Source organism: Rattus rattus, chromosome 7 (assembly GCF_011064425.1).
Source record: "Rattus rattus isolate New Zealand chromosome 7, Rrattus_CSIRO_v1, whole genome shotgun sequence".
NCBI classification, from domain to species: Eukaryota; Metazoa; Chordata; class Mammalia; order Rodentia; family Muridae; genus Rattus; species Rattus rattus.
The window spans coordinates 95,681,715-95,753,803 of NC_046160.1; the positions used below are offsets into that span (position 1 = coordinate 95,681,715).

Genomic DNA, 72,089 nt, shown 5'->3' on the forward strand with positions numbered 1-72,089 from the left:
CCCCATGATTTCTAGGTAAACAGTAGCCACAGTAAAAGTTTACATGTAACAAATATACACATAAAGTAGTCTTAGCACTTTTTTTTTTTTAAAGCTATTTGGGATACATAAGACCAAATCAAAATGGCTGCTTTAATACATATATAATATGTAATTATGTGGTGTATATATTTAACATGTAGCAATAACAATTAAAGAAAAAGTCATGAAATTGAAAGGGAAAAAAAGAAGCTGGAGGGGGAGAGGTGGAGATGAAAAGGATGTAATCACAGGGCTTATCTATTAAAGTCTCAAAACATACATTAGTTTTAAATAAAAAGAAAGCTATTTTGCATAAATACAAGGGGTGTGTGTGTGTGGGTGTGTGTGTGTGCGCATGAAGCAAACAGAAATGAATGACTAGCTATATATCTATAAGGTAAAAAGGTCATTACGAATAACTTCATCTGAAGAACTTGCTTTTGTGACATGACTGGAGGCGTCCTTACTGTGCCAAAACACACCAACTATGCGTTATAAAATAGAAAAGAAGAGCCTCGGAACTCAAAGGAGGGTTTCTCAAATTGGACATAGAAAGTGCTCTTTCCTTAACTTGTGGAAGGGCATCTGGAAAACAAATTAGGCATAAGAGCTTTGTCGAGACAGAGCTTCAGGGTATGCCTTCGTAAGACAAGACTGATATGACCATTTAAAAACTGACCAAGAAAGGAATTTCCATCTGTGAAGGAGCCCCTTTCTTGTTGGTTAGCTCCGAAAATAGGGCAGGGTACTGAGTCTATATAGAAAGCCTTGCCCTGAGATTTTTTTTTTCCTTTCTGTAACATCTTGACTTTTATTATTTTTGAACGAAAATCAAATTAGCTTCCCATGTGATTGCAAGTCAGTAAATAAAATCTGTGTTTTTGAACGGCAGAGGAACTTGCAAGGAAACAAATTTTGCACATGCCTTGTCTGCATGAATTGCTGTCATCTTATAAAAAACAAATGCTCACACTCTTAAAGCAGATTGCAGAGCTCCCTAATTATCAAAACAAAATCCAGATACATCAAAGACGACTTAAAAAAAAAAAAAAAAACTACGTTTCTAAAGATCAATCTTTCTTTTAGCAGTGCTTAAATACAAAAGCCTCCCCGGAACTTCATATGTGCCAAGAACTACGCCAAGTAAAATGTGTTGTATTTTTAAAAGCTTTTGTTTATTTTCATTAATATAATGTCGGAGTATGCTAAAGAAAATTAACTTATCACTGATCAAACAACAATTTGATTAGTCTTCTTGCCAAATCTCAACGTCTAACCCAGGAAAGCTGCTGTAAAACGGGAATAGTAACACGCACGTTCACGAAGGGAAAGGAAACCGGAGAACCCGAGGTACACTTCTGAGCGTGAACTAAGAAGAAAAAAAACCTAAAAGCTCACGTCTCTCTCAGTACCTGTGTAGCACAGACCCCAGTCAGCAGTATGCTGAAGACAGCACCAACGTGCCAGTCAGACAAGGAGGACCCGTCCCTACCGTGGACCCAGCCCCGCTCCGCTCCGGCCACAGACACTCACCAACATGGGAACTCCATAGCGAAGGGTCTTGTTCTTACGCAGAGCGCGCAACACAGCGGGCGCAACCATGGCAGAAACTGCGGCCGATTTAGCCGCCTCCGCAGAGACCCCACGCGGGCCGGAACACCTCTTAGGAGAAGTTGTAGACTCAGCGCTGGCTTTGGGAGCTAGGTCCTCACCTGACAGACCTCCATGATTGAAACTTAATCCATTAGTCTTAACATACTCCCGCTTCCTCCCTCCCCCGGAAGTCGAGGCCGTTGAGTTTTGGTTCCGGGTCGCAGGGTACGCCGGGTGCAATTTGGTTTTTCAGCTTGGGAGACCTGTAGTTCGCATACTCTGGATCTTGACGGGCGTCTTCTAGCTCAATAAAATCAGCTAAAGGGCGGGAATGGTTCTAAAGTTAATGCACAAGTAGCACCAGGTTAATGAAGACTTTTAAAGTCATGGCTTGTCCGTTGTAACTGAACGTATTTAAAATTTTTTTGATTATGTTATTTATTTACATTTCAAATGTTAACCCCCCCTTCCCAGTTTCTCCTCCGCAAACCCCCTATCCCACCCCCTCCCCCTGCTTCTATGAGGGTCTTCACCCACCTACTCACTTCCCGCCTCACTGCTCTAGCATTACCCTTGCTGGGACAATCAAGCCTTCACAGGACCAAGAGCCTACCTTCCCATTGATGGCAGACAAGGCCATCCTCTGCTACATATGCAGCTGGAGCCATGGGTCCCTCCATGTGTACTCTTTGGTTGGTAGTTTAGTCCCTGTGAACTCGGGAAGGGGGTAGGGGGTGGGGATCTGGTTGGTTGATATTGTTGTTCTTCCTATGGGGTTGCAAACCCCTTCAGCTCCTTCAGTCCTTCCCCTAACTCCTCCATCAGGGTCCCCATGCTCAGTCCGATGGTTAGCTGCAAACATCCGCTTCTGTTTTTGTCAGGCTCTGGCAGAGCCTCTCAGGAGACAGCTATATCAGGCTCCTGTCAACAAGCACTTCTTGGCATCAGCAATAGCGACTGGGTTTGGTGGCTGCATATGGGATGGATTCCCCAGGTGGGGCAGTCTCTGGATGGCCTTTTCTTTAGCCTCTGCTCCACTCTTTGTCCCTGTATTTCCTTTAAACAGGAGCAATTCTGGGTTAAAATTTTTGAGAAAAGTGGGTGGCCCCGTCCCTCAACCGGGGGTCATGCCTAACCTCTGGATATGGTCTCTACAGGTTCTCTATCCCCTTTGTTGGGTATTTCAGCTAATGTCACCCCCGTAGGGTTCTGGGAGCCTCTTGCTTTCCTGGCGTCTGGGACTTTCTGTTGGCTACCCCCAGTTCACCATCCCCCATTGCTACATACCTCTGTTCAATTTCCTGAACCTCTGTACATCTCTGTCTTCTCCCATGCCTGATCCTGACACACACACACACACACACACACACACACACACACACACACACACAGAGCAATTTCCTCTCCCCCTCTTCTCTTCCTTCCAAGTCCCTCCCACCGGCTACCTCCTGTGATTATTTTGGTTCCCCTTCTAAGTAGAACTGAAGCATCCACATGTTGGTCTTCCTTCTTCTTGAGCTTCATATGGTCTGTGAGTTGTATCTTGGGTATTCAGAGCCTTTTTCCTAATATCCACTTATCAGTGAGTACACACCATGTGTGTTCTTTTGTGACCAGGTTAACTCACTCAGAATGCTATGTTTTAGTTCCATCCTTTTGCTTGTGAGTTTCATGAAGTCCTATACCTAATGAATGCCTGTTTTTCATTGGCTATGAAACCACAGCTTGTTTGTGTGCCTCTGGATGACTCAAGAAACATGGAAACAAAAAAGAAGAAACAGGCCATCTAATAAGGACACAAACTCAAAAGTATGGTAGCTTAGGTGGACAAAATACCCACCTTGTCATTTTCCAGGAAAACTTTGCATCTGCCTCTGCCTCTCCGATGCCACCAAAACGCTTCTGGAGTAACCTCACAAATTGTGTCCACATGAGCTACACGTCTCCTTAAGTGTAGACTAACATCTATGTCAGGGGGAAAGAGGGCATAGAGGCAAAAGGGAGAGAGCATGATCTTAAATTAATCTTACACAGCACTGAAAGACAGGTTTATACATAATGAAAAGATCCTCTTGGCTTTGCCTTCACTGTCTCTACAATTTTCATAGCAAGCTTTAAAACTATTTGTACGAAGACTTCATTCAGTCTGTTAACGTTTTATTGTGATGTTTGTTTGATTGGCTGGTTGGCTGGCTGGCTGGCTGGTTGGTTGGTTGGTTGGTTGGTTTTGCCACTTTTCATTCCATACTCCATCCTGGAAGACATAATATTCCTTACCAAATATGCCATGAATTTACACACCTCCAATTTTCACCTCCTGGGACATAGTACTTGAAGTCCACTGTACTCTATAGGCCACATCAATTATTCCCTCTTCGGAGCTCCAGGAGACTTTGGCTTATAACTTACTGCACTGTGTACTGTGTGTCAATGTATAAAAGCATTACTACTGTTACTAGCATACAAACATGAAAGCAGGAGGACAGCAGCAGTAATTCAGAGTTTGGATTTTAATATTGAGGAAAAGACATAATTTGCATGAAACCGAAGGAAACTTGGCTGTGTCCAGGAAAACCTTTCTTAAAGTAAGACTTTTGTCAATCCTTCCCCCCCAACCCCATCCCCACTGCGTTTCTCCACTTGACTGTAGAAGAGAGACCTGCAAACATGGGAATGAAGTAGTGGAAGGGTGAGCATTTTTAAATTGAGAGGTTAAACAACACAATCAGAAGTACTAGAAGAAAATTTTGTAGATATACTAAGAATATTCTCGATCAGAATTTAGGATTAAATGGATAGGTTTATAATAACAAGTTTGCTATAAATTATTAATGGTGTCGCCTTTGGAGCTGGTATTTATCGTTTATTGCTGACTGTGTTAATCGTCCTCCTTCTGGAGCACTAGGATTACAGGCGTATGCCATGATACCTTGCCTTGGGTTGACATCTTTCTGTTGTTTTGAAAAAAAATATCTCTGTACAAAGATGAAACCATGAGGGGCTACAAGATTTCTTAAAATAATGTGGTGTGTAGCACTTACACAGCATCGACGTCCATCTTATTAATTTCCTGTGACATTTCAAAACTCATCCAATGTCCATATTAAGTGTGTTATTTCTCACTTCAACAGATGTTAGAAATCAAGGGGTCAGGCTCCAAACATCATCTCTCTGAATCATACTCCACCAAAGCCCTGCACCCAGGTAGTAGTTTATAATGGTATTAGTCATACACATATATTCTAGATAATGCTATAATCAGTAATCTGTTATCCTCTTCACATATATAACCACATTCATGAAGGGGTAACAGGCTTATCCAAGGTCGTACTCTGTTAAGTAGTACAGATATTCCTTCCTGCAGAATTGACTATTATCTAGTTGATAATGGCTTCTACGGACATTTCATGGACCCTCTCCAAAGCTCAAATTTTTTTGTTTTGGTCTTGTAAACTGTAGAATCTTTAGTCCTTGTGGTAAACATTATGTTAGAGCCTTAAGTCCTTGAATGAGAAACAACCCCATTAGGTTTAAATGTTGAATATGTGGTTCCCAATTGATGGAACTGTTTAGAGAGGAATAGAAGGTGTGGCCTTGACAAAGGAGGTGCATCACTAGGAATGGGTTTTGAAGTTTCAAAACCCCATGCCATTCTCAATCTCTCCCTTTCTCCTCCTCGCCTCTCTCCTTTCCTCCCTCTCTCCCCGTCTCCCTCCTACCCTTCTCCCCAGATATATCTTGTGTTATGGATCAAAGGTAAGCTCTCTGCTATTGCTCCAGTGTTACACATGCTTGTCTTCTGCCATTAAACTTTGTTTTATATATTATCTGGATCATGGTATTTTGTCACAGCAATATAAAAGTAACTAAGACAATTCTCTTCCACTTTAATACCTCGCTCCACTGAGGGGTGTGTGTGTGTGTGTGTGTGTGTGTGTGTGTGTGTGTGTGTGTGTGTGTGTCCTTCACCATTCAAGTTGTCAGACTTGGTGGTAAGAAACATTACCCCAGGCCATCTTGTTCTGTATTAGTGACTGTGAAGCATCAGTGTGTCTGAAAACCCTCTAGAGAATACTAAAAGTCCATCCCTAGTTTCTGATTACACAGGCTAAGGATGGGACCTAAAATATATTTCCTAACAAGCTTCAAGGTCATACTGAAACTGAGGTTCTAGGACAACACTGGAGAACCCCTGATCTATCTTCTTTTCCAAAAACATTTTCCTTCAAATTTGATCAATGTGCAGATTTCCGGTACATTGCTAAAACCTGGAAACCATAGCTTCCTCCTGTAATCCCTAAGACAACACGTCAAAAAAAATCTCATTTTGGTTCTTCTCACCATTTGGTGTAACTTCTGAGTATAGCTGGAGTGGCTGAGAGTAAGTTTATTCCAGTTCAGTCTTATTCAGTTAAAACCAGTTACAATTAGGTTGTTTGCACAAAACTAGATGTCCTCCTTTATGCACATTCTCTGATGAAAGTGATCACAAGTACTCTCTAGGGTGTTCCTAGCATCATCTTAATTTCTATGGGTCGTGAGCTATAGAATAAATGAGGCCATGTCACTGCCCCTCTCCTGGTCACCCCCATCCATTCCCTTCTCTTCTGAGAGGGTGGGCCCCTCCCTGGGTATCCACCCACGCTGGCACATCAAGTCTCTGGGAGACTAGGCACTTCCTCTCCCACTAGGCCAGACAGGGCAGCCCAGCTAGAAGAACATATTCCACATACAGGCAACAGCTTTTGGCATAGCTCCTGCTCCAGTTGTTTGGGAAAGATCAGGCTGTACATCTGTTACATATGTATGAGAAGACCTAGTTCCATCGTGTGTGTGGTTTTGTTTGTTTGTTTGTTTTTTTTTTTTGGGTTTTTTTGTTGGTTTTTTGGTTTTTTTTTTGGTTGGTGGTTCAGTCTTTGAGAACCCCAAGAGACCAGGTTAGTTGATTCTGTAGGTCTTCCGGTAGAGTTCCTATCCCTTTAGGGGCTGCAATTCTTCCTCCTATTCTTCCTTAAGACTCACCAAGCTGTATCCACTGTTTGGCTGTGGATGTATGCCTCTGGGGTTGGTGAGTTGGGCCTCTCAGAGGACAGATGGTAGCTAATCTTGGTGGTCACATTGATGGGAAAGAAATCTTGGGGGGGGGGTGGGGAAAAAAAGAAATCTTTTGGCATCTCTGTAAGGGAGTTTCTAAATTAGGTTAAATGACGCCAGAAGATCCATCTTAAATGTGGGCAGCACCACACCATGGGGAATAAAAGGGAGAGTGCCAGTGTTCATCACTCTGCTTCCTGGTGGCAGACAACGTTAACAGCTGCCTCCTCACACGCCTGCTGCCTATCTTACCTGCCATGGTTGGACTGCCCACTCAAACTCAGACAAATTCATCCCTTGTTTTGTTTATATTTTTGTTTTGTTTTTAATTTTGTCACACCAACAAGAAAAGTAGCTGATACAATTTTACCTCTGCCACTAGATTTATCTGGTAGAGCAAAGCTCTACCCAAGCATTCAATTGTCAAGTGCCAATTTATAAAGTAAATGACTAACATATTTTAATATTTTCAAGTGAATGCCTGAATCTTAAGGATGGGATTTTAGCCATGATAGAGGCTCACACTCCATTCTGGCAATAGTCATTGTTCATTCACTTTCAAATAAAGAACAAGGGGAATTTTTATAGGATTTTTTTTCTAGCTCCTATTTCTTGGAGATTTTTGTGTAGATGTGCCCCTTCTCCATGTTATGTACTTGTGTAGAGGCCGAGGTCAACATTAGGTGTCTCTCTCCCACCTTACGTTTTGTAGCAATCTCTCTTTGAACCTGCAGCTTTTCCCTTTGTCTAGACTGGCAGGCCAGAAGCCAAACAATCCTAAGGATGCTGCCTCCTCATCCCCACTGCGCTGTTATAGAGGAGCACCAACAGGGCCAACGTTTCTGTGGTTAATGGGTGAGCCTTTATGCTTGCACAGCAAGCACATTCCCTGCTGAGCCTTCTCCAAATACAAAATAGATAATACATATTTTAGAGCCATTCTTTAAATATGTCGAGGTTTTCCATTTAGGACTCAAAAGTGATCAACATTTGGGAAGTTTCTTCTATTTTTATTACTTCAGATGAACCTAACCTACAATTCTTAGTAATGTAACCAAGAGCCTAACAATAACGAGTTTGGGGTTTTTTTGTTTTGTTTTGGTAACCAGTAATGGAACATACAGTGTCTACCTATGAACTCCGTATAAGACAGGGGTTCTTGAAATTTTTAATAGCTGAAATTTCCCATAGAGTAATATGTTGCAAGATTGGCAGTTCACTGACTGTATCACTATTAAGTAATGCACAACTGGAAAACTTTATTGGAACTGAGCCATTTCTTTTTGTTTAATACTCATGGTTGTTTTCACACTATAAATGCAAAAATATAGGAACTGCAAGCTTAAAACATTTTAAACTCTCTCTCCCCCCCACCTCGTGTGTGTGTGTGTGTGTGTGTGTGTGTGTGTGTGTGTGTGTGTGTGTGTGTGTGTGTTATTGCCCTGGTGCCGAAGTGATGGTCAGGGAACAACTTGGGGAAGTCAGGTGTGGGTTCCAGGAATCGCTTAGGTCCTCAGGCTTGGCAGGAAGTGCCTTTACCTACTGAGGCATCTCACCAGCCCCAGTCATTTACTAGGCTGAGTCTGAAGTAAACTGCCAGGTCTGCTAACAAAACAGCTATGTATCTGAACAAGTTTATCATCTTCAACCATTGGGTTATTTCACCTGTAAAAAATGGGACTATTCTAACTGCCTTGTAGCTTCAAGAGATTAACACTGGGAATACTGAAAAAGTACAACAGTGTCTAGCACCTAGAAAGTAGCCAGTAGAGCTCATCTAGTTATGATGAAGGTTCTGAAGCCAGACTGCCTGGCTTTACACTTTAGCTGACATTTAGTAACTGTGTGACCTGGGCAAGTTTCTTTTTGTTTTGTTTTGTTTTTTTTTCTTTTTTCTTTTTTCTTTTTTTCGGAGCTGGGGACCGAACCCAGGGCCTTGCACTTGCTAGGCAAGCGCTCTACCACTGAGCTAAATCCCCAACCCCTGGGCAAGTTTCTTAACTTGTTTATGCCTTGTTCATCTGCTGGGGGTGATGGTGGGGTGGTGGGTGAGGAGTCTTCTTTCTTGTTGGTTCTTCTTGAGGCAGCAGAGGGAGAAGAGAGTCGGAGGGTAAGACTGTCACATGAGATTTGGGGGTAAGACTTTGTCTTACTAGATATTTAGGGTTGCTGTATAATAATACAAAGTTTACTTATCTAAGTCTAAGTTACCATGCTTCTGTAGCTGACCTGCCTTCTGTGTTCCTCTAAGGCCAGAAACTGTGGTCTCTGGCATTTAGCACCTCATTCTAAAACAGCAGGAGATGAAGTAAAGGATTCATTGTTAGAGCCTTTTCGCTTTTGTCCCTATGCCTCTTGCTTGTCAGGCAAGGGGGAAGTTTGGAGCAATAAACTTTTATTGAACCAAGAGAAGTGAATAGTGCTTGCAGAAGGAAAAGCTTTTACATAGGTAAATAAATATGCATAAACTTTGTGACTATGTATTTATACATTTCCACTCAAATCAGCTGGGCTCACCTTGCATGCATCCTCACAATTACATTCTTACTTTCTCTCTCTCTCTCTCTCTCTCTCTCTCTCTCTCTCTCTCACACACACACACACACACACACACACACACACACACACACACACACACAATTACATAGCAAGACTAACCAGAGGGCACAGAGAGTGCATCCAAATTAACAAAATCAGAAATGAAAAGGGACACATAACAACAGAATCTGAGGAAATTCAAAAAAATCATCCGATCTTACTACAAAAACCTAGCCTCAACAAAACTGCAAAATCTGGATGAAATGGACAATTTTCTAGACAGATACCAGGTACCAAAGTTAAAGATTAATCATCTAAAAATAAACAATCCCTTAATTCCTAAAGAAATAGAAGCAGTTATTAAACGTCTTCCAACCAAAAAGAGCCCTGGACCAGGTAGGTTTAATGCAGAATTCTATCAGATCTTCATGGATGACCGCATAACAATACTGTCCAAACTAAAGTGAAAAGTTTAAGGGCTTAATCCTACCACACTGTGATAACAGCTACAACACTGGTCAGCAGTCAGTAATTGTTGGGTAATTCTATCACAGTGCTATCAGAGTCCTAGTGTTGGCCTCTTTTGTAAAGTAAGCCTCAAATTTAGGTTTCTTTCCTTTTCCCATTGTCCCATCAGAGGTACTGGCTTAAGAACATGACAGAAAAATAAGGAAATACTTAATAGTCTCCAAAAGAAAAAAATCTAAGACTGTAAACAAGTTCAACAGGTCTTTATTGAATGTCATAGTTCAAGAGGCAAATCTGGACACACTGGTATCAGTGAGCTTGAAACAGGATCACTGATGCATTGGTGATGATAATTCCTAGCAAATGTGATTGATTTTTACTTGATTTCCAAGTAGCTCTCAGGCATCTAACCTGTGAAACAGTGACTGTTTACATACAGGGATGCAAGGGGACATAAGAATCAGAGCAGAAAGGAAACAACATAAGGTACTTCACGAAAATAATGTTCCAAGAACTGAAAAGCCTCGAATGTGTACAAGAATCCAGTAATAACAAACTCATGTTCAAGCAGGATTAAAAACACAGTGTTAAAGCTGGACTCAGTGCTGTGTCTTCACGTGCAAACCTGCCAACACTGAAGAGGATCATCCCATTTTCCTGTGACTAGTCAATACATTACGAAGTTCTTTTGCAAATCACTCTGCTGACAAGTAACGAAACTGCACTGAAAGCCTTTACTAGTCCTCCTCCCCTCCCTTTCTCCCGTGTAATGAGGGAACGATGAGGGGAATTTAGTTAGAGGCACTGGCGTTTCAGAATGCTAGACTTTTCATCAGCAATGCTTTCTGACAAACTTTGTATTAAGTGCATCAGGTAGTCGAGTGCTGTGTATTCTCTATACAGTTATCAACACAAGAGTTAATGGCAGTTCAGAATCTCATGCCCACTGGGCAAAATTCTTTAAAAGATTGTCTTTTATTAAAAAAATCATAACTGCACTGTGAGGTGAGGGTTGGTCTCAATAAAAGTTCTGCAGTTAAAAGGAACAGCAAAGAAGGATTAGCCTAGGATAACAGCCAACCCTGAAACTACTGTGAGAGAGCTTAAGAACTCAAACACTTTACTTCTTCAGTGATGTTCAAAAGATACATTAAAGATCACCCACTCTCAGATGCTAGGCTATTTCAGCTTAGTGACTAAATTTTATCTTTGTATTTTCTCTACTAGTGTTGATAGTTATCAATGAAGAAAAAAAAAACAGTATCTGCAAAAAGATACGTTCCATTGAAAGTAGGTAGGATAAAGTCCTTATTGATTATACTCACACACAGAGGGGGGGAGGTGTGGGAAGTGAAGGGAGGGGGAGACAGAGATCCATTTCTGGCTTCCTTCTCGCAGAGATCTGCCTTCCTCTGCCTCTGCATCCTAATGCTGGGACTAAAGGCCTCTATTGTTTATTTGCACAATAAAACCCAAAATACTACAAATAGCTTATATCTAACTTAAAGCTAATGGAATTAGGCAGCACTTGAATAGATTTCTCAGATTGTCCAATGCACTCTCCCCATCTGGATGTCTACACAACCCTCTCTAGCTGTCTGTCAGTCCTTCTGGTCTTTACTGAAAGCCCAAGGAAAAAAAGATGAAAGTGAACTGATTTTTAAAAGACAGTTTTTGGGGTTGGGGATTTAGCTCAGTGGTAGAGCGCTTGCCTAGGAAGCACAAGGCCCTGGGTTCAGTCCCCAGCTCCGAAGAAAAAAAAAGAAAAAGAAAAAAAATACAGTTTTTGATTAATGTTGTGGACACACTAAAACAGATTTAAGACCAAAATAAAGGGGAGGGGCGTCTAAGTTGGAGTTAGTTCACCTTTCTGACCCTCATTTTTTTTTTAATTCTAATACAAATTTTATCCAAGAGTATTTTAGATTCACTATCCCATGATTTGGTTACTAATGGCTGCACAGGCTGAAGCACTTACTAAACGGCATATGTGACTGGAAGTTGATCAGCCTGTCCTGAGCACCTAGGAGGAAAACACTGTTCCACTTCTTACTCTGCCTCTGAAATCTGGGGCAGAAGTTCAGCGAGCTGGGCTCTGGATTTGCCCCATTCTTGATTCTGGCTAGAGTTGCATCTGTGAGTGATGGCCAACATGCCATTACAAACAGAGTCTGCACATTTTAGCCACCTGATGAAAGCTTTTATTGTTGACTGAATTCTAGTCCCACATGTTCTTACTTAACGTGGGTTGACAGCCAGCTGTCCAGGTGATTCTAAGCAGAGACAGCTCCTGACAGTGGTGAATCTTGAGGTTCAGCACTAACCAGTCACCTAGGAGGACAGAGATACTGGCTGCCACACACTCATCTCACGCCATAAGTATGGGATGAAACTCAAGCATTTGCAGGTAATACATCGCTTTAGTCCAGAGACCTTGCATGAGGACTGCTAGCAACGAGGAAAATTACTGATACTTTCATCCAAAGTCCAGAGTTTAAATCATGATTCTTTTTTACCAACTATATGATCCTAGGAAAATACTTTATTCTCTCATCTTCAGTCTCTTTATAGCAATACTTAAGATCTCAGGGTAATTCATAGTGTTACTAATCAGTTTAACACAGTTCCTGGCACAGACTGCAATTACAAATACTACTTCTATTTGTTGCCTGTGGCTAGACAGTCCAATTAATTACATGAAATAACTCACACAGGAAACTGTAGGAAAAGGAGACAAAAATGACTAAAGCAAACAATATCTATTAGAATTACATATAATTCACAATGACAAATACAAGAAACACTTTATGGGAACTTAAAAAATACCTATAACCAATTTTCAAAACATTAAACATTACAATTTATGTCATAGGAGCATCATATATAATCTTCTAAGGTGGTAGGAATATTTGAGTCAATCTATAAGGAATATAACATCTGAATAATCTATATAGATCCTCAACATCTCATCTATGATAATTTTAGTTTTCATATAACTAAGAGTGAAATATTATGGAATTTGCCTAAAACTTAAATGCTTTGGTCAAGTGTTGTTTCTTTTCTAAGGAGACCCAAATGTTACCAGAATCTTTACAAAGTACAACTTCAACGATATTTTTTATTTACATCACAACACACCACACATCAACACACAACAGTGGTTTATCCTTCTTGACATTTGCTTTACTTCGTTTGACTGAAGGTCTTTCAAAATACATTTCCAAGCCTTGAGGTAAATACTAGAGGGAAACAGGCCCACGGCAGAGCTGTTACCCATGCTTCAGATACAAGGAGGGCACCGGACACTGGGCCTCCGGAGTGCTGCTGGTCAAGACAAGAACTGACATACATCTTGCTTTCTGTGGAACTTAACAATGACTCCTGTTACGAAGTCAGTTTCAAGAAGTACTGAATGGCTTGGTTATGTGAAGACTGTTTAAAGCAAATGTCTCCCTGTATCAACAGTTTATCCAGAGGCAAAGGCTCACTGGACTGTTCAAGACTTTCCATTCTCCCCTGATGCCACTGCAGGAAGGCTCTCCCTTTCTGAACTCCTTACAACACATGCTAGTTATCTGCTCATCTTCCACGTTGCTGCATCGTGCTCTGTCTTGCATGGCAATAGTTTCCTTTTTTTACTCAACCTGATAAGACTCTTAACTTGTCCCCTATGTATGCATGCTTGCTAGATGATTGGCACCTAAGGAGTCCTTCCTCTATGAGATCTTCAGTGCTCAAAGCTTGGGAGCTATTTTCTTTTGTTGTCTGTAATATAAACAACTTACACTTACATGGCTAATTCCATCTTAAGTGTTTTCTTCCTAACTGTAACCACAATGTCCTTTTGGATGAAGTGTGTGCATTTCCCTTTGTTATAAAGGTGTCTTGACAAAACTAATGTGCAATCAACATCTCTTAAGTGACTGCTAGATTGTCAGGAAAACTCTTTATAATCTTAGGTCAAAATAGTCTGGCCAATTTATTGAAAAGACGGAAATTATTTTGTTAAAGTGAAAAAAAATTAGGCTTGGTTCAACTATCCTCAATACTCTAAAACCAACTTAGATGCTACATAAACAGGACAGCTCCACTACCCCCCAGCCCCCAATATCCCTGGCTATTCTCTGGCATAGTTAATCTACTCTGTATGCTCAGGCTTTCCTCAGAAATGCTCACTAAACTTCCTTGCACCCTCTATAAACAAACCTTATTCCTTCCCCTTTTTCTGAAAAAAATGGTCCATTACCTTATTAAAACCAAAACTAGTGCTTATAGCTTTGGGAAAAATACACAAAAAGAAAGCCTACATCAATTTGGGCCTTCTCATCATAACTCTATCAGAAGCAGGCTGATTTGGGGTCCACCCTGCCAGGAAAGCAGTCCCTTCCCTTAGGCTTTGCCTAATACTAGAAACTGAAAGTTGGTGAGCGCTTTGAGGGTTCAAGTGCCACCCTGAGGTATGATCTTTTTTCAGTTGTCTTGATGGTTTATTTGGCCCTCCTACTTCTCATCTCCATGCCAATGGATCCTTTCACATAGTACAACAGTCACTAAGGTCATTCAGACACTGTCAGGACTCATCTTTACACCCCAAAGTCTTTTAAACAAATTGACTTGAGAAGAACTGCTTTGCTACAATTTCCCACATCACTGTAGCTACCCTGGAACACTAGTTGTTCTACAGTTTTCAACTAATTGCTTCAGTCATTATTTTCCTAATGCCACTGACTGAGCATTCTCTTTTAAAGCTAACTTTCCCATCCCCGTTATACCTTCTCTGCCAATAGTTTTTGAAGTGTTTCAGTTATGATCAGCCCTTAGGACTGTGTATGTTTTTAACTTGTGGACAAAGACTTACAGACAAGTGGAAAAAGTAAGTTCTCTTTACAATCCAGAACTCATTCTTTAATATGAGTTTTGATTATATATAAAGGAATATGATCCCCTAGTCCCCAAAACTTGTCCACTAGAAATCCAGGAACCAGTAGTTTTCTTACCTCTTTAATTCTCCATAAGGCATCAGTTTTATGCTGTGTGTGTGTGTGTGTGTGTGTGTGTGTGTGTGTGTGTGTGTGTGTGTTTTAGTGTATACATGTATTTTCTTTTCTAAGAAAAGAAAAAAATTCATTCGCCTATGTCCAATATAGGCATCTAAGTATATAGTTACAAATTAAAGGCCACAAATACTTCCCAAGAAAAAGTATTTAAAAAGTCAGCTCCTCCTTTCACATAGCACAGCTAGCCTTCAAAGCACACCAGCTAAGCAAAAGGTGTCGTCCACGGAGACAGGAAGACCAAGCTTCTCCTCTTTGGATGATAGCTGAATTTTTATTGGCAGTTCTAGTAAAATATGTAACTTCTCATTTATTCTAAGCAAGGCTTCCCCCACCCCCAGCTTTCTTCAAATAATCTCTTTACTCTTCCATTAGAATGTGAAGTCTTGGAGATTTTGAATAGCAAGGTTTCGGGTGATAAGCAGTCACTTTAAATCATGTGTTGGCTATGTGGGAGGGAAGACTACGGGAGGATGTCGAGATGGTGAGTGAGAGAGATAGTTAGCTCATCAGACACACTGGAAGACAACAGGCATCTCAGAGCTGCTTTCGGTATCTCACGAAGGCCCAAACTGCTACCAGGGTAAGGGCAAACACTGGCAGCAGCACCACAGCTACAGGAACTCCACTCGGCTCTCCATCGCCTCGATGAACTATAGGTCCATTCTGCACTGGTAACTGAAAGGGAAGGGGGAATATTAACTCTCTGACTACTGTATATGCCCTAGCTAAAAGATCCAAGTTGACAATTACCTGGAGATGTAATCTATACCACCCAAAGCTATAAAATCCACACACTTTCCATCAAAAGAAATGAACTACTGTCCTACCTGATGCATCATTCACAGACTTTCCGATAGGGAAGCATTTGACTTTAGTTTACTACTGGCTTAATGGGACCTCACAGAGTAGAGTAGATAATTCCTGTTTCTATAATGTCTCTACCTTCTTATATATGATTCTTAACAGGAAAGTGAAGGGGTGAGATGAAAATGATGGCCCTTCAGGAAGTTTGGATATTGCAGAGCAGGAAAAGGGAGAGGAAGGAAGCAGCTTTCTTTCTGGAAACATTTACTTACAAAGAATATCAGTCATTTTAATACAATAAGAGCAGATCCAAACTCTGTCAACACAGTTCCAATGTCATTACTGGGAAAGCTTCTAAGTTAGCCTCTCACTCCTAAGATGGGGTATTGTCCTCCATGCCCAAGTTTGCAATGCTAGGTACAGATAAAGGTGAAATCTACAGGAGGAGACATTAAAGACTTAAGAGATAAAGAAACTACATCCTAGTCATTCTCAATTTCTATCCCCCAAGTATTTCTTTTTATATCTGCATTGTCTTTCTTCAGTCCAACCCTGTTTTACAGGGTGGCCCCTCTTAAATCAATTTTTGATGGTTAACTTGAAATCACTACAATGCCATCTTCTTCCAGTTAGATTTAACCTCATTACATCCAGCCCACAGAACCCGAATCCCTTCCACTGAGAAGCAAGTGCACAAACTGTCTTCTAGAACTGCTGTCCTATCCCTTATCACTGATGACAAGTCCTGAACAGCCATGCTTACTGGAAAGACATGGTTTTTCAGGATTAGATGAGCTTTTTGACCAATACTGCCTGTTGCATTTTAAGTTATTTGCGGCTGTTTCTAAAGTGAATGCATATCTTCATAAGGAACCCTTATCATATCTGAAATATATGCCCACATAAATTCTCCCTGCTTTAGAACCAGAGGCGCCCCTGCAAAGGCAGACACTAACCAATACTGTACTGTCTTTTATCTACCTGCCTCTGAGTTCAACACAACCACGTTCTGCTTGCAACTCTGGCCGCTTGCTTAGATATAACTTATGTCCTTTTGGGTTTGGGTTTTTTGTTTTTGTTTTTGTTTTTTTATAGTTTGAGTTTTCTTTTAGAGTCTCAACATGTAGTTCAAACTGGCATCGCTTTCTCCAGTTTTTTTTTACTAGCTCCTTTCAATCATCTTCGGCCTCTTACCAAGTAATTCTACTTTCCTTCCATTTTCACTTATAAACTTTAATCCACTAAAGGTAGGACCTGGGTTACACGCTGGTTTTACTGATAGGCAGAAATAACAAAGGACTCCTGCCTATGCTAGACAAAGGCAATCCCAGCAAAAGACAAAGCAAAACAGACTTTGAAGATTACAAGTTTATTCCCGAGTACAGTGCAAAAGCCTACTGTCCCTTATCCAGGTACAAGTGATACGTACCCTGTGCTGCACTCTCAGGGATACGGCATATCCTGCATTACGGAAGAGGTCTACGGCATCTTGGTGCAACAGGTTCTTCAGGTCTTGGCCATTTACCTGTCAATATAGCAAGAGAGAGAAGTTAGAAAGGAAAGCTCAGTCTCTCAAATGAACAACTTACTTTCATGCAGTGAACCAATCCCTTAAAAATAAGATCGGACTCTTTCAGGTCAAATTCCAAGGTCTAGGAATATGGGCTTAGTTACTGAGCATGCAAGAGAAAGTTTCTTCATTTTCAAAGTTAGGTTTCCAACAACCAAGGATCCATGGATCATCTAAAGTGAATCCCGGCTTTAACAGATTTGTTTCTCCTCTTTCTTAACTTCTGTGCTCATCTTGTTTGACTGCACTGGCTCCAGTTGCTGTACCTGCCAATCACCGGTGAGTATCCGTCTATCTCCACACAGGTACATCAGGGGACGCTCTGTGATATCATCTTCTATTATCCCCTATTCTTTATATCCCTAATCCTCAGCATTTCCAGTGTTGGCCCTGGAAACGTCATTCTCTCGCCACTCTAGCAGGTTTATTTACTGTGAACAATTTCCACTGGTTCTATGTAATTCCTGTTCTCAAATTTACTAAAATCTTTTTGTGAAGACAGAAACCTCTAGAAATCCCTTGAATGCAGGGCATCCGACTGCACAGAGGGGACAAATGTGACGCACTAGTGCTCTTTCTGTTGCTAGAACTCACAAGTGTCCTTTATATCACACTCAGTGAGGCAAAACGTCCCGCCTTGTGCAAGACAGAGAGATTTATACATGTCACTGCTACTGAAAATAGCATTAGTAGATGAAATATTTACTATATTTAGTAGGTTTGTGCTTTATATACACTATCAGATTTAATTACTGCAATGATCCTATGGAGTAGACTGAATTTTTGTACAGACTTTGTAATGAAGTAGCTGCCACACAGCGCCCTGAGTAGGCCACTAGGTGTGGAGACTGAAATAACGGAGCGAAGCTCAGAGCACTCTTACATTTCACTGTTCTTCAAAGGTTTCTACTTCCCGTCCTGACTTGCCAACTGTCCCTTTGCTCAGCTGAAGTGGAGGCAATCGACATTTTTATTCTTCTCTCATTCTCATCACAGTCTTAGTTAAGTTTTAGACAGATTGGGCAGCTCAAGAGGATACAAAGACAGATCAAGTTTGCATAGAGTTCCCATTGGTTAGGAGCCCAGGAAGAATCCAGTGGGAGAAGCAGCTTACCTACATGGTCCTGATCAGACCTAAGTTATTGAATAGAGAAATTTACATGGAGCTTAAGAAACAGTAGCTATGGAAATTTCCCATTCAGTGAGACCAAGTGGCCACCAGAAGAAAGTACTGTGAGAGGCAGATTTGACAACCATAGGGAGATACACAGAGCAGAGTCTAAGACCCCACAGAAACCCACCTCAGTGTTTGTCATCTTCAACCACCATCCCCACCCTTCTCTAACACATTGTATTGTTCCTTCTCTTCATGACTCCTGCTAGTATCTTTGATAAGTGGAACTACCAATACTTTTCTTTTATAGACTGGATATTTTCAATAACTATAATTTCTCTAGTTACCAACTGAGACTAAACTGTGACATTAACATTTAGACATACTAGACACATAGCCAACTCTAAAAAAACCTGCCTACAACTTCTCCCCTTTTAGCCCTTCGTTAGATTTTCTCTTTATCATCAGTGCTTTTAACATCTTCATATTTTACTTGCATTTATTCATCTAGGATTTTGGCTGTAATTTCAACAAAGCACCATAGAAGCTATTGTAATCATTTGTCCCAGTACCTGACCATCTAGTCCAGGGGACACACTGCACTATTTCCCTTGCCAGTGTTGAGCTGACTATTCCTGGAGAAGAGCATGGTCACATTCTGTACAGAGAGCCAAGTCAGCTGCTACAGCTCATGCTGCAACCCCTTCTAGTCAGCAAGTGAACTCACTAATAAACATCACCAGGATCTGTCACACCCCTTCATCTCTATCCTGGCCTGACTCACCTCAGCCTTTGTGAGGAGACTGAGAGCAGCTCGCTCTTCCCTTTTGATCTTCTCCCTCACATCTGGATATTCTCTCACTGCCCCCTTTCCCTAATCCCTACTTCAATCTGTTTTTATTTATCAAGGGTAACCCATACACTTTCTTCTCTTGATTATAATCTTTGATGGTCCTTCTCAACTAATGCCACTGTCCTCTACATAGAAAACAACGTACATACACGGATGGCTGTCCTCTCTCTTCCCCTGCAAAACTGTTTGAAGAACCTGCTTATGGGGCTGGTGACATAGCTGGTTGGCCAAGAGCACTGGCTGCTCTTCTAGAGGACCTGGATTCAGTTCCCAGCACCATGGCAGCCCACAATCATCTGTGACTCCAGTTCCTGGGGTTATGATGGGCTCATTTGGCCTCTTGCAGGCACCAAGCCAGACACACAGTACACATACATCCATACACAGGCAAAACACCATGCACATTGAAAACAAAACCGAACACAAACTGCATGCACTTCTAACTCACCTCTTAATGACCCTCTCACCCCTCCCTTCATGTGTATAATTTTAAACACTCTGCAATCAGTTAAACTGCAGTCTAACAGTTTGCATGTTATCTATGGTTGCCATTTTAGGTTGTGGACACTTAGATGGACCATGGTGGTTGCCTTTTCTGATTTATTTTACACAGTATCTCCCCATTCCCACCTTAAATGAAACTAGTAAGCAAGGAAAGTTTGCGTTCTTAACTTACTGTTAAGTGTGTTAACTGGCGTGACGAGTTCTCCAGTGCATCTTCTGTTTAATCTCTGTGTGATTAATAAACTCTTTCTCATACAACTAAGAAACGTGCTTGCACTATGAAATGCAGCTGGCTAATGGCCCAATCTGTCACCACTATGGCTTCATGAGGGTTCCAGTACGTGGCGTGTAAGAAGCAGGGACATCACCACAGACTGCCTAACAAGCTCACTGAGGAGGGACTTCACTCAAATGTACAGGAGAGGTGGGAAATTTACCTCCACCTTTCCTTTACCACAGAGAATACACATCCTCCTGGCTTCCAGGAGCAAACTATTCTAAGCAATGCACGCAAAATAAACAGCGAGGGAAGAACGGCCAGTTCTCACACACTTCAGATCTGCTTCTTGCGCAGGGGCCATGCTAATCTTCTCTGTATCGTTCCAATTTTAGTATATGTGCTGCTGAAGCGAGCACCTGCTTCTTCATCCTATACACCTGCTTCTGCTTCAATCACAATGGAAATAATTATAAAACTATTTCCATTGCTTAGCTACATTTCTCTTTATTATCTTTTGGTATAAATCGTATCAGTAGCCATAGAAAATTAAATTCTACTTCTTATGAGAAAAGGAAAAAAAAAAACTACACAATATATAATGTAGTTTTTCCATACCAGACCTTTAGATCAAGACAATATGTGGATCATATTTAGGGAGGATGAAAATAGTAAGTTAAGAGTGTAAAAACTCACAGTTGTCCTTAACAACTGTATTCATTATCTAAAATGTATGTGTGCTAAAGAAGGGACACATTTTTAGTCTGATAACTTAGGGAAAAAGTTACAAAACCATAGGGCATATTTTACAACACAGAAAGTATTCTATATACAAACAGGAAAACCCATTAAAAATACATTAAAAGGGCCAAGTAGATGTGGCAAAACACTTACCTAGCATGAAAGCCCGATAGCCAATCCCTAGGACTGCAAAATAACTAACTAAACAAAATGAACTAAGTTAGTAACCGTTTATAGTTACATCATAGCCAATAATCAGTGAAAACTTAAGCAACTAGGAATGAAGCAGGTTAGACACATGGAGCCATTTAAAGTAACACCCTTCGAGGTGCACTTTAGAGAAGAAAGGGGCCACCATGGGGTTCTGAGGCAACAGCCTATATGAATGATTTTTTTCCCCTTTCACTTGGTCTTTCTTTATTGTTAGTTTTGAAAGTGTGTGTGTGTGTGTGTGTGTGTGTGTGTGTGTGTGTGTGTGTGTGTGTGTGTCCATCAGAAGAGGGCACCACGCTCCCTGTAGCTGGAGTTCTTACGGGTAGAAGTGAGCTCCCCAATACAGAGCTGGGAACCCCTTAACCCCTGAACCATCTCCTTAACCTGTAGTGAATCCTCATTCCATTTCAACCAACCTCCCATAGGGAAAGGCAACAGAACGTGGATTTAGAAATAAGAGCACTGCACTACAGTCCTTCCTGCCTTGGCAGATCTACTTTTGGATCTGGGTTCTTCTCCCACACATCTGACTTTCCAGCCTTGGCACTCACCTCTCTCTTCTTCTCACACACCCTTTCTTTCCTTAGTGACTAGGACAGAACTCTGGCATTCTCTGTAATGGCTTATATATGTGGAACATTTACTATCTTGTGTCTTTGTAATATTTCTTATATTTCTTCTATCATGCTGTAAGTTTTAAAGCTAGATGAGCTATTGGTTTTAGATATCTACCTTCCTCTTCATTAACATTTCTCTCTACCACCCACCCACCACTAATCTCCGGTTCTTTCTCAACTCTTTTTTATAATTTAAAACAAAGAAAATTTAAAAAATTTTTTCTTGGATATTTTATGTATTTACATTTCAAATCTTATCCCCTTTCCCCCCCTTTCCCATACCCCTTCTCCCTCCCCCTGCTCCTATGATGATGCTCCCACTTCCACCCACCCACTCCCACCTCCACGCCCTGGCATTCCCCTACATTGGGGAAACGAACCGTCACAGGACCAAAGGCTTTTCTTAACTCTTGAGACCTCCTAGTAATTTTGTTTCTCTAGAGAAAATGGACCACATAAGGTTCCTTGCCCTAGCTTATATCTAATAAATTCTCTTAAATTCTGACTTATACCATTAATTCTACCCTTGATAGAAAGGTTAATTTCAGTTTTCTCTAAGGCCATGTCTATCATCTACTAGTTATTTACTTCCTTTTTAGAGTAATTAATCTTACTTACTCATTTACCTTTTAGGAAGACAATATAGTGTTAATTTTAGTATTAGCATTAGTATTAGTAAGTAATTCAAATTCAGACAGGTGAAAGTTTTAGTTTACCAACACTAGTTGTGTGACTTGTAAACCACCTGACTTCATCAAGCCTCAGTTTTCTTAGCTGCAAAATGGGCATGATTATACTCATTTCACAGCATTACCCTAATATTAAACAGCTTTACACTGAAGGTTCTGTTTTGTGCATATAAACTGTTCATAATTCTTTTTTAGATAATCCACCTTTAAAGCTTTTTTTAAACAATATAGCTGTCTCTTCAGCCCCATACTAAACCCACTATTTTTCAAGTCTTTTTTTACTCGAGTATAGGTGCTAGTGCTCTGAGATATTGTGACACATTATACTTTTATTTTAACAACCCACTAACAATTTTTCTTTCTGTCCTATTGCAAACTCGGTTTGCAGTTTTACAATGTCTTTCTTCTAAGAGAGGTAGAAAAGACCTACTCCTAAATTCCTCGTCAGCATTTTCATATCAAAGGCGTTAAGTTTCCCTGTCTTGTAGACTAATGGAGAGGGCTTAGATGAAGCTTAGTGGGTGGAAGCATGGCCAACAGTGAGAGGAACTAACACAGCACCATCCACGGTGTTATACTTGTGTGTCAGACACATTCTTAAGATTCTTGAATTAACTTGCATAGTTTCATGGCTACTTCTCTTGATTTACGTGTATTTCTCTCTTGAAATAAGATCTTGCTAACTAATTCACAACTTAAACCCAAACGTTCCTACCTCTACTTCCTGAGTACTAGAGGTATGGATGTGTGCCACCATGCCTGGTGGTGTGTCTTCCTAAGGATCTCTCAAATACTACTCAGATGTCAAATGAAAAAAAGGAGACATTCTTTTCTTTCATCTGTACCTCTGCCTTCACATACTGCTACCAAATGGGTTGGATGGCAGAGAAGTACCCACAAGCTGGTCTCTGAAAGGATCCGAAGGCTTCACACATACAACGTTTATTACTAATCAACTAAACTCTATGGCTTTTATCACTGATCAGCTGAACTCTGAGAGGCAACTCAAAAGAGAAAATACAAAACAAAACTAAAATAAAATCTTTAAAAGACATAGTCCTATTTTGTGGAAGTTCTAAATCAAGTATCTGACATAATCCTTAACTCTTAATCAAATTTTGTCTTGATCTACACTTCATTCACTTACTTCAGCCTTTTACCAGTTTGGCCCTCTTGCCCTATTCAGTTTTATAAGACAAAGTAGGAAATAATTGCTTTTTCTTAGACCATGAGCCACAGTCCACAGCACATGTGGAAACTGGAAGCATTTCTGCAGGGAAAAGCCCCACCTTCTTCGAATTCCTTTTAACTTGAGCACAGCCCTTAGAAGAAAGTCTAACTCACGGGGAATCCTAGATAGCAAGTCCCAATCTCAGTACTTTCCCATTCCTTACACCAATCATGTGTGTTATTTTCGTAAAAATAAGCTGAGCTACAATAGCACAAAAAAATTGATTTGTAAGATTTTATAGCATGGTCTAACCATTCCCAAATGCCCAAAAATGATGGTATAATTAATGACACTGTTGCCAGTGAGATAGAACAGAAATTAAAAAAATACAGCCACATGTAAGAGTTTTAAAAGTCTTATTACACCTGGATTTTGATTTACTTTAGAAAGATTCAATTGACTGTGAGACTAAGGGTCTGGGGCTGAGGAGAGGGCTCAGCTGTTAAAATCATGCACCAACCTTTCTGAGGAGGCAAGTTCAGTTTTCAGCAACCACATGAGGCAGCTCATAACTTCCTGTAACTCTTGCTCCAGGAGGGTCCCATGCCTCTGGCTTCCACAACATCAGCACTCGTGTGTACATTTTACCCTACAAACGCACATACCTACCTACACACACACACACACACACACACACACACACACACACACACACACACACACACACACACAATAATAAAAAATTTAAAGGGTCTATGAGCCCATATGACTGTATTTGTTAGTCAACCTTTCTATTTTAAATTAATTTTCTGATTTGCTCATTTATTAAGCCTATGTTGAGCACTATACTAAGATATGGAAAGCTAAAAAATATTAATTCCTATTATTAAATATATAAAAATAGTAAGATTCATGATTACTATGTCATAAGATACATTAACAGGATGAAATGAGAACACGATTGACAGATATCCAAACTGTTCACTTATAAGGCTTAATAATGGGTAAGGAAGCAGAAACTTAATCCTTACCTTGCTTTTTAAAGTTCAGACCATTATTAAGGGCTGACAGTCTCCCAAGAAAAGGCACAATTCAGTGTTTTAGTCAACAAAAGAGAAGTGATAAAATTATCAAGAGAAACTTGAAAAGTGTGGATGGACCTTAAATCTCCTTCCTCCAAGCCAGTCCTTCACCCCTACCTGCTTTGTGCTTTTTGAAGTACGTCAAATTTGCCTGGCCTGTCAAGCAAGAATAATACTATCCTCCCAGCCTAGTGGTAAAGTTGGACGACTGATTGATGTTCTTCCTATTCAATGATATAATCTAAACATTTTCATTTCCAAAAGGGCAGGTCACAGAAGGAGTCAGATATGGTCTAGGAAGCAAAGTATAACAAAGGGAGCCGAAGCCATTTCTCACCGAGAGGATCTTATCACCCTCCTGGAGCCGCCCATCCCGGGCCGCAGCCCCATCCTCTTTGATGCGGCTGACGTAGATGCCACTGTCATTGGAGACATACTGTTGATCTGTCCCACCGACGATGTTGAAGCCCAGCCCTGAGAAAATCATGGAGGAGTGAAGGAGAGAGGGATGAAGAAGAAAGAAAGATTAGAGAAGAAAGGAGAGGAAAATGGTCTAGTGGGGAGGAGAGACTGACAATTCAGACTGTGAGGTAAGCTAAAACACAGTCATGGGCAGTCAGTGAGTCATTATGAACAAAGGCCGAAAGCCTAGATTGCTCATTTGAACCTGGCAGTACTAAAGGTGCTGTGATCAGAACCATGATCAAAATGATTGGTTGAATACATATAAACTAACATGGGAAGTAGCATTGGAGAGTCTTAACGTAAGTGCTTCCGCCCACACTTGATTTTGATCCTGTTGGTGACATTTGGAGGATGTCACCTAATATCAATCCTGGTATTCCTGTATTAATGTAACAGAGCTGGCTGTGCGCCTGAGAAGCAGCTTTGTTTAAACTACCAAGTAACCTGCTATCGAGTCAGTGGAAAGAGATTCCCGACTGAAGTCTCTCCATGTTTCTTCTGTCAACACTGTATCGTCTGTATATGGCAGAGCTTTGGAAGAAGCAGTCTGGGCAGTTTATCTTTCTATTTTATACTGGGGTCGGAGGGCAGTAATGTGGTTGTTAGAGGAAACCTCTGAACTAGAAAAACAACTGCTACTTCACAGGAGGACCAAGCCACTAAATTCATTCTTCTCTTTCGATGTCAAGTACAACTGAACGCATACCTATACACAGTGATGGCCAAGTTTACTCACTGTAGAAAACTAACTGCTCACTGATCAGTAGTTGAGTACTGCCCTCCTCCTAGTCCCTGGGAACCACCATTCTATTCTTAGTTTCTATGAATTTCATTAGTTGACAAGAGTAAAAATTTTCAGTTACAGGAGAAAGGTTTAGAAATCTGCTGTACAAGACTGTGTCTACCCGAAATATATGGTATACTTTCAAGGTTGTAAATATGGTAGATGTAAGTATACTGGTTATAATAAAATATAGCAAGCAAACAAGTTAGCTGGCTGACTGAATTTTTATTTTCATGACCCAACCACTAAGTTGTGGCAAGTAGTTTGTCTACAAAAATCATTTGATTTTCTTGAAGAAATCAAACTTATGTAAAGAAGAAAAAGGGGAAAGGTGAGAAAGGGAAAGAGAAAAGAGGAGGAAGGAGGAGGAAGAAGAGGAGGAGGAGGAAGGGGGAGGAGAGAGAGAGAGAGAGAGAGAGAGAGAGAGAGAGAGAGAGAGAGAGAGAGAGACTCGTGAATATAGGGCATAATTCAGGGACACAATACAAAGAGAAGGAAGACAGTTGGAAACAATTTAAAAAACAATGTGTTGGTGTAACAGGCAGGGGAAGCCAGTCATTACTCCCCTAATGGTCTCAATAAAAAAACATATCACTAATATGTGGGCTTTCTCTAAGGTTCTTTCCAAGGGTAGACTGAAGCTAAGACTCAAAGCACAGCCTACCAAATCTATCCACAATAAGAAACATAACCAAAGAAGAAACATCAGGAAGTTTGTTGTTTAAACAGCATACCCTGTACATGAGTCTTTGCCACCAAGGTAGGTTTGTTAGTGTTTGTTTGGGGATTTATCAAACAAAATAGAAAAAAATTACTTCTAGAAGACTATTTTCATAACCCTGAAGGGTAGGGTAGAAAAACCATGAACTCTAAATTACTTACTCATTTTTTTGAACTCCCTAAATTTAAACTATACACAACTGTAGTCTAAGTGTGGAGGGGGCTGGCAAAGTAGCAGAAACCAGATCATGGAAGGCTTTGAAACTTTAGACTTAAAAGTAGTGGCAGGTTTGAACATGGGGGCTGAGGCCAATCAGTTTGTCTCAATGCTGAAACCAACCAGAGAAAACTCTTGCAGTGAAATTTCACATCTTCATCTTTCATGATTCTCTCATGAAACAGCTAATATCTCTGAAGAGCTTGGGAATGAGGAATTAAGGGTTAAGGAGTGAAAGGAAACACAGTGATTACCAGAGGGACTTTGTTATAGGTTATTTAAAGCACTAGAACAGTATTTTAAAAATCCTACAAGAAACCTGAGGTCTATTATTTGATTGTACAGTCTATTATTCACCCCAATACCACATCACAGAGGTACATTTATTTAATGCACTGTCATTCCTGTTGTCAGTGAACCAAACCACTTGAAACAAGAACTCTTAGATTAACTGAAGCCCTTCAACCATATTTAGAGAGTAAACATCTATACCCTAAAACTTTACTAGAACGAATGACAGTTACTGCAGAAGTGAGCAGTGGCATTACAGTTCGTACACAGGGCTAGAGAAATAGGGGGATATAGCATTTACCTAGCATGCTGGGCAATACCCAGCACTACCAATAAACAAACAGATAAAAACCTTAGCCCTGTATATTTACATAATTCCTAATCCACTTATTCAATAAAAATCACTGACCGTTTACTGCTGATCAGGCACTGTTATGTTCTGATGGAGACAAAAAGCTAACCTGTACTAAACTGTTCAGTTCTGACTTTAACCACCAACAAGTGTATCCTTTTCCCTGTCTCTTTTTGATATTTCATAAGTCTTTAAGTTCAACTCCGTAACTTACCAGATGAGGAATGAAGCAAATCAGTTTGGAAATCTGATGATCACCTTTCTTTTCTGGAAAATAAGGATTACAAGTTCTACCCTCTCTCCCTCAAAGGTAACTGTTAGACTCCTGGAACAACATCTGAAAAATTTCTTTGTAAAACATAGTAACTGCTACAATGGGGCAAGGCACTAAGAGTTTCTGACAATAAACTAGTGACTGTTAAATTTCCAATTAAGAGTCTCATGGAACAAGGAGGAATATGTGATGTCGTGAAAATTCTTTTAAAAATGCTGGGGGGAGGGGTTTAAAAAAATCTACCTATCTACAAATACAAAAGACTTGATTACAACTCAAATTCTCTGAAATTAACTGTGCTTATCACTGATTTCCTAGAAATCGCCCTCAGAACTGGTTTAATTTACAGAGCTGGAGAGACGGCTCTGAGTTAAATCAACTGCACTGGTTACTTTTCCAGTGAACCTCAGTGTGACTCGTAACTCCAGTTCCAGAAGCGTTCTTCTGACCCCCGAAGGCACCAGGCTAGCATGTGGTGTACATACATACATTCAGACAAAACACTCATACACAAGATAATAAGATAAACTTAAAAAAATAACCTTTAGCACAAGTAACATTTAAAATCTATAGTAATTTTCCAGCACATGTGCCAATCAACTAGAACAGGTATCAGCTGAAAACAACTAAAGAAAATAGATTAATAAATTATTTAGGGGTTGGGGATTTAGCTCAGTGGTAGAGCGGTTGCCTAGGAAGCGCAAGGCCCTGGGTTCGGTCCCCAGCTCCGAAAAAAAGAACCAAAAAAATAAATAAATAAATAAATAAATTATTTAGTCTGTATCAGCTAACAATTGAATATATCAGAATATATACCAGAAAAATCTTTTGGAAGCAGGGGGGCACATATTCTGGTTTATTGGGAATCCTGGTATGCATCTACTGCCCTAGTATTATTAAGATTCACTTTTTTTTTTTTAATTTAAAAAACATCCTAACTAGGGCAAATGTGATCACCCCATCTATAAAAAATAATACAAGAATATATTCAGTGCAACACACAATGTACTAGTATGGAAGTGAGAATTATCTAGCTTAGAGAATAGATTAAAAGTTAAAAATTAGAATCATTTAATAATCATGTACAAAGTAACATGGGCAGAATTCTGAAATGTTATTCATAGAACAAAACCCTTCTGATAAATAAAAACACATACGCAGACAAAATTTTATTACCTATTTACACAAAGGCATGCATAGTTAAGAATGTGTAAAGATACACTGCAGTGAATACCTATGAGAGAATACACGATGGCATTTACATAAAATGTAAGAATAACACCAGGAAAGGACATATTGACAATACCAGTATCCTCTGAAGCTGAAGGGTGTAATAAATTCAGTCTCAGCACATACGGTCTCAAATAGGTTAAGGGCAAAGAGAAAAAATAAAAAAGAGACTCAACTGGTTTTCTTCAAAAAAAAAAAAAAAAATGAAGTAACATTGCATTGTGAATTCTATTTTTAATGTGCTAATAAATTTTAAGACATGGCAAAATTAAAATGAGTTGCTTAGTCTTTATCATTCATACACACACACACACACACACACACACACACATATATATTAAGGGGAAATGACTCCCTCTTCTGGCCTCCAGGGACATCAGGCATCCATGTGGTGCACATACAAACATGCAAACACTTATACAAAAATGAATAAGACTCTTTAAAAAGAATGACATCAGTATGGGGGGAGAGAAAAATAACATGTCCAATTGAAGAGTCTTGTAAAGCACTCGGTCTGAATCCAGTTTACCATTAAGAGCAATAGCAATAATAGCTTATATTTAGTGACTGCTGAATATGTACTAAATAATCTGATTTACATTTCACATATATACTGTCTCATTTAATCTTACCAAACATAAATTATTACTCAGTATTTAATGGGTGAATATTTTTATTTTATTAAACTATAATCACATAATTTCCTCCTTTTCCTCCCTTACACCCATCCAATGGATGCCACCCACCTCAATCCCTCTGAAATCCACGAGCACTCCTCTTCTTTAACCACTGTTATTACACATGCATAGAAACTAACAAACAAACACAGCTTGCTGAGTCCACTCAGTGTTATCTGCATGTATAATGCTTCTAGGGCTCACCATTTGGTATTGGAGAATCTATCAAGAACTCATCCCTCTCTCAGTAGTTATCAAATTGCCTGCAGTTCTCCATGAGATTTCCCCAACCCACACTGGTGTTGTCACTGATTAAAATGCAGAGAAATATAGGGACTATGGCTGGCCCCTATTGATACATCTGCAACCCAACCGTTAAAACTGAGGCTCAGGAACATTTCACAAGAAGGGGCAGAAAAACTGGAAGAGACAGAGAACCAGTAAGTCCACCTCAGGTTACATCTTCTAATATGACAGGGAGCCACACCCATGGAACCTCTCAGGATCCTCTGAATAACATTCCCCTTCTGTTTCTCATGCGTGAGGCCTCGTTTCATGGGGTCCATGCTATTGCCACACTAATGTCTATTCCAGACAGGACAGCTGTAAGGTTGGGCACCACTCAAGCTCCTTAAAGAGCTTACAAGTATCTTGAGCGGAATTAACACTACAAAGGTATAAAACAAAAATAAAAGTATATAATCTCCATAAGTATAGATATAAGTTCTAATAATAGTTTTATTTTTGTAACCAAAGAAACAGGCATACAAAGGGAAATGACTTGCAGTCATATTATTATATAAAAAAGTTAGGATCTGCATTCTGACTCTTTTTTGTCTGGGGCAAAATGATAGTAGAGATTAATACAGAGATATTATTACTAAGATTGACAGTGGGACACATAAATGAGAGTACTGAAGGACCCATTCTGATTCTTAAACACCATACTCTTCTGCTTAGTGAACTTATATTGAAACTCAATTCCCTGTGGCTAGTTCAGAAATCTATCCCCATAGTAGTGGCTCAATAAATAAATATATATGAATTGAACAGAATAAATTGGTATTTCAAATGAATAACTCAGGAGGTTAAATTAATTAAGGCATTTTAAATTTTTGGAGAAATTCCTTGTTCACAATATAACATGTCTCTTGTTTGTTACTTATTATGACAGTAGTGAATCCACTATCAAATAAAGAAAACCTTTGCAGTTTCCGCCTGTGCCCCGAGCTGACCCAGTCCCACAGCTCTCTATACCCAAATCCCATGGGGGAGAGAGCTGGATTCTCAGAAGTGCTGACAATCCTCAGAACTCTGGGGAGACTACCACTTCAGCTCAAATTCCTGGCACAAGAGAAACCTGCCTGGAGGCCTTTGGACACAGAAAGCTAGGAGCAGTCTGGGACAGGACCCTTCCGGTCTCTGCTGCACCCAGAGCTGAAAGCCAGTCGCCAGGAAAGCTGACACACCTGACAGCAGAGATAAGACCACCACTTCTGCTTTGAGGGACTTGTTTGGAGCCCTCAGGACACACGAACCCAGGAGCAGACTGGGACAGGATCCTTCCGGTTTCTGCCTGCACCCAGTGCAGATCCGGTCCCACAGATCTCTGTACCCAGATAATGCTGGGAGAAAGCCAGTCTCCAGGAGTACTGACACACATGCATCCTATAGATCACTACGGACTAAGGCTGGTCTTCAATAACAATAAAAACAGAAAACCCACATATACATGGAAGTTGAACAACACTCTATTCAGTGATAACTTGGTCAAGGAAGAAATAAAGAAAGAATTGAAGGCTTTTTACAATTTAATGGAAAATGAAGGCACAACATACCCAAACTCATGGGACACAATGAAAGCAGTGCTAAGAGGAAAACTCATAGCTCTGAGGGCCTCCAAAAAAAAAAAAAAAAAAAAAAAAAAAAGGAAAATAAAAGAAAATGGAGAGAGCATACACTAGCAGCTTGGCAGCAGACTTAAAAGCTCTAGAACAAAAAGAAGCAAATACACCCAAGAGGAGTAGACTGCAGGAAATAATCAAACTCAGGGCTGAAATCAACCAAGCAGAAACAAAGAGAACTATACAAAGAATCAACAAAACCATGAGCTGGTTCTTTGAGAAAATCAACAAGATAGATAAACCCTTAGCCAGACTAACCAGAGAGCACAGAGAAAGTATCCAAATTAACAAACTCAGAAATGAAAAGGGAGACATAACAGAATCTGAGGAAATTCAGAAAACCATCAAATCCTACTACAAAGGCCTATACTAAATAAAACTGGAAAATCTGAATATAATGAACAATTTTCTAGACAAATACCAGGTACCAAAGTTAAATCAAGATCAGATAAAACATCTAAACAGTCCCATAACTCCTAAAGAAATAGAAGCAGTTATTCAAAGTCTCCCAACCAAAAATAAACCCAGGACCAGACGGGTTTAGTGCAGAATTCTATCAGACCTTCATAGATGACCTCACACCAATACTATCCAAACTATTCCACTGAATAGAAACAGACGGAGCGCCACCCAATTTGTTCTATGAAGCCACTATCACAGTTCTATCTACACCACACAAAGACCCAACAAAGAATTTCAGACCAATTTACCTTATAAATATGGACACAAAAGTACTCAATAAAATTCTTGCAAACCAAATCCAAGAATACATCAAAATGATCATCTATCAAAATCATGTAGGCTTCATCCCAGGGATGCAGGGATGGTTCAATATATGGAAATCCATCAATGTAATCCACTATATAAGAAACTCAAAGACAAAAACCGAATGATCATCTCATTAGATGCTGAGAAAGCATTTGACAAAATTCAACACCCCTTCATGTTAAAAGTCTTGGAAAGAACAAGAATTCAAGTCCATACCTAAACATAATAAAAGCAATATACACCAAACCAGTAGCCAACATCAAATTAAATGGAGAGAAACTTGAAGCAATCCCACTAAAATCAGGAATTAGACAAAGTTGCCCACTCTCTCCCTACTTATTCAATATAGTTCTCAAAGTCCTAGCCAGAGCAGACAACAAAAGGAAGTCAAAGGGATACAAACAGGAAAGGAAGAAGTCAAAATATCACTATTTGCAGATGATAAAACAGTATACTTAAGTGACCCCAAAAGTTCCACCAGAGAATTACTAAGCCTGACTACCTTCAGCAAAGTGGCTGGGTATAAAATTAACTCAAACAAATCAGTAGCCTTCCTCTACTCAAAGAAATTAGGGAAATGATGCCCTTCACAATAGTCCCAAATAACATAAAATACCTCAATGTGACTCTAACCAAGCAAGTGAAAGATCTGTATGACAAGAACTTCAAGTGTCTGTAGAAAGAAATTGAAGATTTCAGAAGATGGAAAGACCTCCCATGCTCATGGATTGGCAGGATTAATATAGTAAAAATGGCCATTTTACCAAAAGCGATCTACAGATTCAACACAATCTCCATCAAAATTCCAACTCAATTCTTCATAGAGTTAGAAAGAGCAATTTGCAAATTCATTTGGGATAACAAAAAGCCCAGGATAGCAAAAACTATCCTAAAACAATAAAAGAACTTCTGAGGTAATCACCATCCCTGACCTCAAGCAGTATTACAGAGCAATAGTGATTAAAAACTGTATGGTATTGGTACAGAGACAAGCAGATAGATCAGTGGAATAGAATTGAAGACCCAGAAATGAACTCACACACATATTGATCTTTGACAAAGGAACTAAAACCATCCAGTGGAAAAAAGATAGCATTTTCAACAAATGGTGCTGGTTCAATTGGAGGTCAGCATATGGAAGAATGCAAATCGACCCATTCTTATTACCATGTATAAAGCTCAAGTCCAAGTGGATCAAGGACATCCACATCAAACCAGATACACTCAAACTAATAGAAGAAAAAGTGGGGAAGAGTCTCGATCACATGGACACTGAACAAACCACCAATGGCTTATGCTCTATGATTAAGAATTGACAAATGGGACCTCATAAAATTGCAAAAGTTCTGTAAGGCAAACGACACTGTCATTAGGACAAAAAGCAACCAACAGATTGGGAAAAGATCTTTACCAATCCTACATCTGATAGAGGGTAATATCCAAAATATACAAAGGACTCAAGAAGTTAGACTCCAGGGAATCAAATAACCCTATTAAAAATGGAGTATAGACTAAACAAAAATTCTCAGCTGAGAAATATTAAATGGCTGAGAAACACCTTAAAAAATGTTAAACATCCTTATTCATTAAGGAAATTCAATCAAAATGACCCTGAGATTCCACCTCACACCAGTCAGAATGGCTAATATCAAAAACTCAGGTGACAACAGATGCTGGTGAGGATGTGGAGAAAGGCACACTCCTCCATTGCTGGTAGGATTACAAGCTGATACAACCACTCTGGAAATCAGTCTGGAGGTTCCTCAGAAAATTGGACATAGTACTACCTGAGGACCCAGCTATACTTCTCCTGGGTATTTACCCAAAATAAGCTCCAACATACAACAAGGACACATGCTCCACTATACTCATCGCAGCCTTATTTATAATAGCCAGAAGCTGGAAAGAACCCAGATGTCCTTCAACAGAGGAATGGATACAGAAAATGTGGTACATCTACACAATGGAGTACTATTCAGCTATCAAAAACAAAGGCTTCATGAAATTCTTAGTCAAATAGATGGAACTAGAAAATATCATCCTGAGTGAAGTAATCCAATCACAAAACAAACAAACAACCCCCCCACACACACACATGGTATGCACTCACTGATACGTGGATATTAGCCCAAATGCTCAGATTACCCAAGATACAATCCACAGACCACATGAAGCTCAAGAACAACCAGAGTGTGGATGCTTCAGTTCTTCTTAAAACAGGGAACAAAAATATTCATAGGAGGAGGTATGGAGACAAAGTTTGGAGCAGAGACTGAAGGAATGGCCATTCAGAGCCTGCCTCACCTGGGTATCCAGCCTATGTACAGACAGCCACCAAACCCAAACAATATTGCTGATGCCAAGAAGTGCATGCTGACAGGAGCCTGATATAGCTGTCTCCTGAGAGGCTCTGCCAGAGCATGACAAATACAGAGGTGAATGCTAGCAGCCAACCATTGTACTGAGAACTGGGTCCTCACTGGAGGAGTTAAAGAAAGGATTGAAGGAACTGAAGGGGCTTCAAACCCCATAAGAACAGTATCAACCAACCAGAGTTCCCAGGGACTAAATCACCACCCAAAGACTACACATGGACAGACCCATGGCTCAGCTGCATATGTAGCAGAGGATGGCCTTGTTGGGCACCAATGGGAGGAGAAGCCCTTGGTCCTGCTAAGGCTGGACCCCCCAGTGTAGGGGACTGTCAGGGTGGGGAGGTGGGAAGGGGTGGGTTGTTTGGGAGAGACACCCTCATAGAAGGGGAAGGGGGAATTCGATAGGGAGTTTATGGAAGGGAAATAGGGGAAGGGCATATCATTTGAAATGTAAATAAAAAACATCCAATTAAAAGAAACCCTTTAACCTTGGAGAACAGAAAGAAGATGTAGCCGTTGTACAGTACTGCACACACTGGTCCTTCCTTATCCTAGTCTCTCACGTGATGGGCCAACAAATGTACACCTAGCAAAGATGGTTCACGGTGCTATCTGCCCAAACAGGCAGTGCGAACTCTCTTCATTCCTCCAAAAACTTGTCTTCTAAATATCTAAGTAAACATAGTATTCTCTCTGTAATAAGCACCTGCTCAGTCACTGAACATACATGTGCCTTTCGGCTGGTAGGTCAGGCTTCCCCTGGCTCTCTTACTTTCCACAAGGAAATTATTTAATCTCTTTCATTTTGCCTCATATTACAATCTAAACCCTTTTCACTATGTCTGCCTTTTTTTTCATTTTTAAATGTGTTAAATTAAAATTTAATCCCACCCCCTTTTTCTTTCCTCCCTCTAATCCCTTCCATGTATGCCACCCATCACTAACTCTCAATTCATGACCTTTTTTCTTTAATTGTGTAACTGCCTTATTTTCAATTTGTCTACATTTCTTACTCAACATATAATAAACCTATATGTAGGAGGCATGAAACCACAGTTTGTGACACAAGGGGGGAATGGCATTATCTAATTTATTTCCAAAACACTTGCTGCTACAGGCATTTTATAGTTTACTATGTAGAGAAAATCTCTCATGTCCTCTATGGATGCAACACCTGTCAATAAAATTCTGATTGGCCTATAAGCTTAAGCAGGAAATAGAAGGTGAGGCATTGGGTAGGGAGAGGAAATTCTGGACCAGCCAGGAGCAGTGGATTTGGCCTTGGAACAGGGAGGACAGAAGCAGGGGAGCTGAGCAGAGTTAACCAACCACAAGGCAGAACTTAGAATAGAATAACAGGATGATTGACTTGTGAACTAGTCGGGGAACAGCCAAAGCGAAGGCCAAGGTGTCTGTAAGTATACTTTGAGTCTCAAGAGTTGTTATTCTAAGGCGGGGAGAAAAAACTCGGACTTTCCTGTTTTTCCCCATGTAGTATAGCACTTATTCTGAATCTATAAGAACCTTCATCAGAGATGAAGGTTCTAAGCTCTTAGTTCACTTTCCTTACTAGGACACTTTCAGCACATGCCCATGGTTACTCTCCGTCATGCTCTAGGTATGTTTTTCCCTAAGGACTCAAATACTACTTACTTAGTTTCCAGACAATGCCACTGATGGGAAGTGGTAGAGAGGTAGAACGTGGTGATAAAGTTATGTCACTAAAGGGGAATAGCCTTCCTTAGCTTCAATGAAATGAAGAACTTTCTTACATACTTATATACCATAAGATTCAAAGCAACAGAGCCAACAGACCAAGACTAAACCTCTAAAACCATGAGCCAAAATGAACCTTCCTTCCATTTAAATTATATCAGAAATTTTTGTCACAGTTGTAGAAAGCATAGTCTCCTTCAGTGCTTCTTGCTCTTTGTTATGGTATCTGTAATTCCTCATTATAATGTAGTTACATAATGAACATGGTTTCCCTTCTTTTTAATCCCGTAAAAGCAACATCCTGATTCTATCATCTAAGCACATTTTGAGTATCTTCCCTTTGATATTACTGCATTTAATCAAATATAATCACTGGCCACTTTTTGGCTTAGTCAAATGTTTAAGTTTAGCATCAAATGACTTGCTTTTCGGTTTATCCCAAAGGATGCCTATATACTTTAACATTTTTCTTAAGTTATTTTTTAAAACTGATCCTTAACAGGACCTCAAAAGACATAACCATGTATTTTTCTCTCTTTTCATTTTTCTCTAGCTATCCATTTCTCGTGTTGAAAACACCATAGCTGTTTCCTAGACTTATGACAACAACTGGAGTCCAACCTTTCGATTTTTCTCACATTGTATCTGCGGAAGACTGTGGCATGACTTCGAGAGCTGACAAAGCATCCCATTCCAGTACTCTACTATGCCTATCGGTTTGGTGACCATTTTGTATAATGAACTAAATAAAGCACTAGGAAGAAACGAAATTAAATACGTGTTCTTTTTCTAACAGTTGAGCTGTTCAGGCAAGGTCTCACGACACTGCCCTGACTAGGCTGAAATTCACTATGAAGACCAAGTTGGATTGGAACTCACAGAAATCTTCCTGCCTTCTCCCAAGTGTTGGGACTAAAGGAATACACAACCATGTAATATATGTTCTTTAAAAAAAAGAATTCTGCAGAGTGAAGTAAGAAGACAAGACACCAGCAAAACAGCAAATAATGATGAAATCCCCAGTGTTTAGTTTAGATTTTTAATGTCACAAAGTCCAAATCCCAACTCTGCCCCAGAAAGCTATGTGACAATAGAATTCATGGTTTCTTCATTTGTAAAATGAAAACCTGTGGGTCTGTGTTTCACTTTGCCACTGGGGTGTCCTAAAGCAGCCTAGGTGACACTTGGGGAGGTAAAACACAGGGGCTCTAGGCTAAGTTCCCTTCTAGCCCCTGGGCTGGAGGGCTCTAGGGACGCCCACATGCTTCTCAAGAAAGGCAGCCTAAGACAGGGGCCCCAGTCCATGTTTCTCCAGGTGAGAAACAGCAGGGACTGGGACAGAAGCTGTGGCTCTCAAATTCCTGTGCACCCAGGCACACGTGGAAACCATGAAAAGCTGGGAACAGGGCAATGTGTGTATATGGGGGGATGGGACCCACGGGTCTGAGATGAGGGTGAGAAGTGGGGAGTCAGCTTAGCTCAGGGTGAGTGCCGGGAGTGGGGAGGGGCCTTCTTCGGAGATTCAGGTAAGGTTTGTATGATGAAGGCTCCCTGATGAAGAGACAGCCCTTGCTTGTCCAAACTGTTTATTCTTAGCCGAAAAGGATGTGTACGACTTAGTCAGGGTGAACTAGAGATTAAATACCTTTTGCAGGAAAAAAAACGCCTGGGAAGGAAAACTTACGGCCTCAGGGCCTATCTAGATACCTCATTAGCATGGAGAACTCTGGGTTTCTATGCAACTGACCAGTTGTCATGGCCCTCTTAGCAGGGTGTCATGGTCATGTGCCTACTAGGTCAGGCACCTAGCAGGGAGCAGATTTAAACACTTACCATTTTCAATCATGTGAACTGCCCAGGTCCCTTAATCTGGAACTTACCAGTTCTTCTGTCTTGTGGCACAGTGTGCTAGCCCACAATAACTATTCTACCTGGTCCTTATTGGACAGAGGGCTTTGGCAATGAAGGAAAGGCAACCTTATGCAATATTGATAATAAGGAATAGTGGAATCTTAGAGGAAGACTGATTTCACACTCATACTGAAGAGTCTCCAAACTTCAGTCTCTGCTTACCTTGGCAAGCTCTCTCTTGAGTCTCCCAAACAAAACTTCTCCTGTCCCCAGACTGGTTTATTCACTGATCGAGAAACACATTTTTTTCTAATTTTCTTCTTATTACTACAGCTTAGGCTAACCCCATCCTGCACTGAAACCTGCCCTATCTATAAGCCTCTTTAAGCTCATCAGAACAGCCCTCACCTCCATTCTTTGACCTTTTCCAGGATGGAGTTTGGGTTGTTTCTCTTTATTGCCGATTTATTTTAAATCACCTAGGTAGCAAACTTCTGGCCATATTTAGGAGAGTGTCCTTGGAAACCTTAACAGAAAGGAAGACTTATCCTGAATGGAGGATAGGTCTGGGACCTCTCTGCCTCCCAACTGTGGAGGGTAATGTGGCCAGCCCCCTCAAGTTCCTATTGTTGGGCCGTTCCTGCCATGATGGAGATCATCCTCGAACTAAAAACCCTTCCCTAAACTGTTATCAGTTACTTTGTCACAGTAATGAGAAAATAACTAATACTGGGTCAGACTCCCAAGCCTTCCATGAAGCCCTCCTCCTTTTCCTTCCTGCTACATATACACACTCGCATCCTTAACCACATGAACCTATGTAACAAGATTTAACCCTTCGCATGTGAATACCATGTCTCTATTGCACTGTAAATTCCACTGTAAAATCCCGTAGCCAGAGAAAACAGAGCAAAGACAGAGCACTATAGTCTGCGGTCCTTAAGTAGGTGCAGGAAAGAATACGTCAGAAAACTGTTAGCAACAGTTGCAGTTAGTGGTTTAAATGAGAAGCACATGACTGAAAAATCATAAATGCTCAGACAGAGTATGCTGTCGAAGGTTCTCACCTTGATGTGCCCACCTAAAAACTTTCCACAATTTTTCCCATGGTTTCCATGCATTAGATCCCTCTAGAAAATAAGGGGTGCCCTAACACCAAAAACAAAAAGGGAAGCTAAGGAAAAGATTAACGATCAAACTCTTAGGTACTGTGGTGGGAGGTAACATGTAATACAGGAGAATCAACAGACCCAGAGTAGAATCTTCTGAATCGTACTGGCCTTAGATCTTGGGCAACTCTTTAATCTCCCTCAACAACTCCTCGATCTAATAGTGTGGATTAAACACCTGCTACTTAGGGGCTCCATAAGAACTAAATAAGGCTATGTGACTATAAACAGACACTCATTTAGCCAGGAAAAAGTATAAAATATGAGTATAAATATATATTAATTAGTACACTTCCAGAAAGATACTTCCTTAATTACTCTTTGTGAAAATATTGTGCTAACTGTCCCTTCCTTTAAAGGGTCTCTAAAGACAGTAAAGATATGGGGTATTTCTTCTTCCCGCTCTTACGCTGGCAGATTGGGAATAACTTGCTGAAGCGCATTAAGCCCTTACATGTGGATACTGGAACCCTAAGGTCACTCAGTTGCAGTAGAACAGCCTTTGTGTTTAATCTCCGGTACAGAGAATAAAGGTTAAATTGGTCTCGTCATGGTGCTCAGAACAGTGAGTCTTTACAACTCTAAGATCTCTAAAGCTGACAGGAGAAAAAGTGAGAGCCTCCAGGTACAATCAAACAGAGCTTGTTCTAAAGGATAAAAGATGAACTGTTCGACCTTTGAAAGCTTTTGAGATTATGAGCCTTTAACAAACATTTAGATTACCAATCAAAACCTGTCAAAACCTAGGAACTAGAAAGATAGCTCAGCAGTTAAGGGCATTTGCTGTCCTTGCACAGATGGGGTTCATTTCCCAGTACCCACCTATATGGCTCACAACCACCTAGAATTCCAGCTCCGAGGTCTTTAGCAGTTTTCTGGCTTCTGTAAATATCAGGCACACATGTTACACATAGAAATGCAGGCAAAACACTCATACGGATAATTTCTTATCTGTAGAGATTAATTAAGAAATTAATCTTTGTTTTTTAATGACACAAATCATTTACAATAATATGAGGAAGGAGTCCAAGAACAAAAGCAGAATAGTCGTCTGAAATCAAAGGCCACCAAGATTTTCCTTACTCCGGCAAGGAAGCAAGCACAGGACAAAGGTCAACCAAGCTACACGCCGCTTCCTTTTCACCCCTCCGACACTCAGGTCATTGTGGTGATTTTCCTAAGATGGTGGGTTTGTCTGTTTGTTTTTCAGTGGGTTCATTTGCCCAACAAAACTGTAAATATCCAAGATTCTTGTCTGATACTCTGCTGGCACAAATAGTAATCATACACACACTCACCCAGTTAAAGCAGACAGTGCTGCCTGCAAACAGAATTGTACACAAAGAATCAGAGGCTTCTTATATTTCTCCTGCTATGACACTATCAAAATTACCTAGAAGTTTTTAGTGATAATTACTGACTTCTTCCCTGTTTATCTTCATGACGTCACCATGAAGACCCTGAGACCAATGGTGCCACAGACCAGGAACCAGCTCTCCGGAGTGATAAGCAGGAACTTGGAGCCTTTCCTTGTTTACTGAGCCAACAAACTTCCAATGATTATTGTTTTTTGGTTTTTTTTTTTTTTACCAGATTCGATCCTAAATTTGTAGTCACTTTTTCCTAGCAAGTTCAATGATTCACATCACTGTAATGGTTAATCTGAGTTTTCAATTTGACTGGGTCTGGAAAGAACTAAGAGATTAGCCATGAACAAAGTAGAAAGGACTTTCCTGATGAGGTTATCTGAGTGGATATGCCTCGCCCTAAGTGGTAGGCAGTACCTTCCAGGGTCAACCAGGTAGGCAGTCCAAGGGAAAAGCTTGCTTTTTAAAGCCTTATTTCCTTCGCACTTCCCCGATGAGTGCTTGAGTCTATCTACCGCATTGCTGCTGCTCCTGCTCTTGCTACATTTCGGCCCTGCTATCAGAACCCTTCGCCGCTGGGATTCCAATATGGACAGAAGGCCAGTGGCTCTCCAGGAACTCTCCAGATCTTCAGCACCAGAATGGGTCTGCTGAAGCATCCAGCCTCAGGGACTGAGTGGCTACCAGGTTATCAGCGTCTTCACTGTACAAACAGCCCTTGCTAGACTACTCAGACCTTATCATGTAAGCCAATCTAACAAATTCCCTTTTAATATATATAGCCATTCTATTGACTTTATTCCTCCAGAAAATTCTGACTAATAACAATAACTAATACTTGGGGACACTTATAAAACTTCCAGAAACCACTCAATGGAACTTTATTTTTCAACAAATAACTATACAATTCAAAAATAAACCCTCTTGTGTAAAAATATGTTAACTAGATATAATTATTCCTCTTAGTCTCTTGAAGCTTTTCCTAGCTCTAATGTTTGAAGGAAAATACTAAGACTAGAAACTTCAGATGTGTAAGATCAATACTTAGAAATTAGACAATGCCTATTCAAATGCCCAAAAGTTCAAACAAAGATATTATGACAGATTTCATGCTCAAAGCAAGAATAATGTCAGAAGTCTGCTCTTGTCAGAAGACCTGGTAATACTGTGTGATACCACAGCTAAGAGACTCTATATCAAAGTACATTGGGCTCTTGCTAAGTGGCAGGAGGAAAACCTTAAACATCATAAAAAGTACTATCGTGCTCAGTTATTTAGGTTAAAGAACTAGATGCCTTTTCCTATTTGCAAAGGGAATCAGAAACATGTGTCTCGACTGATCCTAAGGGGAAAAAATTACCAAAGGATTAAAGAACACATAAAAAAAAAAAAAAAAACAACAGACTTTTATTTACAGATCTGAGATTGCTGGGTGAGATAGCTCGGCGGGTAGAAGTATTTGCCATCAAGTCTAGCAACCTGAGTTTAATCCCTGGGACCCACATGATAGAAGGAGAAAACTGACTCCTGAAAGTTGTCCTCTGACCTCTGCAGGCCCTTCCCCCAACAAACAAACAAACAAACAGAATAAACATGTAGACAAACAAATGTAATAAAAACCCGTTCCTACTATGTTAACCTCAAAGGTCCATCAATATTGAGGGAAGAATTGTATAAAATAAGAAAATTGGATTCAAAACACTTGGGCCTATTGAAAAAGCCTTGAGCAAAAGTTTCTGAGCTCATCTTATGTTTCTGTTGCTGTGAAAAAAACATCACGGACACAAGCATGAAAGGATGAAAGGAGCTATTTAATCTTAAAAGTTTTGGGTAACAGTCCACTGTAAAGAGAAGTCAGGACAGGAGGCAGAACTGAAACAGCATTACTTCCGAGCTTGCTACTGGTGACTTGTTCAGCCTGCTTTCGTACCTGCCCCATGGTAGCACTGTCCACAGTGACCTGGTAGCGTTGCCCACAGTGACCTGATAGCACTTCCCACAGTGACCTAGTAGTGCTGCCCACAGTGATCTGGACTCTCCCATGTCCATCACCAATTTAAGAAATGCCTGTCAGGTGTGTATGTCTGATGGAGGCATTTTCTCGACTGGGTTCTTCTTCCCAGATAACTCTAGCTTCTGTCAAGTGGTTCCTACCAACTACCCCTCCTCCAAAAATAATACCCAGAACAAAGCTTCTCTATAAACCACAAAGGTTAGCAGTGAGCTATTCCCATAAATACGATCAACTCCCAGTTGAGCTGTGCTTTATACAGAATAGTCAGCAGTGACTAAGCTATTGCAAACTTAGGGATAAGAAAAGTTAACAGACTATTCCAAGTCGTGGCCATGAAAATAGAAATTCACGGTAACCGATGATTTATTCAACTCTCGGAATACAATATTTAACAGAACTTCAGTCTAGCCATTCATTCACTAATGACAATAGTAACAAATACACACTGCTCAACATACATCAAGATATTGTCCTAAACATTCTCCAGAGAGCAACCGGCTTCATCCTAACACTGTATGTGAAATACTTCATTTCATAACCGTCTCCATATTACAGAAAAGAAATCCATGAGTTAAGATATTCTGCCAATACATTAAAACAAGACAAAAAAAAAACAAAACAAAAACTGGTAAGATGTTAGATAAAAAAAAAAAAAAAAAAAAAAAGAAAAAAAAAAAAAACTTGGCCACAAGTGGTGAACCATAAACCTGAAGCGTTACGGCCATAAAGAAAACTGCAAAGCCCAAGGAAAGCAGTGACACGATGTAGTACTGTCAAGAGGCCAGTCCAGCCACGAGCATCCGTGAGGAAGACCCCACAGCAAAAGTAAGCGGGAATTTTCCTGTTAGAATCACACGAAGTGTTTGTTTAAAGAATCAATCCATACTGAATCCAACTCCCTACTGATGGGACTAGAAAACAGCATATTCGTTTTACTATTTTGCAAAAAAATAAATAAGTAAATAAATAAATACGAAAAGGCCCAAGTAATTCTGGGGTGGCGTCAGGTCTGAAAACTTCTGTAAAAGGTCTCCTCCCGCTTTAGCATTCCAGTTGATATTGTAAATTAATTCCCCAGAAATGCAGGCAGGGACCCTAGCACCAGAGAAATTGTTACGCATTCAGAAAAACCCGGCCGTTCGCTGCTCCGGTTTTCACCTGAACCGGCCCTCAAAGAAACAAGGATGGAGCAAGCAACTGAATAACGGATACGGCGGCTCCCACACGCTGGCTAACAGCGGGCTTTTTTCTAGTCTTTTCTATTGCCACCAACAGAAAAACACCCTTCCTGGCCATAAATGTCTGCGGTAATTCGACTGGATTGTGGAGCAGAGCCCTTGGGTCAGTTATCTAGATAACAAAGGATGCCAATGAACTCTTTGCTCCTGTCCGACAGAGTTCTCAGAACCGGCTCGGTCGGGGCCTGCCTGCTCTCCAGCCAGATAAACCCGGCTCCGCCAAAGCAAGGAGTGCAGCAATTACTCCCTCCACGTCCCGCGCCTACCCGAGGGTCCTCTGGTCAGGTTGATCTCTTCCTCGGAGACTAAATAATCCACCCGTCCGTTCATATCTGACTGCTCTCCGGGCGGAAACCCGGGGTCAGCGGGTGCCCGGCGCAGGTGAAGGTGAATCAAGCTCCGGGCCGCCTCCCCAGCATAGCTTTTACAGTTTCCTCGGCTGCCAGACCGGAAAAGGAAACCGCGGGCTCTGGGAACGTGGAGGATGCTGGGAGTGGTGGTTCTTTGAGCCCACCAGAGGTTTCCGGTACCTCCTACTGTTCCCAAGGCAGATCCTGAGGTGCGATGAGTAAGGAAAGGTACGAAGTTCGGTTACATTGTAAGAGCACGTGGGAAGGAGGTCATGGAGAGAGGGTAATAATGGTATGAGACATAATTAGATTGATACTGTTGACATTTTAAATAAAAACTCAAAATATCCACAAATGTAAGGGGAAGGGGGGTCTTTTATGAGCCTCAAACCACTCTGGGAAAGGCAATCCTAGGCAAACTACTAATGAGATTGCATACTTGGGTGGGAAATTGTAACCTTTTGTGTAATATAGACGTAGTCCAATGTAAAGCCCTATGTGAGAAAACTTGGTAACACTGCTTCGAGTTCCTTTGTTAGCAGCTCACAGAATTAGTTAAGAAAATGTATCCAAAGGGAATAAATGAAACCCCCCTCCCCCTCCCTTCCACCTTCCCCTTCCCCCTCCCCTCCCCCTCCCCGTGTGTCTGTCCCTTCTTCCCCTCCCTTCCTCTTCTCTCTCTCTCTCTCTCTCTCTCTCTCTCTCTCTCTCTCTCTCTCTCTCTCTCCTCTCCCTCTCTCTCTCTCAAGCAAATTATCACTGTTTAAAGCAAGGCACCTGGGCTGACACACATGACCAGAAATGAAGATTTCCCTGATACTTACATCCTAGAGTCGCAGAGCTTTGTTTCCCAGGACCTTATGGACAAGATTTCCTGACTGATAGCTGACAAGACTCTTGCCTAACTTTTAAAAAGATGTACATATCCCTGGCTTGCATCTGATAACAGGTCTATCTGACTTAAGAAATGTGTGCACATGCAAGGAAACAGAGAAGAGATAAGCACAGGCTTGTTCAAGAAAGATCCACCAAGCAAAAGGAGGTGAAATGTCCTTCTTTTGACAAAATAGTTGCCGTACTTAAAGATGTGACTTTCCAGCCATCTTGACTTTTAAGATAGGACATTCCAAACAGAAAGGACCAGGAAGGTGACCATAAACGTGAAGGGTGACTCGAGGGACTCCTGTAGTGTTAAAAGAATCTAAGAGGTCATAATCAGCCTATGGTATTCAAACTTATGCTCAAAACCAAGCCAGCAACTCCTGTTTATTAAAACAAGTGAGAGGTAGGTTCTGTAGGAATAAGACAGGACAGGAAGGCAGGGAACCTATGAGACATGAGATGAGAAGGATTCTGTCATCTCAGGGTCTGATTTTATCTCTTGACAGCTGAGCATGGGTTCTTGCACAATTAACAACATTTGCTGAAAAGGCTACTGACACAGTGAATATGTCTTCCCTGCATAGATATTGTATGTAAAATCGGCAATGGCCTAAGCTTAAAACCTCAATGTGTGTAGTGGCTCTGTGTGTGCAGGAGCTTCATTCCTTTCTCTAGAAATAGCCTGAGAGGGGTTGGGGATTTAGCTCAGTAGTAGAGCGCTTGCCTAGCAAGCGCAAGGCCCTGGGTTCGGTCCCCAGCTCCGGAAAAAAAAAAAAAAAAAAGAAAGAAAAAGAAATGGCCTGAGAATCTTAAACCAAATGTAACATATCCTACCTTCCTTTGTAGAACTGCACCTCTACTCTGTCAACCGTACCTGTCAGGTGCCCCTCACAATCATCCACTAGTGAAACAGTGACTTCAAACTCCATGAACATCTCATAGATAACTACTGTAAAAGCAATGGACACATACCCATGCTCTCAACTGTCCCTTACTATCCTTTGAGTGCCTTGTTTTCTAACCGTCCTCTGTGGGGACTTGGATAAGCTCGGACTAGGGAGTGGCACTATTAGGTGTGCCTTGTTGGAGAACGTGTGTCACTGTAGGGGTAGACTTTGAGAGACTGGGATGGCACTGAGCCTGTACGTGGCTTTTGGTAGAATTGTCATCTTCACAGTAGCCTACCCGTTCATGAGCATGGATAGTTTTTCTATTTTCTAGTATCTTCTATCCCTTCCTTCAGATTTAAAGTTTTCCTTTTAGGGGTCTTCTACCTCCTCGGTTAGATTTAGTCGTAGGTTTCTTTTAACTTTTATTTATTCACTTTATATCACAATTGCTGCCCCTACTCCTGGTCACCCCCCTCCCATAATCCTTCCCCTATGCCCCCTCCCCTTCTCCTCCTCCCCTTGTTTACCCCCCCACCTTGGGACATTAAGTCTCTGAAGGGCTAGGTGCATCCCCTCCCACTGAGGCCAGACAAGACAGCCCAACCAGAAGAACATATCCTGTAGACAAGCAACAGCTTTTGGGATAGCCCCAACATCAGTTGAAGACCGAGCTGCACATCTGCTCCATATATGTGAGGGGACCTAGGTACAACCCATGTATGCTCTTTGGTTGGTGGTTCAATCTCTGAGAGCTTGGGTTAGTTGACTCTGTAGGTCTTCCTAAGGAGTTTCATCCCCTTTGGAGCCCACAGTCCTTCCCTCGACTCTTCCACAAGAGTCCCCAAGCTCTATCCACTGTTTCACTGTGGGTGTCTGCATCCATCTGAGTCAGCTACGGGGTGGAGCCTCTAGAGGACAACCATGCTAGACTCCTGTTTGCAAGCTTGGCAGGGTATCGTTAATAGTGTCAGGGATTGGTCCTCGCCTATGGGATAGGACTCTTCTTGGGCCAGTTATTGCTTGGCCATTCCCTCAGTCTCTGTTCCATTCCCAATCACTGCATTTCTTGTAGGCAGAATAAATTTTTGGTCAAAGGTTTTGTGGCTGGGTTGGTGTCCCTATTGCTCCACTGAGGTTCTTACCTGACTACAGGAGGTAGCCTCTTCAGGTTCCATATATCAAATGCTATGAGTCACAGCTAAGGTCTCCCCCATTGATTCTTGAACATGTCACTATCCCAGGTCTCTAGCATGTCCACAAGATGCCCCCCACCTCCCTACCCCCATCAGTTGCAGTCTCCATTGATTCTCATGACCCTCTGATCATCCCTCCTGTCCCTCCCCACAATCTTGACCAGAGAGGAAATAGCCTAGTGCCATCTGTGCCCCCTGGGCAAGGGACCTAGTAGTAGTCAGGAGCAAGACCTTTCAGGTTGCTGCCTGCACTGAGAGCTGAAAGCCAATGGCCAGGAGCACTTACACACCTAAGAGCAGAGCTCTCTGTTCCCAAATCCAAATAGTTATACAGGAGTGCTGACAAGCAGGCCTACAGTAGAGTCAAGCCACCGCCAGAGACAGCAAGACAAGCTAACACCAGAGACAACCTGATGGCGAGAGACAAGTGCAGGAATCTAAGCAACAGAAACCAAGACTACTTATCATCATCAGAGTCCACCTCTCCCATCAAGCAAATACTGAATATCCAAACACACCAGAAAAGCAAGATTTAGATATAAAATCATATTTTATAATGATGATGGAGGACTTTAAGGAGGACATAAATAACTTCCTTAAGAAATAACAGGAGTGCTCGCTTTGGCAGCACGTATACTAAAAAATTGGAACGATACAGAGAAGATTAACATGGCCCCTGCGCAAGGATGACACACAAATTCGTGAAGCGTTCCATATTTTTAAAACACCAAACACCATCTGGAACCCTGGTGCACGGAAGCTCCTGGAAAGGGCAGCGCAGATCTTCCTGATTGCTGCCACCGCGAGGGCTCATAAGCAACACACCATGAGCAAACTTGAGGCTCGGAACCACAGGTAAGACCAACTTTTCTGCTGTGAGTGACCTGCCTGGTGAACTCAAGACACAGGCCCACAGGAACAGCTGAAGACCTGTAGATAGGAAAAACTACACGCCCAAAAGCAGAACACTCTGTCCCCACAACTGGCTGAAAGAAAACAGGAAAACAGGTCTACAGCACTCCTGACACACAGGCTTATAGGACAGTCTAGCCACTATCAGAAATAGCAGAACAAAGTAACACTAGAGATAATCTGATGGTGAGAGGCAAGCACAGGAACCCAAGCAACAGAAACCAAGACTACATGGCATCATCGGAGCCCAATTCTCCCACCAAAGCAAACACGGAATATCCAAACACACCAGAAAAGCAAGATCTAGTTTCAAAATCATATTTGATCATGATGCTGGAGGACTTCAAGAAGGACATGAAGAACTCCCTTAGAGAAACACAGGAAAACATTAATAAACAAGTAGAAGCCTACAGAGAGGAATCGCAAAAATGCCTGAAAGAATTCCAGGAAAACATAAACAAACAAGTAGAAGCCCATAGAGAGGAGTCACAAAAATCCCTGAAAGAATTCCAGGAAAACACAATCAAACAGTTGAAGGACTTAAAAATGGAAATAGAAGCAATCAAGAAAGAACACATGGAAACAACCCTGGATATAGAAAACCAAAAGAAGAGACAAGGAGCTGTAGATACAAGCTTCACCAACAGAATACAAGAGATGGAAGAGAGAATCTCAGGAGCAGAAGATTCCATAGAAATCATCAACTCAACTGTCAAAGATAATGTAAAGCGGAAAAAGCTACTGGTCCAAAACATACAGGAAATCCAGGACACAATGAGAAGATCAAACCTAAGGATAATAGGTATAAAAGAGAGTGAAGACTCCCAGCTCAAAGGACAGTAAATATCTTCAACAAAATCATAGAAAAACTTCCTAACCTAAAAAAAGATACCCATAGGCATAAAAAGAAGCCTACAGAACTCAAAATAGATTGGACCAGAAAAGAAACACCTCCCGTCACCTAATAGTCAAAACACCAAACGCACAAAATAAAGAAAGAATATTAAAAGCAGTAAGGGGAAAAGGTCAAGTAACATATAAAGGCAGACCTATCAGAATCACACCAGACTTTTCGCCAGAGACTATGAAAGCCAGAAGATCCTGGACAGATGTCATACAGACCCTAAGAGAACACAAATGCCAGCCCAGGTTACTGTATCCTGCAAAACTCTAAATTAATATAGATGGAGAAACGAAGATATTCCATGACAAAACCAAATTTACACAATATCTTTCTACAAATCCAGCACTACAAAGGATAATAAATGGTAAAGCCCAACATAAGGAGGCAAGCTATACCCTAGAAGAAGCAAGAAACTAAGCGTCTTGGCAACAAAACAAAGAGAAGAAAAGCACACAAACATAAACTCATATCCAAATATGAATACAACAGGAAGCAATAATCACTATTCCTTAATATCTCTCAACATCAATGGCCTCAACTCCCCCAATAAAAAGACATAGATTAACAAACTGGATACTCAATGAGGACCCTGCATTCTGCTGCCTACAGGAAACACACCTCAGAGACAAAGACAGACACTACCTCAGAGTGAAAGGCTGGAAAACAACTTTCCAAGCAAATGGTCTGAAGAAGCAAGCTGGAGTAGCCATTCTAATATCAAATAAAATCAATTTTCAACTAAAATTCATCAAAAAAGATAAGGAAGAACACTTCATATTCATCAAAGGAAAAATCCACCAAGATGAACTCTCAATCCTAAATATCTATGCCCCAAATATAAGGGCACCTACATACATAAAAGAAACCTTACTAAAGCTCAAAACTCAAAACACACATTGCACCACACACAATAATAGTAGGAGATTTCAACACCCCACTCTCATCAATGGACAGATCATGGGAACAGAAATTAAACAGAGACGTAGACAGACTAAGAGAAGTCATGAGCCAAATGGACTTAACAGATATTTATAGAACATTCTATCCTAAAGCAAAAGGATATACCTTCTTCTCAGCTCCTCATGGTACTTTCTCCAAAATTGACCATATAATTGGTCAAAAAATGGGCCTCAACAGGTACAGAAAGATAAGAAATAATCCCATCGTGCTATCGGACCACCCACGGACCCCTAAAACTGGTCTTCAATAACAATAAAGGGGAAGAATGCCCACATATCGTGGAAATTGAACAATGCTCTACTCAATGATAACCTGGTCAAGGAAGAAATAAAGAAAGAAATTAAAGACTTTTAGAATTTAATGAAAATGAAGGTACAACATACCCAAACTTATAGGACACAATGAAAGCTGTGCTAAGAGGAAAACTCATAGCTCTGAGTGCCTGCAGAAAGAAACAGGAAAGAGCATATGTCACCAGCTTGACAGCACACCTAAAAGCTCTAGAACAAAAAGAAGCAAATACACCCGGGAGGAGTAGAAGGCAGGAAATAATCACACTCAGAGCTGAAATCAACCAAGTAGAAACAAAAAGGACCATAGAAAGAATCAACAGAACCAAAAGTTGGTTCTTTGAGAAAATCAACAAGATAGATAAACCCCTAGCCAGACTAACGAGAGGACACAATTAACAAAATCAGAAATGAAAAGGGAGACATAACTACAGATTCAGAGGAAATTCAAAAAATCATCAGATCTTACTATAAAGCCTATATTCAACAAAACTTGAAAATCTACAGAAAATGGACAATTTCCTAGACAGATACCAGGTACCCGAAGTTAAATCAGGAACAGATAAACCAGTTAAACAACCCCATAACTCTAAGGAAATAGAAGCAGTCATTAAAGGTCTCCCAACCAAAAAGAGCCCCAGGTCCAGATGGGTTTTTAGTGCAGAATTCTATCAGACCTTCATATAAGACCTCATACCAATATTATCCAAACTATTCCACAAAATTGAAACAGATGGAGCACTACCGAATTCCTTCTATGAAGCCACAATTACTCTTATACCTAAACCACACAAAGACACAACAAAGAAAGAGAACTTCAGACCAATTTCCCTTATGAATATCGATGCAAAAATACTCAATAAAATTCTGGCAAACCGAATCCAAGAGCACATCAAAACAATCATCCACCATGATCAAGTAGGCTTCATCCCAGGCATGCAGGGATGATTTAATATACAGAAAACCATCAACGTGATCCATTATATAAACAAACTGAAAGCAAATGTACCCAAGAGAGTAGAAGGCAGGAAATAATCAGACTCAGGGCTGAAATCAACCAAGTAGAAACAAAAATGACCATAGAAAGAATCAACAAAGCCAGGAGCTGGTTCTTTGAGAAAATCAACAAGGTAGATAAACCCTTAGCCAGACTAACTGGCGGCACAAAGAGTGTAACCAAATTAACAAACTCAGAAGTAAAAAGGGAGACATAACAACAGAATCTGAGGAAAATCAAAAAATCGTCAGATCCCACTACAAAAGCCTATATTCAACAAACTTGAAAAATCTGGAGGAAATGGGCTATTTTATAGAAAAATACCAGGTACCAAAGTTAAATCAGGAACAGATAAACCATATAAACAACCCCATAACTCCTAATGTAATAGAAGTAGTTATTAAAAGTCTCCCAACCAAAAGAGCCCAGGACCAGATGGGTTTAGTGCAGAATTCTACCAGACCTTCATAGAAGACCTCACACCAATACTGTCCAAACTATTCCACAAAATAGAAACAGATGGAGCACTACCAAATTCCTTCTATAAAGCCACAATTACACTTATACCTTAACCACACAAAAACCCAACAAAGAAAGAGAACTTCAGACCGATTTCCCTTATGAATATTGATGCAAAAATATGCAATAAAATTCTCACAAACTGAATCCAGGAACACAACAAAATGATCATCCATCATTATCAAGTTGGCTTCATCCCAGGTATGCAGGGATGGTTCAATATACGGAAATCCATCAATGTAATCCACTACATAGACAAACTCAAAGATAAAAAACACATGATCATTTCATTAGATGCTGAGAAAGCATTTGACAAAATTCAACACCCCTTCATGTTAAAAGTCCTGGAAAGATCAGGAGTTCAAGGCCCAAACCTAAACCTAATATAAGCAATATACAGCAAACCAGTAGCCAACATCAACCTAAATTGAGAGAAACTTGAAGCAATCCCAGTAAAATCAGGGACTAGACAAGGCTGCCCACTCTCTCCCTACTACTCAAAGTACTAGCCAGAGCAATCAATCAGACAACAAAAGGAGGTCAACAGTATACAAATTGGAAAGGAAGAAGTCAAAATATCACTATTTGCAAATGATGTGATAGTATACTTCAGTGACCCCAAATGTTCCACCAGAGAACTACTAAACCTGATAAACAACTTCAGCAAAGTGACTGGGTATAAAATTTACTCAAACAAATCTGTATCCTTCCTCTACTCAAAGGATTAACAGGCTGAGAAAGAAATTAGGGAAATGACACCCTTCACAATAGTCCCAAATAATATAAAATACTTCGGTGTGACTTTAACCAAGCAAGTGAAAGACCTGTATGACAAGAACTTCAAGTCTCTGAAGAAAGAAATTGAAGAAAATCTCAGAAGATGGAAAGACTACCCATGCTCATGGATTGACAGGATTAATATAATAAAAATGACCATTTTGCCAAAAGCAATCTAAAGATTCAGTGCAATCCCCATCAAAATTCCAACTCAATTCTTCAGAGTTAGAAGGAGCAATTTTCAAATCCATTTGGAATAACAAAAACCCAGGATAGTGAAAACTATACTCAACAGTAAAAGAATTTCTGAGGTAATCACCATCCCTGACCTCAAGCAATATTAGTCATAAAAAGCAATAGTCATAAAAACTGAATGCTACTGGAACAGAAACAGACAGGTAGATCAGTGGAATAAAATTGAAGACCCATAAATGAACCCACACACCTATAGTCACTTGATCTTTGACAAAGGAGCTAAAACCATCTAATGGAAGAAAGATAGCATTTTCAGCAAATGGTGCTGGTTCAACTGGAGGTCAGCATGTAGAAGAATGCAGATCGATCCATGCTTATCACCCTGTACAAAGCTTAAGTCCAAGTGGATCAAGGACCTCTACATCAAACCAGATACACTCAAACTAATAGAAAAAAAAGTTGGGAGTCTCAAACACATGGGCACTGGGTAAACTTTCCTGAACAAAACACCAATGGCTTATGCTGTAAGATCAAGAATGGACGAGTGTGACCTCATAAAACTGCAAAGCTTCTGTAAGGCAAACAACACTGTCATTAGGACAAAACGGCAACCAACAGATTGGGGAAAGATCTTTACCAATCCTACATCTGATAGAGGGCTAATATCCAAATTATACAAAGAACTCAAGAAGGTAGACTCCAGAGAGCCAAATAACTGTAGTAAAAAATGGGGTACAGAGTTAAACAAAAAATTCTGAGGACTAATGAATGTCTGAGAAGCACCTAAAGAAATGTTCAACATTTGTTGTCATCAGCAAAATGCAAATCAAAACAATCCTGAGATTCCACCTCACATCAGTCAGAATGGCTAAGATAAAAAACTCAGGTGACAGCAGATGCTGGCAAGGATGTGGAAAAAGAGGAACACTCCTCCATTGTTGGTGGGACTGCAAACTGGTACAACCACTCTGGAAATCAGTCTGAAGGGTCCTCTGAAAATTGGACATTGAACTACCTGAGGACCCAGCTATATATCTCCTGATTATATACCTAAAATATGCTCCAACATACAACAAAGACACATGCTCCACTATGTTCATAGCAGCCTTTTTTATAATAGCCAAAAGCTAGAAAGAATCCAGATGCCCTTCAACAGAGGAATGAACAGAAAATTTTGTATGTCTATACAGTGGAGTACTATTCAGCTATCAAAAACAATGACATCACGAAATTCATAGGCAAATGGATTGAACTAGAAAATATCATCCTGAGTGAGGTAACCCAATCACAGAAAAAAAAAAAGCATGGTATGCACTCATTGATAAGTGGATATCAGCCCAAAAGCTTACATTACCCAAGATACAACACACAGACCACATGAATATCAAGAAGGATGACCAAAGTGTGAATGCTTCACTTCTTCTTAAAAGGGAGAACAAAAATATTCATAGGAGGGGATATGGAGGCAGAGTTTGGAGCAGAGACTGAAGGAAAGGCCATTCAGAGCCTGCCCCACATATGCCCCATATATAGAGAGTCACCAAGACTAGATAAGATTGATGAAGCTAAGAAGGGCATGCTACAGTAACTGGATATAGATGTCTCCTGAGAGACTCAGCCAGAGCATGTCAAATACAGATGTGAATGATAGCAGCAAACCACTGAACTGAGAACAGGGTCCCCATTAGAGGAATTAGAGAAAGGATCGAAAGAGCTGAAGGGGCTTGCAACCCCATAAGAACAACAATGCATTCAACCAACCAGAGCTTCTAGGGACTAAACCACTACCCAAAGACTATACATGGACTGACCCATGGCTCCAACTTTATATGTAGCAAAGGAAGGCCTTGTTGGGCACCAATGGAAAGAGAAGCTCTTGTTCCTGCCAAGGCTGAACTCCCAGTGTAGGGGAATGTCTAGTGGAGGGAAGGAGGTGGGGAACATCCTTATAGAAGAAGGGGAAGAGGGATGGGATGGGGTCTTATGTCCAGGAAATCGGGAAAGGGAATAACATCTGAAATGTAAATAAAAAAAATCCAAAAAAAAAAAGAATACAAAGTTTAGACTCAGTCCTTCTATAACTGCTATTATAAACTATTTTTACATGATTAAGCAATATAAGGGCCAGATAGCAAAGTCATGGTTCTGAGCTAATTATAAAAGGGCGTTTTCAAGATGCTTCATTTAGACATGGCTGAGAGTAGTCAATGCTTACAGTTCAGAAATGCTTTTAGTAGATAGATAGTCTTCAAAGGCTTCAGAAGGCCACAGAATACAACATTTATGGGCATTTCTTTATTAAAGATCATTTGACTAGTGACATGTCTGCTCCTAACACCCCCTTCTTGGTTCAAAGAAGGAACTGAGCATCAGTGAAGTTGCTCCAGTTTGGCGAGACAACCACTAGGCAAGAATTCCTCAATTCATCTACAGACAAAAATACTGTCTCGGAAAATGACGCATTGTGCAGAATAGTCAACTGATAGCTTTGTCAGGACAGAGTAAGCAGTCCTTCATAATCCTGCTTTACAAAGGTCTGCCAGATGATCCTCACCAGAAGACTGAAGATTGATGCTCCAACGTTTTGAAGATCGAGCTGTTCAGGTAGTCAGCTGTCTCTACAAACTGGTTAAGTTTTAGAAGTGATGTTTTGTGCTCCCTATATTTTTAGGTATTTAAGTCATTCTTTGATTTCTGACAGTGTTGAAGACTGGTTGTAGTCTCATAGCCAACTCAAGCTGTTTAACACTGAGAAAGATGATATAGATTTGAGAGGATAGTTTTCAGATGAACACAAGCTAAAACCAAGACATAATTCAGTGTAAAAGTGTAAGCCTTTTAACTTAGGATATATGGTAGGGTACTTTATCTAAATTGACAAAACTGATGGACTAGGTGTTAAGTGTATCTTATACTTTATAAATTACATAATGGTAATAGCTGTGCTCAATTTATGTCTTAGAGAAAAAAAGCCTTTTTTTTCCTTTTTTTCGGAGGTTGGGACCGAACCCAGGGCCTTGCGCTTGCTAGGCAAGTGCTCTACCACTGAGCTAAATCTCCAACCCCCCAAAAAAAGCCTTTTAATTGGACAAAAATGGGGAAATGTTGTGGATTGCCCTGGTGCTGTTTGTATTTTGATGCCAATTCTGCTTCCTCAAGAGCTGCCCCTACAGAGTAGATCATTACTCAGGCAATTTCATGTCAACCTCCTCCCCCATTCTAACTGGTCAAATAAAGGCTAGAGCCTGTGATTGGGTAGTGGAAGGGAAAAGGAGGGCTGGAGGTTTTAGAGAAGGAGAAGGAGGAAGAGGAGATGAGGAGATGGAGGAGAAAGAGGAAGCTAGAGGAAGAAGAGGTGGAAAGAAGATGGAGCAGAACCACGTGGCCAGGAGAGAGCTGCAAATAACAAGGGATCTCAAAGCTGGGGAATGGCGTGGTGTAGTAGTATATCTGACCAATCTAGGTGTGCAGCTTATCAATACTATAACTGAGTTGTGTGTTCTTTGTACAGACTTACTGGGGTTGGATATTTACCGTAACACATTTCCTTACAGACCTTGACAGAGCAGTTCTCAACTTCAGATGGAAAAAATAAAAACCCAGGATAACAAAAACAATCCTGAACCATAAAAGAACTTCCAGAGTTATCACCAGCCCTGACTTCAAGCTGTACTACAGAGCAATCGTCATAAAACCTTCATAGCATTGGTGTAGGAATAGACAGGTTGATCAATGGAACTGAATCGAAGACACTGAAATAAACCCATGCACCTATGGACACTTGGTTTTTGACAAAGATGGCAAAATCATAGATGGAAAAAAGAAAGCATCCTCAACCAATTGTGCTGGTCTAAGTGGATGTCTTCACATAGATTTTTTTTTTTCTGAGAGTGTTATAAGTGGGAGTGAAGTGCACAATCTCTTTCTCAGTATGTTTGGTTTTGGTATGTAGAAAAACTAGCTATTTTTGTAAGTTGGCTTTGTATTCAGCCGCCTTGCAGAACTCATTGATAAGCTTTAGAGGTTTTCTGATAGGATCTCATGTATGGTATACCATGTGAAAACAGGAGTTTGTCTCCTTTTTCTATTTGTACTCCTTTAATTTTCTTTCTCTTGTCTTATTGCAATTGCTAGGGCTTTGGTCACCATATTGGAAAGAAGTAATGGTGGGCAGCCCTGGCTCATACCTGATTTTAATAGAGTTGTTTCAAGTTTTCCCCATTAAGGATATTATTCACCAAGTTTGTTACATGTAGTCTTTGCTAGGTTGAAATATATTTCTTCCAGTCCTGCTTTCTGCCTTCTATCATGAAGAGGTGTTGGATTTTGTCAAAGGCTTTTTCTGCATCTATTTAGATGATTGTGTGGCTTTGACTTTAAGTCAGTTTATACAATGTATTACATTTAATGACTTATATATATTAAACTATCTGTACTATCAGAGATAGTAATTTTTGGTGTTTGTTCATTTATGTCGTTAGTGGGTTTGCGTTTGGTATTAGAGTCATGTTGACTTCATAGATGTAGTCTAGGAATCCTGGAATAAATTAATTAGTTGTAGATATTCTTAATGAAATCTTAATGAGTCTTAATCTTAATGAAATGAAGTTAATGAAATACAAGTTTTTAAAGTATTCTATTATAAATTTTGAATTGTTCGTATCTGTTGTAATATTTCCTTGTTCCCTTATGATTCTGTTGATTTGCGTCTTTCTTCATGTTGGTTACTCAGTGTCTCACTATGAAGCTCTGGATGGCCTAAAATTTGATATGTAAACCAGAAAGAGGTAATAAAGGATTATACTCAGATATCTTAAACCAAATCAGCTTCTAGGCTTCGGGAGATATAACAGTAAAGGGAATGGGCATGAGAAAAAAACAAAGGGAAAAGGGGCTGGAGAAAGAGAATTAACAGAAGGGGGCAGTGTTGGGTCTGCTACAATGCCCTCTTGTACAGTACATAACAAGGGATAGCTGTAGGGGAGGGAGAGGGCTGGATGGAGGTATAATATAATGGAATGATGTCAGGACAGATAATTAAAAGAGCTCTCTCTCTCTCTCTCTCTCTCTCTCTCTCAACAAAAATGGCAGGAATTAATATACATTTTCGGTAGTAATTTGAATATCAGCAGTCTCAATTCCACAATAAGAAGACACAGACTAGAAAAAACTGGGTTAGAAAAAAGGATCCACGTTTTGCTATTGCAAGAAACATACCTCATTACCAAAGATAGATACCACCTTAGAGAAAAAGGATGGAAAAAGGGTATTCCAAGTAAATGGAAATAAGAAATAAGTAGGTATAACTATTCTAATATTTGACACATATACTTCAAATTATAACTAGTCAGAAGAGATAAAGACATTTCATATTCTTTAAAGGAAGAATCCACCAACAAGATGTTACAATCCTAAGCATACATACACCAAACACATCAGACTGGGTAGTTTCACAAAAGAAGCATGGTGAGATTTAAAACCACAGACTGACCTTGACACAGACTAATAACCCATTTTTACCAACATATAGGTCATCATGAAAAAAGAAATAAACAGAGAAACTCTGAAGTTCATTGATATCATTAATTAAACAGACTTTAACAGACATTTATAGAACATTACACCAAACACTAATAAAACACATCCTTCTCAAAAGCCCATAGAAACTTTCTACAAAAAATTGACCACATTATCAGGAGACAAAGCAAGGAAAGTTGACATCAGAAACCGGAATTCTATCTGACCACAGTGGAATTAAACTGGGTACCAACAGCAATAAATACTAAAGAATATACAAACTCAAGGAAACTAAACAACACAACTAAATGATAATTGGGCCAAGAAAGAAATCAAGAAGGAAAATTTTAAATTGCTTAGACTTGAATCAAAAATAAAACCACAATATATCAAAATCTATGGAACACAAGGCAATCATAACAGCAAAGGTATGGTATTAAGTGCCTGCATCAAAACACTGAGATATCTTAAATTAATAACGGTGACCTGGAAACCCTTGGAAAAAGAAGAACAAGTAGCACCACAGAAAGCAGACAGGGAGAGATAAGCAAATCAGAGTAGAAATTATGTTCTTGTATTGTTGTTTAGTTTCTCCTGATATTAATTTCTAGTTACATTGCACCATGGCCTGATAACATGCAATGAGTTTTTAAAACCTAATTTAAAATCAGAGAGCCTTTGAGATGGCTCAGAGAGCAGAAGGACTTGGCTGAGCAAGACTAGAGACCCGAGTTCTAGTCCCAGAACTCACATAAAGATGAAAGAAGAAAATCAACGGGGTGGGGGATTTAGCTCAGTGGGAGAGCGCTTGCCTAGCAAGCACAAGGCCCTGGGTTCGGTACCCAGCTCCGGAAAAAAGAAAAGAAAAAAAAAAAAAAAGAAGAAAATCAACTCTATAATTACCTCTGTAAAGTTATCCCCTGACTGCCACAAGCACACTATGGCACATGCACTCACAAATAAGTAAATTAAAAAAAAAAAAAACCTGGGAATATCGATTACACATTCCTTAGAGAAACATACTTGATTGGGATGTGTGGCATGAGAATAACATCATCACTTTCTTTTTGAAGTTCAAAAAAAAATCAAACCAGAAATGGCTGCTTTCAGGCCGGGCCCCGCTCTACCTCTCCAGAGGATACGTCAACGTAACTGTGCTAGGTAGATTGATTCTGATAACCAAGCCCAAGTAGTTTAGCCGAGTTGGGTTCCTCCTCCACAGGATGCCTTTTGTCACACGGGTGTTTGCCTCCTGGGCTTTGAAAGGACAGAAAGTGTCACTCAAAACCAAAGCAATCTGTGTTGTAAGGATGAAGCATCGGGTTGAGTGACCCCAGCCACCCTGGCCACACTGATCTACCACTGAGTTATGGCCACTTTCATTTGTCAACTTCATATGACCTAGATCATCCCCAGGGAGTCTCACTGAAGGAATGTCTTCACTGTTTTGGCCTGTGCCATGCCTGTGAGGGATTTTCTTTGTTGGGTTGGTTAATGTAAGGAGACCGAGCCCGCTGTGGGAAGCACTGTACACTTTTGGCTGGTAGTCCTAGACTATGTGAGAGAGGAGAGCTAGAGCAAGCAAACAAAGATGTGTGCATTCCTTTTTGTCTAATCCTGACTGTGGATGTGGCATGACTAAAGCCACTGACATTACTACCCATCCCTACTCCCAGTAATGGACTATAACTCCAATTGTAAACCAGATAAACCCCTTCTGTTCTAAGTTGCTTTTTGTCAAGGTATTTTGTCACAGCAACAAAAACGAAACCAGGACTCCATTTTAAACCAACCGGCATTCACACATAGATGGTCTTGTTCTTCACAAAGGTCAGACTATGGCATCTAGCTGTAAGGACTTTGGCTTTTCTCTGAAGCGTGGTTTGCACGTCCCAGAGTAGATTTCTATCTAAGAGTCTGCATACAAATCCCGGCCTGTTTCCTGGGCCCACATTGAGTCTTAAGGTGGTTGTTTGCTTGGCTGCTAGAAAGCTGGAGATACTCAAGGCTTGGAGATATAGAATGCAAAGGCTTCAATTCTTTCTGGCCCAAAAGTTCTCAAGGGCAAGTCTAAGATGGGATAATTCCCTACCAGAGCCCTGGTGAGTGAGCCCGGAAGTGCAGGGCAGCCCTCCTCCAGCACTTGCTTTCTTCAGGGGTTGTGGACCTCCCCCTGAGCTTGCTAAGCCTTTCCTCTGCTCTTTTGCCACTAAGGAGGGTTCTGTCCGTTACTTTCTTGCCTCATGTACAATGTTAGAGTCTACCGCTTCTTTTACAGACTGAAAGCTTAGTTTCTGGATGCCACTGGCCTGTCTACTGCTGTCTTTCCAGTACCTTTCTATGCCACCCCATTCACCCTGCACACAGGCAACTCGCGTTTGCATTAATACTCATGAAGGAAGTGATAACTGTCTGATAAATCGTTGCCCTTCTCCTCCTTGCTGAACTGATTCTCATCATGAATTATTTGGTTCCATTAAACTGTCCGCCTGTATTCTCTTGTATCTGTTTTCTTCTGATTGTTACTAACTTCCTTTTCAAGCAATTGATAACTTTCCATTTCCTTGAAGTAAGCTGCTAGGGATTTATTGCATTTCCTTAGTATTATCAAATTCCCCCTTCTCTTTCATGTTTCTTGTGCCCTGCATTGAAATCTATACAGCTTCTATATGAAAAGTGTTCCCACGTTTCGAATGTTAGTTTTTAGGACACATTCAGTTTGGTTTCAAGGGGGCATAGTTGTGTGTGTTGGTATTCTGTCTAAGCTCCACACCCACAGCCACCTGGAGATAATCAGGTATGCTCCGCCCCACAGTTGCCTGGCAACAGCCAGGTATGCTCCGCCCCACAGTTGCCTGGCAACAGCCAGGTGTGCCTGACACTACATAAGGGGCTGCTTGCCCCCTCCTCATTCTCTTGCTCTTTGCTCTTCTCTTGCCTTCTTCTCTTTATCCCTTCTCTCTCCATCCCCTCTTCCCTCAACGTGCCTATGGCCGGCCTTTATTCCTCCCCTCTTCTACTCTTCTCTCATTAAACCTCTCCATGTGGAACCATGTTGGCTCGGTGTGTTCTGTCTGGACACGAGCGGAGATTTAAACCCCAACAGTGTGTGTGATCTCTTTTTTATATACTTTGGCCATAACTATTGCCAGTGACTCACATGAATACCTAAATGATACAGGTTACAAAGTTGTCCTGACTAGAGTGCTGTTTCACTCAGAAGCGATGATGCTGTAGAACTGGCTTCTCTGTAGTAGGGATTTTTATGCCAGGAGAAGCACAAAGCAGATCAGAATAAACTTCCCCATTGGGAATGATAGGACGTCATGTGGGCTCAGGTACCGTGTTCACGGCTATTGTCTTGAGTGGCCAGGCTTAGGTCACTGTAGTGTCTACGAGGAGGAAGGGGGAGCACCTCTCTGATGAGCACCTTCAGGAGCCATATACATTTAGCACTAAATCACCTCTCCTTCAACACACACACACACACACACACACACACACACACACACACACACACACACACACACACACAGCAAAGAACAGATACAGATAGCTATTACAGCTATTTTGTTGACAGTTCTGGGAATTGAAATCTGAGGTAATATGCTAAAAGGGGGGATTCTTCTGAGGCCTTGTTCCTCAGCTTGCCGGTCACCATCTTTCCCCCACACCTCCAGTTTTGCTCTTTACATGTTGTGTGTATGTCCACATACCCTCTTCTTAAAAGCATAGCAATCATGTTGTACGGAGGCCTACTTAGAGCACCTATCAGATTTTCTGTTTAAAAGCCATATTTGCAAGCATGCCGAGACACTGGGGGTTTAGGGCTTACTACATGAACTTTGCAGGCTGTGTGACTAGGATTTGCAGTGCCACTCTCTTTCAGACATGGTGGTAGTGCTGTGGGGCTGGCCTGACAGCTGAGGTTTGTCTACCCCTGAGCAGGCCTCACAGGAGTCACACCAAGTGGCCCAATGACTTGTCCTTGGCTTTCTCTTTGGCAGAAACACTTGATCCTTCACAAGAGCGTAGGATGCCATGTGGGCTCAGGGGTCAAGGCTGTGGGAGTTCTGCTGAACCCAGATTCATAGGATCCAGGTTCAGGGCTCTACAAGTTTTTATGAGGCCTAGAAGGTCAGGAACTTGAAGAGCGTTTAAGGAACTTCAGTCATCAGGGACACACTTTCCTTTCAAGCACACAGGCCAGCAGGCAGGCAGCCGCTGGCCGGCACCCAGGCATGCACCAGCACACACTGGCTGTACATGGTCCTACGTATTTATTCAGAGAAGTACACAGGCTGAGTGGAGGTGGACACACCTGCCCACAGACAGACATAGGCGGGCTGGCAGATGCCAAGACCCTTGCCTCTGACCCCGAGGCCTGGGTATGAGCCAGTTTGTGCGTATTTAGAACCTCTTGATGTCTAGCATGAGCAGTCTTGGCTCGTGCCAGATATCCATGTCAGTGTCATGTATTGGAAACACAAACTGTCCCTTATTGCCCTTGTTTCCATAAAGGAGGAAGTGGAGTGACTGGTAGTTGCTTGTTCCCAAATGCAAGGCCCTGTGGCAGTTTGCTATGGACTGAGGAACTGCCAAAGGGGGAGTTTGCTGTAGTGACAGTGAGGCCTTAGAGATGAGGAAATGCAGAAGCTCTGGCTTTTGTAGTAGGACACTGTCACAAGCGATTTAAAATTTCTTTGGATACCATTGTTCTTACACGAGAGTGATGGGCTACCTACTGTACTAAAGAGGCACTTAGTACAGTTGTTCTTGATTTGAAAAGGTATTGAACAAATGGACCTTTATGGAACCTAAATGTCCCACGAAGGACAGGTGATAAAAGACTTAGATGAGCCTTCAGAAGTGGCACCAAGAGGAAGTTATGTCATCGAAGGCTTTCCCTTGGAGGATATACCAAGATCTACGGCCTTCTCCCCTCCCTTTCCTTGCTTCCAGCAGCTCTCTTTCCCATGCTCCCCACCCCATGCTCCCCGCCTGCCATGTTGTTCTGCTTTTCCCTGGGCCAAGAAATAATGGAAGCAAACCATTGTAAATCTGCTGAAACTGGTTCACAACAGACCATCGCTCATTGGCTTCTTCAGATATTTTGATAAAGAAACAGAACAGGGAAACCGGCTGTGAACTAGGCTGAGACTACACTGGTGGGGTGGCTCAAAGCTTTTGGGATTTGTTTAAGAGAAGGATTTGTAAAGCTTTGGGGAAGCAGACATTTAAAAGTCTAGAATATGGTAATAGAGGTAAGGGGGCGGCACTAGCGAGGGCTCAGAGGACGGGACTGCAGACAGAAATGGAGATGATGGTGGAGTGTCAGGTAGGATGCTGCTGGAACTGGAGCTCCTGCCTATGTCCTTCTGGCAAAGAGCTTGTCTCCATTTTTGTCCATTCTCTGAGACCTTGTGGGAGGTTGGATTTAACAGGAAAAACCCAAAATTGGTTAATAAAGTAAAGATACTTGAATGTAGACCACATGCGGAGAGGACGGGCACACAAGAGTGGTCACGTGGGCTACACCGAGCAAAGACACAGAAAGAGGGCTGCCCAAGCCCTTTGTAGTTCCTGCCCTGAATGCTGGATATGCGATGCTAATGTTTACCGTTTGCTGTGTTGGGTTTGGGTTAGCTTTGCTTTGGTCTGAACCTGTCTCTGTGCCCCAGTAGTTCACCTGTCATGAGGCTGTTTACCATGTGTCTTGTGCCACACACCTTTATTATCCATTTATTTGTATGTTTGTTTGTTCGTTTCAACAGAGGATTGCAGGCGACATTGCCTTGAGTCATAAGGAAGGCTTTGGACTTAGATTTTTCAGGAATATTGGAAGAGTTAAGAGTTCGGAGACTCCTGGAGACATACAAATAAAAATTCTGAAATAAGAATAATTCTTTGGGAGCCAAGCACAAAATATTATGGTTTGGATCTTAACTATATCAGATGACATATACTAAAGGTTTCCTTGCCAGCCTGTGATGCTACAGTATCCTTGGGAAGTGAGACTAAATGGAAAGACATTAATCCATCGAGGATTAGCCTTGAAGGCAATATTGGGACCCCAGCTGCTTCTCTGCTCAGATTGCTCCTAGCCACCATGAAGTGCTTTTTTCTCTAAATTGCTAATAATTTATCCTTGATGATACAAAGTCTTTTAAATTCTTCATATTATTTAATCTGCAACTGTACCCATTCATTTTTCTGCAGAATTGGGGTGATGATAACGAAAGAGAATGGTTCAGGAATTTGATGGAATTGATATTTTTCAATCATCCCAGTAGTAACAATCAACATATCTCCATATGTGGGCACCTATCTGTAATCCAAGAACTTGGAAGCAGGAGGCAAGACAATCAGCTGTTCAGAATTTGAGTCATTCCTGCCTACTTGAGGGCCTATCTCAGAGCAAAAGCAAAAAGACAGAACAAAACGATACACAAACTACAGAAGAAATACAAACAAAATGTGAGCAACAAAAGAAACAGCATGAACAGAAGATAAACTATTCTGGAGCATAGGCAAGCTGAAGAATTTTGGAAAACAAAAAAGCAACACTTTCACATGGAAACTAAAAACTAGGACTGCTACTCTGATCAAAAGAGGAAAGAGGCCACACAAAGTTCTGAAGCCCTCCGCCTGCTCTCAGTGCTCTGCAGTCTCTACGGAGACATTTCACCACTCAGCGGTGGGAGGGAAGGAGAAGGCGAGAAGGCATGTGTCTTTCATCACCACACCTTCTAGAGTAAACAACCTGTTAGAATGAAAGGGTGTGGTGAACACAACTCTTCATTCTGACAGACAAAAATGGGAAAATAGGGCAACCCGGGAACAGTGACATTCTTGAAGAAAACTCGCTTTCTCTCACCCATCATTAACTGACAATAGTTTTTAGCTAGGTGTTGGCCTTGCTATCCAGCAACCACACACACACACACACACACACACACACACACACACACACACACACACACATGTTATGCTGGAATACTGACTGGGTCTGTGCAGGTCTAGTATAGGCAAACAGAGCTGCCGTGAGTTAATGAGTGCAAGAGTTCTGTCATATTCAGAAGATGCTATTTCCCCAAAGTCCTCATCAACCGTTGTCTTCTCTCACTATTGCTGCAGTCTTGGAAAGTAGGAAAGCTTGGCATCTGAGAACTGAATCAACAACCTTACCCATCTTGATTGGGACCTGATTTTCTGATACCCATTGTACAGAATACCCATGATACAACTCACACACCCTATGAAGTTTAACACGAAGGAAGGCCCAAGTGAGGATGCTATAATCCCACTTAGAAAGGGGAACAAAATAATCATGGGAGGCAGAGGGAGGGAGGGAGCTGGATGGGAGAGGATGGGGGAGGGGAAAGGGCAGAAGACAGGAGAAAATCCCAGAGGGCCAGGACAATGAGTGGAAATTTGTGGTTGGGGGTTGTAGGGGATGTTGTGGGATAGTGGACCATGCCAGGAAACTTGGTAAGGTAGAGGGGATCTACCCTCTGAGACGGATGGTAGATGCCTCCCTGCTCCCTGGTAGATTCCTGGCCCAGAGCATCACTTGTCCACACTTCCCACTGCAGTCACATAGCCCAGATCAGAGTTCTCCGTACTACTGAGGTGCCTAGAGGCCCTGAAGGTTTAGACAATAAGCATTCCTTCCCACACATTCCTCCCTGCAAAAGTTATTTAATCTCTGGCCCACTCTGAGTAGTTGGTATGGATCTACTTTTCACCATGAACAGTCAATAAATAGTATGGATAAACAAAAAAAAATCTCTTCAAGTTGCTTTTCGCCTGTCTTTTGTTACAGCCACCAAAATCTGAATAACCCACTTATGAACCAAATAAACCATCACACAGTGGGAGAATTGCCACAAGGTAGCATGCACTCCACCCAGAATCCTCTTGTCCCATCATTGCTCATTGGTAATCACAGCAGAGAATTTTTATAGTTTGCCACCACAAATGCTTATGACTTGTGTCGTCCTTTTCCTGACAATTTTCTCTTGAACCATTCAGTAATGCTTGAGTGTGTTTCACAGGATCCTCAGGGAGTACACGGAGGATTGTCCCAGTGGCCCAGAGAAGCCTGGTCAGCAACCAACTTCCTTTGTGCTTCCCAAACAGAGTCTACCTAACTTCACGAAGAATCCAGCAAACCGACTCTTTAAACTGACAGTTCCCGTTTACCTGTAAAACAATGACAGTGTCTCACTCTAGAGATAAGGCTAACCTTAAACTCACGGAGATCAGCCTGCCTCTGCCTCCCGAGTACTGGGATCAAAGATGTGCGCCACCCTCAGCCTGAAAATCACTTTTAAAAATAAGTAATATGGTGGCAAATGGTTACCATTTGGAACAGTATATGGCTGGATAACTATCTTATTCCTTATAGCAAGATAAATTCAAAACATTCAGAAGAGCAGAAGCCAGTACAATCTCAGGAATCACTCATTGATCCATTTTTTTATTGGTTTCTCTATTTTGCCCTTCCGTTTCCTGGTCCTTCATGGAACATTCACATCTTAGGGTTATATTGTGAATTACTAACACTTGAATCATGTTTTGATTTTGGGTTTTTTTTTTCTTTTTGTGCTATAAGCCCATGGTCAGCTGGGTCCATTGATTATTTCAAAGTACTACCAAGCAAGCATACTTCTCACTTTTGTTTGCCAAATAAATACAAGAAGTTGGGGGGGGGCTCAGATATCATGTCTCAATTAAATTTTATTTGCTGCTTAAGAGAATGAACAACAGACAAGAACACACCAAGAATTACATGTGCCTGTATTTCTGATACAGATGAAGGGAAAGAAGATACTTTCATCTTTCTATAAACTCTCAGAAATACGCTCAGACTCATACATACAATAATATTATTGTTGCCAAACTTAGTGCATGCGTTATTAGCTATACGTCTTCTTAACCTGGTGACTAAGACTTAGTCTCTTTGGGACCAGAAGGTATTAAACAATATGTTCTATAAAGCCCCGCTATGAACAGACACGTTAGAACAGATAAAACAGTTATTGTCAAGGTGGTGATATCAATGCTTCTTTTTGGAGATGTTGGGCCACTGTCAATACTCCCTCCATGTCCTCTGTGCAGGCAGAAAGGCAGGGACCACCCGTAGTCACAATGACAGTGATGCCTGTTATTACAGATCCCCTTCCAATTACAAGTCTCAGGAAGGCAGGTGTTTGGAAGGGCAGACAGACTGACACACTTCTTGCGTACACAGATCTTTCCTATTCCACAGGCGGTGCCATCTTTGACTTCACCAACATCAGGTACACCCACCCCCAAACAATGGCTTGTACTCCAGCAGGTGATGCCAGAGGCATAAATGTTCTGCCAAGCATAATGAGCCTGGGGATGACTAATGTCTTCCACATTTTCACACTGGATTTTACCACAAAGCACATCTGACATGCTACATTTTAGGTAGACCGTGCCATTTGTGCCACAGTGGCCGAACCTGGTTCCTTGTGAGTTGATTTCTTTATAACAATTATGAGTTGCACTTCTTGCCCCTTTGCCAAAAACCTCCCTGCACTGTTGGTCATGGTCATTACACTGCTTTTGGTAGCAGTAGGCTCTGGCACCACAGGGGACCCCATCTTGTACATATCCATCTTCTGGGCATTGGTGAGATGTTCCATTGCACCATTCTGGAAGGTCACATTCATTGATCTTTGGTCTACAGAGTTCCCCCAATAGCATGAATTTGCAGTCTTTGCAACAGAGCCCAAAAGCACAAGCAGCCCCAGGCTTCAGAGTACAGTTAAAAAGACAACAGGGATCTTGTTTACATTCCTGTATAGATCCACAGTCACACTCTTCTTCACTTTCAACTATGCCATTCCCACAGCGCTTCACTAGAAAGCCTGCCCCTGGTCTTGGGTGATTGTACAAACAAGTTCCTTGGTTTAAAGTGGTCTTCATAAAATCATTATGGCTGCAATTGGTGAATCTTTCTGCTGGAACTCTGAAAGAACTCATGACACAACCCTTTTCCCCACAAGAACAGAATTCCTCATCATGCCGCATACCAAAAGTATGGCCCAACTCATGGGCCACTGTGTTGGCAAAAAGAGACCAGGAGTCCCCTTGGAAATTTTCAACTCCACAATCAAGAGGAGGACGACATATTCCTGCAACATAGGCTATCCCAAGTACGCTTATAAGTGAGTTTCTAATGAAAATATGGGCTGCATCATGATGTACCTGGAAAAGACTGATTTGTTTCCAATGAGAAAAATCTTCTAAGACCTGCTGAATGTTTTCCATTGGGAGAAGATTTCCTCGATTCCAAATCTCAATGCCAACCAAATTCACATATGTATCCATCTGCTTGTACATGGAATCTACCATGTTAACAACAAGAACCACATCTCCTCGCACCTTTGACACGTTTTGTTGCGAGTAAGTGAAGAAATTGTAGTCCACCACTATGGCCAGCTCCAGAAACCATGTATAGGGCCACAGTTTTTTATAATTTTGCTTCACAGCTGACTTCTCCTCCTCTTTAAGTCCAAAAGGTTGGTCTGGTAGTGTCTTCTCTGTTAAATTACATATCATAGGTGGAAATTGTGTCTTGTTATTATTTAATGTATAGACTAAGTGTTCGAATGTGCTAGAGTGCTTGATGGGTTCAATTTCATAAGAGAAGCCATTCATTTGTAACACCCCCTGAAACCCCCCACTGCAGGAACTGAAAGCGACTAAGGACTCAGGGGCTCCCTCTACGTAACCATGGTAGTAACAATCACTAGGGACAAAGGGGTAATCGCTGAGGGGGGCGTGTTCCTCTGTGTAGGTGAGCACAGAGAAGTGGGTAGAAACCAACAGCTTCTTGACTCGCATATGAACAACATGTCTGCGACCCCCAAATGCAAGGCTGTAGGAGAGCCACTCTGAATTCTGTGCATCCCTGGCCCCACTGGTCACCTTCAAAGGGATGACCACTTCTGGAGAACTGAGATATTGAGGGGACCCAGTCTGTGAGAGGTCAATAGGGGATGGAAACCCCTTAAACCAGAGCAGCAAAAGAGTGACTCTCATGAGTGCTGTAGCATCCGCACCTAACATTATGAGGCCATCCATCCAGGGCAGAGGAACACAGGGAACGAGAAACTCCTGTTCTGACTGTTCCCCTGGAGCGGACCAGGGAACATGGCTGCCATGTCGAGGTTGTGTCCTGGTGGAGTTGGAGCGTCAGAGTTGCCATGCTGGAAATGAAAATGAGAGTCTCGGATAAGGTGAGGAAGAAAGTGAGAAAATACCGACTCACCCGACTGACCAGTGAAGGCAACGGTTTGGGACTTGGTTTCAATGGATGGGATGAAGAGGTCCAGGACAAGGGTAGACAAGATAATATTGGACATGGGCTGGGAACTGTCAAAGCACAAAGATAAGTAGTTTCACAAGTAGCTTATTGGTGGTATGAGAACATCAATAATTAAAGAAGTAAAGCAAAACTAAGAGTAGACTGTATCTAGATCTTGACTTTTCCAGCATAGTGTTAATTTACGTTTGGGTGTCTACATAATTATTGATAGTGTCCCATTGACAGTTAAAATTGGAGACATGAAAAATAATCAGAGCATTCTGTATATACATTTGTAGCAGTCTTAGGATTTACGTGGATTGTTCTTTATTTGCTTTTGCTGTCTCCTTGATGAATTCCCCTTGGAGGAATGGGTGTGTATGTATGTATGTATGTATGTATGTATGTATGTATGTATGTATGTATATGTATATGTATATGTATATACACACATATATATGTAAGGCATTGCACAGTCCTTACCTACAAGGTTTACTACTTTCATTCATCTTAATGTCTTCTATAATACCTAGTATATTTCTATGGACCGTGGAAAAGTAGGGGGAACCACCACAGATGTGGGGGAACACCTTCGATTATAAATGAATGTTACTTAAAATGAATTAAACTTTAATAATAATTTCAGAAGAGGGAAAAATTTGTAAAACTCCTCCAAGGATATAGGAGGAACATGTTCTCATCAGTTTCCTGTAGAAAACAGCAATGTCAAAAAAAAAATGTCTCAGAAGGAAAATGAGAAACTACGCAATTTAAAGCCCCAAGCGCTGGCTATATGGTATTTTAGGACTGCTGTGGAAGAATCCCAATTTTTTCAAAAACATATGCTTTTGAAAATGGAAAACTTCTGCACTTGATATACAGTCTCACTGGCAACACATCCTTTTTTTTTTTTAGAGCTGAGGACTGAACCCAGGGCCTTGCGCTTGCTAGGCAAGGGCTCTACCACTGAGCTAAATCCCCAACCCCCATTTCTTATTCATTAGCAAAATGATTTGTATGTTTAGACAATACAAAAAGCACAGAATGAGGCGCCAGATGTTAGGAGGAAACCAAAATATAGAAATTAATATATACTATCAATTTAGTAACAGAATTTATAGTAAGAACACAAATAAGCTTTGTAAGGTCTCTAGGATTGCACGCAGGGTTTTATCTTAAATAAATTAAAGTGCTTTTTTCTTCTTACTCTGAGAAAAGAGTCTCAAGATTTCATCAGAGCTTCAACTAACACAACTAAAACTCACGAAGCCTGTGTGAATCAGGAGACAGATAATCATAATGTCTATCAATAAAAAAAAACAGACTTAGCTGAGATTAGCAAAGTTCATGCTTCAGGGATCCTCACTGCATACCCCCAGAAGGACCCTTGAAGGGGATCCACAATATACTTAAATCAAGTCACCAAATACACCCCATAAGCAAATAAAAGGGTTTTTGACATCCAACAGTACATAGGGATTATATATATATATATATGTATATATATATATATATACATATATATATATATATATCAGCATCAATAATATGTTCCTGAGTTTTTTTCTAAACTATCAGAAACGGGATAAGTATTTATCACAGTAGAATGAGAAATGCCTTTTAGCTCCCCCAGTAGAAAGTACAATGAAGTAATTTTCATAAAGCACGAGACTGGAGAATCAATAATTAAACCTAGTTCCAATAGTCCTAACACTGGTAAATGAAGTCTAAAGAGGGAGGTTTGAGAGTTGGAAGCCAGCCTTGGTGACACCATGAGACCCTACCTAAAACGAGTAAATAAGCCTGAGGATACATAGTATAAAGGTGAGTCCGGATCAATATAAACACTCAGGAGGATCAATACCCTCATTCTTATGGCGCCCTCGACTTTTCAGATTTATAGTCTGTACTAAATAAACGTTCACTTTCATGCTTATTTTTGTATTTGTAATCTTGTGTCTGCTTTCTTAAACTAGGCACTTCATCTTATGCACGACTCAGGATCAAAACTTTTATTTCACCTCTAGTGTTGATAAATGTGCCAACATAAGTTCCTTATAAGGATATAATTGTGTGCATGAGAGAGAGAGAGAGAGAGAGAGAGAGAGAGAGAGAGAGAGAGAGAGAGAGAGAGACGCCTGCATTTTCACGTATACAAGCAGATGCACATCATGTCTATGTTAGGTGTTGTGGTTTGGATATGCTAGGAATAATGAGTGGCACTGTTAGGAGGTGGGGCCTTATGGGAGGAAGTGTGTCATCATGGGCGTGGATTTTGGAGGTCTCCCCCTATGCTCTGGCTCTGCCAAGTGCAGAAGAAACCCTCCTGGCTACCTGCAGAGCACTGTCCCTTCTGCTGCCTTAGATCAAGATGCAGAGCTCTCAGCCCCTTCTCCAGCATTATGTCTGCCATGCTCCCACCATGATGATAATGGACGGAACCTCTGAAACTGTAAGCCAGCCCCAGTTAAATGGTGTCTTTTATAAAAAGTTGGCTTGGTCATGGTGTCTCTTCACAGCAATGGGAAGCCTAACTAAGCCAGATTCTTCTTATGTTGCTCTCCACCTTACATTTTTGTGATAGGATCTTACTCCTTGAGA

The 72,089-nt window shown here is 41.0% G+C and overlaps 3 protein-coding genes, 1 long non-coding RNA gene, 2 other non-coding genes and 1 pseudogene across 6 annotated transcripts in view; 3 read left to right on the forward strand and 4 right to left on the reverse strand.

Moving 5' to 3' along the window:
• LOC116905236 (cytochrome c oxidase assembly protein COX16 homolog, mitochondrial) overlaps window positions 1–1,808 on the reverse strand; it is a 15,090-nt gene extending 13,282 nt beyond the window's left edge. The window contains exon 1 of the mRNA XM_032908061.1: window positions 1,555–1,808. Within this exon, the coding sequence (XP_032763952.1) occupies window positions 1,555–1,623 (69 nt within the window). The 5' untranslated portion in view covers window positions 1,624–1,808. The remainder of the gene's footprint in view (window positions 1–1,554) is intronic.
• An 8,153-nt stretch (window positions 1,809–9,961) lies between these two features.
• On the reverse strand, window positions 9,962–44,198 carry Synj2bp (synaptojanin 2 binding protein). The gene is made up of 4 exons (XM_032908062.1): window positions 44,025–44,198; window positions 24,684–24,820; window positions 17,005–17,100; window positions 9,962–15,446 (listed from the first exon to the last, which is right to left on the reverse strand). Exons 1-4 carry the CDS (start codon window positions 44,086–44,088, stop codon window positions 15,306–15,308), a joined length of 438 nt encoding a protein of 145 aa, XP_032763953.1. The 5' UTR covers window positions 44,089–44,198; the 3' UTR covers window positions 9,962–15,305.
• Window positions 14,534–14,654, forward strand: LOC116906481 (annotated as a pseudogene).
• LOC116906322 lies at window positions 20,145–20,252 on the reverse strand. The gene has a single exon (XR_004388609.1). It is a non-coding gene; the product is annotated as a U6 spliceosomal RNA (small nuclear RNA).
• A 106-nt stretch (window positions 44,199–44,304) lies between the features above and the next one.
• LOC116905809 lies at window positions 44,305–57,078 on the forward strand. The gene is made up of 2 exons (XR_004388568.1): window positions 44,305–44,391; window positions 56,182–57,078. It is a non-coding gene; the product is annotated as an uncharacterized LOC116905809 (long non-coding RNA).
• Window positions 47,686–47,794, forward strand: LOC116906314. The gene has a single exon (XR_004388602.1). It is a non-coding gene; the product is annotated as a U6 spliceosomal RNA (small nuclear RNA).
• A 9,790-nt stretch (window positions 57,079–66,868) lies between the features above and the next one.
• Window positions 66,869–69,388, reverse strand: LOC116905810 (disintegrin and metalloproteinase domain-containing protein 21). Its single transcript, XM_032908778.1, has one exon. It carries the CDS (start codon window positions 69,263–69,265, stop codon window positions 67,094–67,096), a length of 2,172 nt encoding a protein of 723 aa, XP_032764669.1. The 5' UTR covers window positions 69,266–69,388; the 3' UTR covers window positions 66,869–67,093.
• Window positions 69,389–72,089: the final 2,701 nt, after the last annotated feature.

What these genes read in the sequence shown, in the direction of transcription:
- LOC116905810 (XM_032908778.1), bottom strand. Translation starts at nt 69,265, where the DNA reads ATGGATGGCCTCATAATGTTAGGTGCGGATGCTACAGCACTCATGAGA.
- Synj2bp (XM_032908062.1), bottom strand. Translation starts at nt 44,088, where the DNA reads ATGAACGGACGGGTGGATTATTTAGTCTCCGAGGAAGAGATCAACCTG. An exon ending in CCTGACCAGAGGACCCTCGG is followed by an intron (nt 24,821 to 44,024) that starts GTAGGCGCGGGA and finishes TGATTTTCTCAG; the next exon opens with GGCTGGGCTTCAACATCGTC. An exon ending in CCCTGAGAGTGCAGCACAGG is followed by an intron (nt 15,447 to 17,004) that starts GTACGTATCACT and finishes CTTCCCTTTCAG; the next exon opens with TTACCAGTGCAGAATGGACC.